The 55,610-nt window shown below is 41.5% G+C and overlaps 1 protein-coding gene and 1 pseudogene across 4 annotated transcripts; one reads left to right on the top strand and one right to left on the bottom strand.

Annotated features, from left to right (window-relative positions):
- Positions 1–1,369, top strand: part of LOC135511405 (inactive pancreatic lipase-related protein 1-like) — an 11,128-nt pseudogene extending 9,759 nt beyond the window's left edge.
- Positions 1,370–8,999: 7,630 nt separating this feature from the next.
- LOC135512370 (heat shock 70 kDa protein 12A-like) lies at positions 9,000–54,336 on the bottom strand. 4 transcript variants are annotated; one of them, XM_064934350.1, is made up of 13 exons: positions 54,193–54,336; positions 53,917–53,991; positions 32,592–32,668; positions 32,224–32,354; positions 27,177–27,363; positions 24,052–24,156; positions 23,757–23,873; positions 21,493–21,664; positions 15,899–15,985; positions 15,169–15,273; positions 14,436–14,694; positions 12,807–12,910; positions 9,000–11,541 (listed from the first exon to the last, which is right to left on the bottom strand). In XM_064934350.1, exons 2-13 carry the CDS (start codon positions 53,957–53,959, stop codon positions 10,910–10,912), a joined length of 2,019 nt encoding a protein of 672 aa, XP_064790422.1. In that variant the 5' UTR covers positions 53,960–53,991; positions 54,193–54,336; the 3' UTR covers positions 9,000–10,909. The 4 variants fall into 4 exon arrangements, with proteins under 4 accessions (XP_064790422.1, XP_064790425.1, XP_064790421.1 ...); XM_064934353.1 differs by lacking the exon at positions 53,917–53,991; XM_064934349.1 differs by having other exon boundaries at positions 53,917–54,335.
- Between the last annotated feature and the right edge of the window lie 1,274 nt (positions 54,337–55,610).

Raw genomic sequence — 55,610 nt, 5'->3', positions numbered from 1 at the left:
TTTGTATTTATTTTAATGGTTTGTGTTTACCATGTGCAGACAATATGCATGGCCCACTATGGGTCACTATGCTGACAAATTCCCCGTTCCCAGTGGCCAATCCAAGATTAAGTTCTACCTGAACACTGGAGATGCTGTGCCTGTTGCCAAGTAAGTGGCCTTTCCCTGGCTTTACTTGGGCATCAGATAACCCTCCGCTTTACTCTGTGAAAATACCTTCTCACACCTCTATTAAATAGGCATTACACTATTTAGCACATGTTCCAGTGGCTCAAATAATGCATGAACAATGATTTACTATATACTGTACGAAGTTTTTGGTTTTTCCCCATGTATTCAAATTCCACGGTATCGCTACAAAGCAAATGTATCCATGGATGGCAGCAGATCCCTGCCGGGGATAATGAACATAGCGCTGTATGGAGAGCATGGCAACACACATGCCAGTATCAGGCACACTTCTGATATGAAGTAGTTTATAGATGAGTTGAGATCATTTAATGTCACACACATTTAAAAATGTTACATTGTTCTACTTGTAATTGTCACATCATAGTCCATAAAATCATTTGAACCTCTGAAGGCTGAACTTGAATCACAGATCAATTGACAGGACAACTGACTGATCCTGCCCTGAACTAAACTGACTCAAGGAATGAACATTTTCTGTTCTTCCCTAAAGTGGCCTCCTGAGTCCTGGTAAAACCCTACGAGCTCTTCATCCATGCTGAGACTTACATTGGCGAGGTGACTCAGGTGAAGTTCCTCTGGAACAACCACATCAACCCCATGCTTCCCAAGTTTGGCGCCCACAAGATTGAGCTGCTGCGAGGGAAGAATGGGAAATCGTAAATCCGTCTGCCCTGCCAGTTCCACTTGTGTGGCAGCAGTCTGCGCCTCGGGACAAATGAGGGCGTTCTGTTAATGCTAGCCGTATGCCTCTAGTGCCAAATATGGGCTCCTGAGGCTTCAGACTCAGCCCTAACAAAACTAGTACTGCGATAGGATTTACTGCCTTTGTGCCACTTTACCAACGTTTGTGTTAACATGGTTTGGAGCGTAAACCTATGATGGGAGGAACACATTAAAAAACACGCTGTTTTTAATGTATTTATTGTGCACCAGCTAACATGGACTGTAGCCTCCTGTATAACAAGTTATACATTTGAGGGAAAAAAAGCAGCTCTCTGAAAGATGTATGCTCTGTAAAACCCTAGAGGGCAGTGTAGGACCGTCATCTGTGATAAACATTTGTCCTTTCATGTTCCACTGGCTCACCATATCTCTCTGTTGCAGCTTTTTGTTCTGTGGAAACGAGATGGTGCGTGAGATGGTGCTTCAGACCCTTAAACCATTTGGACCTGAGTGAAGCATAACAACATGACATCCTGTGCTTTTCAATGAAGTTACAGCATCTTTAGTTGTTTCTACAGTTGGGTACGGCAGCTGCAGTGAAATACATCTACACAATGAAGCATTTGAGCAACATGAGTGGAAGAAAAAGGACAGACATAATATCCCGACCTGTTCAAGGACAACGTGATCCTTAGAATGGCAACAAACAAAAAAATGTATAAGCTATCATAGGAAAGAACATGCAGAGTCAGGTTGAAATTCTGATTTTGTGTGTTCTCTTTATTAGTCTAAATGTTGAAAGACTAGGGGCTGCATTTGTGCAAACACAAATCTACACTAAATTACACGTTAGTATCATGTCGCTCCTTTTCCCATTTAGACAAAAAGTGCAGCCAGCCAGAAAGTCTGCCTAATGTGTCATACGTGTATTTCCAAGAGGCCTAGTGTCTTCACAGCTCTCATTAACGTGTCCCTGGCCTTTCACCAGCTTAGCAAATCCTGATTGGGTCTCATTGTTTTGTCTTCATTTATTTGAATACCCACCCTGTGATTACGGCTAGGGAAAATACAGCATTAAAAGGCAAGCTGCCATTTTCATCAGAACGCTAACAAAGTGCATTTGTATGCGGTGACTAAACAGAGTCGAGCCATCAGCACTCACACAATACCAATCAGAACAATCCGCAGAGCCACAGCCCCGAGAATGACTACATTATGGTATTAAACATAGCATTGAATATGGGGCTAAGGCGTGGGGGGGGGAATGCTTGTGTCTTCAAATCCGCCCTAGACATCCGTCACTGTCTATCTTTTCGATTTCTTTTTAATAGGCTCATTGAATGCAGAGGCTAATGACAAAATAGCTAGCTAATTCCTGTAATTATGTCTGTTTGCCTGAGGGAATTTGTGGATGACAGTGTTTCATTTTGATCAGTGCTCCCAGGGCTCTGGGGGTGGCTTTGTAGCTAACAAAACACACAGGTCAAGCATTAGCAAGGTATACTTAAAACAGGGGAAAACACGACAGATGACAGAGAACAGATTTTTCCATGTGTCTGCAGTTATATAATTGGATGTGTATACAAAAGGATGCTACTATATGAATGACAGAGAGAGGTTTTGGTAACTTTGAATTAGGTAATGGTTGGACGAGATAATGGCTTGGTTGGACTCCTTGAATACCAATCTTCAAAATCATTGCTTAGCAAAAACCTGATTGTATTTGTGTTTCTAGATGATCATAGACTGATAAAGGGATTAGGATGTTTCCTGGCAAATGGCAAAAGCTCACCAGAATCATTTTGTAGCTGTACCTGTCCTAAACATACTAGGACTACTCCGTAGTGGGTAAGGCCTCATCAAACTGAAGTTGGTGCCCCCACATTAGGAACAAAGGGTTGCTGGTCTGACTTTACTATGCCATGACTTTACTAGAATATCTAACAGTTATTTATATAAAACCCGCACTCAGAAAATACACACGTGCAGTCGCATGTTCAGTCAGCCATCCAGTCCAATAAAACTGTCTTGACTCTTTCCAACACTGGATTCTGTTGTTGGAATATATTACAGTAAGGAGTGCCATTCCTCTCATGTACACAATTTGTTTGTATGTATGTGCCTGTGTATATGTGTGTGTGCAGCACAGGTGGCTGGTGGCACCTTCATTGGGGAGGACTGGCTAAATTTAATTGGAATTAATTATTAATGAGATGGTATCAAACACATGCTTTACATATGGGGGCAGCAGGGTAGCCTAGTGGTTAGAGCGTTGGACTAGTAACCGAAAGGTTGCAAGTTCGAATCCCAGAGCTGACAAGGTACAATTCTGTCGTTCTGCCCCTGAACAGGCAGTTAACCCACTGTTCCTAGGCCGTCATTGAAAATAAGAATTTGTTCTTAACTGACTTGCCTGGTTAAATAAAGGTAAAATAAATAAATATGTGTTCATACCATTCCATTTACTCCATTCCCACCATTATTATGAGCCTTCCTCAGCAGTCTCCTATGGTGTGCAGGTACGTTTGTGTGTGGAGGGATGTTACCCAAACAGACCTCTCATCAACATGCAGTGACACTCATCTCATAGATAAGGGTGTCTGCTGAGCAAACAAATACTAATTAAATCAAATGATGGCTAGGTAACCTAACAGAGGGGGGAATGGCCCAGCAGAGCACAAACGTGCCTCAAATGGAATGAAAACGTGTGAAGAACTGTGAGACTTCAGGCATGAACATCAACCGCAACATCACGCTGGAATGAAAACATGTTGAGCTCCCAGCTCCAAATCTCACTGCTTTCCTGACAGAATATATGAGTGTGTGAATGTGTGGGAGGGATCAAACCAGCAACTCAAGGGCCTACTTTTAGAGTTCCCCCTTGAAATTGCCGTAGCAACTGCCCTACTTTCCAGTCATTTTGGAGATAACCAGTGCACCTATCCTATTCTTCACCCTACCCATCCCCCTCGCACACATCCAACAACTAAAAACAACCTTGCCCTGTGTGGGGTTGAGAGCCTCTCCACAAACACTCCTGTTAGAATAACACACTCGCTCCTAAATGCACACAGTGGTTGAATAAGAAGTGTTTAGTTTCATATTCAGCTTGTTGGATCATTAGCGAGGGCGCTTGAGGCTAACTACAATTTAGCAGTGGACTTTTTAATCTGCAAGCTGAGTAGAGCAAGGGTTCCCAAACATTTTGGGCCCGGGGATCCCTTTCGTGATAGAAAATTCATCAGGGAAACCCACATAATCAGAACACAACAAAATGGCATACAATGAGTTTTGCTATGACTTTGGCAGTGCATGGCCTGACGAACCAAGTCTGGGGCCCTGGGAAGAAACATTTTAAAGGCCCATGGCATTGGATAGAAAATTGAGCAATTTTCAAGCACATTTACTGCAATTCTACAATTTGTTTAATGGGGCAGAGATATTTTTTGTTGTTGCAGCTTTAAAGCTAATATCCTGCAATTCTACATATTTTGCCATAAGGCAGAGAGAACTTTGCAGTTTTATTGTGTTGTATTACACCCTCAATTTATTCCACGGATCCATTGGCCAAAATTCCTTTCATCTGTTGTTAGTAATATTCATATATAAAAAATGAAATGCAGTACTTCTGCGGACCCCACTTTGAGAACTCCTGGAGTAGAGAATAGCACATTGGGGTTGGTTTGAAGCATGTGCTTATTTCGCAACCTCTGTTATAAAACCTGGGATTTTTAAAAATAAAAACCATCGCTGTACTATATGAGTACAACTGAACACAAGGCACTCCAAAGCCATTAGGACTAATAGGTACCGGCAGTTATGATCCCATGTCTCCATAACGTCACAACTCGACACAGCACACGTCAATGAGTCTTGAATTTCAGCAACAACAAAAAACAGCTGGAGCTTATTTTGGATCTACTGTTCTTTCTCCTAATACACTGTTCTGGCCCGGGTGGAGAGATCAGAAACAGACGAGCAGCAAAGTTTGAAATAATTTAGAGCTGTCATTATCATAGAGATATATAGACCACTGAGTTAGTGGAGGCTGCTGAGGGGAGAACGGCTCATGATAATGACCAGAAAGGAGCAAATGGAATGGCATCAAACACATAGAAACCAAGTGTTTGATGTATTTGATACCATTCCACTGATTCCGCTCCAGTCATTACCACGAGCCCTGTTCTTCTCAATTAAGGTGCCACCAACCTCCTGTGCACTGAGTTGGAATCGTCCGTTGCGAAAACACCAAAAACAAGTCACAGATGGTGAAGCAGGGTATCACTACTGCATAGCACTGTACTAGTTATCCCATCATTTCAATGCTGTATTACGTATTCTCAGGTACTGTAGTTTCAACAAATGTTGGTAACACTTTATTTGGATATTCCATCTATTAACCTTAACCCCAGCCCTAACATTTACCCTTACCCTTATTCTAAACCTAACCCTAACCATAACCGTTTCATGCAGTTGCTTATCAACAGATAGTTTGTTGATGCTATGACCATGTAGAGCATCTACAGTACCCAGATAAAGTGTGACCAAAATATCCACTGGAGAGCAGTGTTGCTTTTCTGATATTCTTATTCTCGGCTCCTACTGAGCCCGAGGGCACAGACCCAAATTGGTCACACCCATATACAGATCTGTGGCTGCTTGGGATATACAGTGCCTTGCGAAAGTATTCGGCCCCCTTGAACTTTGCGACCTTTTGCCACATTTCAGGCTTCAAACATAAAGATATAAAACTGTATTTTTTTGTGAAGAATCAACAACAAGTGGGACACAATCATGAAGTGGAACGACATTTATTGGATATTTCAAACTTTTTTAACAACTCAAAAACTGAAAAATTGGGTGTGCAAAATTATTCAGTCCCTTTACTTTCAGTGCAGCAAACTCTCTCCAGAAGTTCAGTGAGGATCTCTGAATGATCCAATGTTGACCTAAATGACTAATGATGATAAATACAATCCACCTGTGTGTAATCAAGTCTCCGTATAAATGCACCTGCACTGTGATAGTCTCAGAGGTCCGTTAAAAGCGCAGAGAGCATCATGAAGAACAAGGAACACACCAGGCAGGTCCGAGATACTGTTGTGAAGACGTTTAAAGCTGGATTTGGATACAAAAAGATTTCCCAAGCTTTAAACATCCCAATGAGCACTGTGCAAGCGATAATATTGAAATGGAAGGAGTATCAGACCACTGCAAATCTACCAAGACCTGGCCGTCCCTCTAAACTTTCAGCTCATACAAGGAGAAGACTGATCAGAGATGCAGCCAAGAGGCCCATGATCACTCTGGATGAACTGCAGAGATCTACAGCTGAGGTGGGAGACTCTGTCCATAGGACAACAATCAGTCGTATATTGCACAAATCTGGCCTTTATGGGAGAGTGGCAAGAAGAAAGACATTTCTTAAAGATATCCATAAAAAGTGTCGTTTAAAGCTTGCCACAAGCCACCTGGGAGACTCACCAAACATGTGGAAGAAGGTGCTCTGGTCAGATGAAACCAAAATTGAACTTTTTGGCAACAATGCAAAACATTATGTTTGGCGTAAAAGTAACACAGCCCATCACCCTGATCACACCATACCCACTGTCAAACATGGTGGTGGCAGCATCATGGTTTGGGCCTGCTTTTCTTCAGCAGGGACAGGGAAGATGGTTAAAATTGATGGGAAGATGGATGGAGCCAAACACAGGACCATTCTGGAAGAAAACCTGATGGAGTCTGCAAAAGACCTGAGACTGGGACGGAGATTTGTCTTCCAACAAGACAATGATCCAAAACATAAAGCAAACTCTACAATGGAATGGTTCAAAAATAAACATATCCAGGTGTTAGAATGGCCAAGTCAAAGTCCAGACCTGAATCCAATCGAGAATCTGTGGAAAGAACTGAAAACTGCTGTTCACAAATGCTCTCCTATTCAACCTCACTGAGCTCGAGCTGTTTTGCAAGGAGGAATGGGAAAAAAATTCAGTCTCTCGATGTGCAAAACTGATAGAGACATACCCCAAGCGACTTACAGCTGTAATCGCAGCAAAAGGTGGCGCTACAAAGTATTAACTTAAGGGGGCTGAATAATTTTGCACGCCCAATTTTTCAGTTTTTGATTTGTTAAAAGAGTTTGAAATATCCAATAAATGTCGTTCAACTTCATGATTGTGTCCCACTTGTTGTTGATTCTTCACAAAAAAATACAGTTTTATATCTTTATGTTTGAAGCCTGAAATGTGGCAAAAGGTCGCAAAGTTCAAGGGGGCCGAATACTTTCGCAAGGCACTGTATCTCATCAAAGTGTGCGAACACTGAATAGAACACATAGAAAAATATGAATTAGCTTGAATTGGGTTTCCAAACATTGATTTTTACTGCAGAATACATTGTAGCTGTTGTTTCCAATATTAGTGATAAAACAGCTGTTTACAGCTGACTGTTTATAGCCACTGCACTGGCACCTTGCCATCTTGGCCTAAATAAACATGCAAATTATAAATAAGGTAGTTAAAAAGTATGATATAGTCTGTTTCCTTCGTCCCCTGTTACTTTTATTGATGTAGGAAGTCTTTTTGATGATGCATGTGTAGCATGTCAAGAAACCAGCAAAGAACAACGACAGGTAGTCAGATATTCTTTGAAATACACATTTTTATTGGATGACAGTTTGGCTGTGAATACTTGGCATTGAAATACAACTAATTTTAGTGAAAATAGTAAGAGCAGGAAACTTGTAACTCAACAGTAGAAAAATCACATGTGCGTAAACCCAAGGATAAACTGAAAAAGGTATGATTTGTGAAACATTTAAGAGTGGCAATTTTGGTTGAATAGTGAAGTAATTTGTTCTACAGCAAGCATAGAATCAAGTAGCAGTGAACTTTCATGTCCTGTAATATTGTAAGTTCTAGATAAAGAGTTAAGCACTTTCTGTCGTAGTATGCAGAAGCTCGCTGAACTGATGCTCCTTAACTGTCTCCACCCACCCATTCAATTACAGGTTAATAAATGACACTTCATAGAATTTGATATATTTACTCTCTTTAAGGTGCCAATTGTCATATTCTGCTGCGTTATAAACTCAATACGATGCGAACTTCAGCTAAACATGTCTTCATACAATTCGGACTTAGCTTTGAATATAAACCCGCTACATACAGTATATTGTGCATTACATAATACTGAAGGTGGCACGAAATACATGGTATTTATCAAAGTAGCAATACATTAAAGAAACAAATGCTGTGTTTTTCTTTCCTTCAACTCAATAGTCATCCATCGACCTCCGTGAGGATGAGGAAAGGGTTGATAGATTAACCTGTTACTAGCCGTTAGGATGGAGATTGAGCAGATCTGCTGTGATAACAGTGTGCGAGATGATTGACTTGGGACATGCCATGAACATGTCAAAACATTTCCTTCGCAGTTAATTATTCATTTGTCATTACAACTAGAGTTGAAAAGGCCACACTTTTCTCCACACATGGTGGTGTAACATTATAACCATACCGAGCCCTCAAACCTAACAAAAAAAAGTGTGGTTACATATTGTTTTCTCCTCATTTGTAAAGATTTAATCATGCAAAACGTGCATTGCAGGAGAGTGCCAAAGGCAGCATCAGGGATCAAAGCTTGTGCACTTTTTCCGCGTCAACAAGTCAAGGGAGACCAACTTAAATTCACAGAGTTTTTCTGTGAGAATCTACCTTACATTAGTTTTAAATCCTCAGTGTAGGGTTCTCAGAGAGGAACACTGCTGGAAGACCATAAACAAAGGTTAAGGTTATCATGCATCGTCTGCGTTATACCGTGTTACCAACCACCAACAGCTATTGTAGGAAACAAAATCAATTCAAATCCAAACCCAGTTACTAGTGAGTAATATACTACCTCTGTCTTGAATCAAGACTAGGGACATGAATTGTGTCTATATGCTGAATAGTTTTGACATCACATCTTATGTTAGGCATTCATTTGGGTAAATTATTGTATGTTGGGCCATAAACTTGTTTTCTTCTCCAGTGTAAAGCTATTTATTGTATCTATATGTTTAAATATGAAGTTGTTTTTTATTGCGTTGTTTCCTTCCATCAATACTTGATTTAGGGGATAATACTTTCAACAGCAGCAAAAATGTAAATGGTTGAGTTATATTGTGGTAAGGAACAAAACCTTGCAATTGTAAGGTTTTATTGCTCTTGTATTACATTTGTTGGAAAGACAATGATTTGGAACTGTCATTTTATATTATTTGCAGGGTGGTTGAGGTATAGTTTCAGTTGACCTGGTGTCTGTCAGTATCATTTGCCAATTACTGTAGTTAGAAAGACCCCAACAAATATTTGCTATTGATATTTTGAATACAGGTTTTTCAAAAGCCAAATTGGGACAGTGATTTTATTGTAAACATTTAACTAAATACAAATTGAATAGTTACAAAGCAAACACAAATATTTGCCCAACCCAAAGAAACTCCATGTTCCATAACAAGAACCACTCATGTTTAAGGAAAGGTATTCAAGGTCTCTTTCAATGCTCACTTTCACTCATTGTCGATGAACGCGGCATTCAAATACTGCCCCGACTCACATGCTATGGCTGGTGAGAATAATGGGAAAAGGTGTCTGTGCGAAAGCATACATACTCTCGGTTCTAAAGCTGCTAAAATCATAACGCTAAAAATCTGTACAATATTTAAATACTGTATTTACAGAAATAAACATATTTTCAATTTCATCTTTCCTTTTCAACGGCCGACACAATCTCCTGAATTTCAGATAGTCAAGAAGGAAATTCAGGGTCTTTTTGTCCTCTGTCGTCTCATAAGCATAACAAATGAAGGCAACCACAAAGCACATCGCAATGGCTATATTCAAATCAGTTTGCCGGTTCAGCTAGCAGCATTGTCAACTCTGCCACTTTTCACATTCTCGGATTTATATTTTGTTGTGGATCAGCGCAACATGTTAAAACAGTGAGGTGGATTTTTACATTGTTTGTAAGAAATTATAGAACGTCTTGACAATCAAGCCTGACGTCTAAACAGCTAGTTGTTAGTCTCTCTATATTTCTAACACATAGATTTGTTTGCAGTGCTGAATAAGCCACATTTAGAAGCCAACCTTTGCCTTAAACAGATATTGTTGACAGGATAGGAGACCATCTGCTTACATTTGACCAAAAATGAACTGAGTTTCCATGACTTCAAATGTATTTTAAAAGCTAATGCACCAAGTTTGTTTTCATAAGGTAATATAACTCCTTTCTATGGCATCTCATGCCTAACCACAGGAGACGGTAGAGATAAATACAGATTTGAAAGCTATCCTGTGAAGTTTAACTGATCAAGTGGAGTGTTGTTGTTGGAGAACCACTGCCTTCCCTCATCTCAGGTGCTCTCCAACCCTGACTCAATAAAACTCTGGTCTGATGAGTAGGATAAGCATCTGAATGATAGTTTTTAACTGTTGTTCAAGGAAACCCCAGGAGTTCGGTTTAAATGCCTAATGGTCATAGCAGTTATGAAAATTTGGTCCCATGAGCGAGGGTTGGAGAGGACATAGGTTTGTGGAGCATTGTGTCATAGCATAGTGTTGTAGCTGTAAGAGCTGCAAGATAGGGGGTACTACAGTATCAACCTACCATGACCTAACACAGCTACAGCACACAACCACAGATAACACACAATGGACCTGAAACAAGGCTGTACGTATCAATAGCAATATATGCCTATAGTACAAAGCTGTGTTGCATCTCTGTACATACTCCAATCTAAACATCTCTAGAGTAGAGCACATCAATATAGCCTGCACTTAAGACTAGATACACAGATGGTACACAGGGATAAAACCTGAGTGCTAGTTTGTTTCTGACCAAGGAGTCAGCTAAAGCAGAAACAAACTAGCCCTCATGCTCATCTGAACAGGCCCAAAGATCAATATACTTCTACATTCTAGCCACTGTCCCTTGGCTCATTGTGTGTGTGCTGCTGGAGGTTTCACTTCCTATGACCCTTTGACCTTATTGCTCCATTTCACCCTATTTACTGACTGAGGAAGTCGATGCTAGCCTTGACGGTACGCGAAGTGGCTACATCCACCGCCATGGCTCGGATCTCCGTGTCCCCAAACTGCATGAGCGTCTGGATCTCACGGCGCACGACGGTGCTCTCCGTACCGGTCACATCCAGCCGCAGCGTGCCGCACTTCCTCACGCCCAGCTCGCTGATGAAGCCCACGCCTTCCTTCTCCGAGCAGTAGATGTGGATAACGATGACCTGCTGGCTGGGCTTGGCGGGCGTGTAGCTACGCTTCACCGTCTCTCCCAGGGCCACGGACTGATCGCAGGTGATGAAGGTGTCGAAGACGTCGGTGCACCAGCGCGTGCCGTCCTTCACCAGCATCTTGTCGGGCGGGTGCTTGCCCTCCACGTAGCGGTTGAGGACGCCCACGCCGTAGGTGAGGGGCGAGCGGCGCACCTTGATGATGCTGGGGTCCAGGCCGAAGAGAACGGCCCCCTTGAGGATGGTGAGGCCCACATCGTGGGGGATGATGATGCGGCTGCGTCCTTGCAGCATGTTCTGCACCGCCTGCTGCAGCAGGGGCGACTCAGCGAAGCCGCCCACTAGGAACAGGAACTTGATATCAGACACCTCCGGCTTCTCAAAGAGATCAGCTGAGATGGAAAGAGTTGTTATTCAACTAGAGTTCTACTCTATAGTGTGTGAAGCATTAATACAATTTCATATTTCTGCAGGCAATAGCAGTGTGTTATTCCAGAGGACAACATTTCCTGTTTGAGCCTCAGTGTTATCAGACAGTTCATTAGACTCCAAGCAGACCATGCTAAAGTAATGTGACCCAATTCTTACTCTCTGTCCAAAAACACTGCATGCATAATTGAAGTAGGTTGGTTTATTTTGGGTGGGAGTACTGGGAAGACTGCTCACTGTACAGTGAGAGGAAACCTTGGGATGCAGTGTGCACTCCTCAGAAATCTCTTCTGGGATCTCAAATCCTTGAGTTGAGAATGGGATGGGAATGCTTTCAATTCAGCCTGGGTGGAGTGCCAACTTGGACTCAGTGGTAGACGTAACATAATAAATGTAAATCCGGGACACTGCAATTAGTATGATATGTTATGTTTCATATGGTATGTATTCATTTGTGAATGTCCATCATCCGTTATGTATAATATGTTACGAATTACAATTGGTATATGTTACGAATTACAAATTGTTTGCTATATTATGAATTGGAATTTGTACAATATATTATGAATTGCAATTTGTATAATATGTTACAAATTTGAAAAATATATTAGATGTTACAAAGTCAAATTTGTTGTGGCTAACGTTAGCTAGTCTAGGGGTTAAGGTTAGGAGTTTGGTTAAAGGGTTAAGGTTAGGGGAAGGGTTAGCCAACATGCTAAGTAGTTGCAAAGTTGCTAATTAGCTAAAGTTGTCTGTGATGAGATTCGAAAACACAACCTTTGGGTTGCTAGTTCACATTATACGTCAACCCATCTACCCCGACCAACCACTCTACTTTCATTTTTGACTTAAGTAACATTATTTTATATATAACCATACCAAATGTAACATATCATACAAATGTACTATGTTACGTCTAGTCTGAGACCAGGCTGGGCGTGCTCACATACAGTATGGTGATGCATACAATCCAATCTGAAAACATAATCATGCTGATGCTTTATTCATCTTGGTCAGTTGAGCTTTATCACTTTGTCAAGACAGCAGCAGGGCCAACAGCTGAACATTATATAGGATGCAGTATTGCTACACCGAAGGTTTGGCTTCCTAATATAGAATGACAACAGGCAATATCTTTCAGATACTACCAGTACACTGTATATGTGTGTCCGTACTAAGAAGTCCCTTTAAGAAAATAGTTTTTTTATTAGTAATAGTGGCTACTTACTGAGGTGCTGAATGATGTGATCTATGGTGGGCTTGAAGAGGGCGTTCATGGCATCAGGGTTCATTCTCAGCATGCCCTGGGAGGACCACTTCACAAAGTCCACACTGCAGAGAGAAGAGAGGACAGATAAGCATGCCATTATTGACGCTGCTCTGATTACCAGTAGATTGGTAGGCTACCGTATAAGCACTGTTACAATACACTCCGAACCAGACTTCCTCCTTCGTCAGTAGGTGGCCTATAATGACTTTAGGACATGTAAAAAACGAAACAAAAAGATTTACAGTCTGAATGAATATAATGAAATCCCTGTTTCTTTCACGAATGTTTACCCATTGTGTTTCTTGGTAAATTATCTGTATGGAGATTTAACGCATGTACATAGGAATACATGTACTGTAGGAGAACAATAGATAAGTAGTGCCTGCCTCCATGCAATAGCTCTCATGAGACCACTGTTTTTCTACATGTACTGTATACTCACCCCCTCAGTGTTTGTATTGTAACAAATCTTCTAGGAGTGTATAGAATCCATCTGGTATCTTTTGAGAATTCTCCTAGATGTGAGTGTGTGCTTGCCAGTGATCTCTCTATTTCACAGAAAGGCTATTGCGGCACAGTGAGACATCCTAAATGATTTACAGTTATGACTATGAGTCAGAGGACCCGCAGGGCCCCTGGAGGCTCAGGTTTCTGGCGTCTGAATGTCTTTAAGGGTCCCATGAGTTTAATACAGGATGAAAATCTATACTAATGTAAGACAGTACTTTTAACAGCCAGACTACAGGATAGTATCAAAAAGTGAGACAAGGTCTTATATTCGCAAGGTTTATTTCAAGTTATTCAGTCATCTTTAGTGAATTCAAGTGCACATACTGATCCAAACATTTATTAGAGTAACACTACTACTGCACATACTACCGCGTATAAGCAGGAAGAAAGCAATTTGAACTGAATGAACCAGAGTGGGAATACTTAGTCAGCTAATGACACTAGTCTACTATATTGTACAATAGACAAGTCTCTTAATGAGCTGACTGTAAGGTGGTGGAGGGGGAAACGTGGTGAATTCTGAATTCGCTGGTTGGCTTACTGGGCAGTTTCAGACTGTATAATGGATAATCATTGCCAGTGCCTGGACAACTGATAGATTGATCGAAGTAATCCTCATTGAATAGATTTTGTATTGCACTATTTTCTATGCATTTTACTGTATCATATTGCATTGTGTGTTTTGGTATTATGTCCTATGTTTTTAAGCACATGTACCCAAATGAAGTTCCACTGGTGGGATAATAAAATGTATCTAATCTAATTTATCACACAGTATCACAAACAAATGGATAGTGATGGTCATATGTTGGTCATTTAATGTTTGGGTAATGGAATTGAGATCTGTTGCAGAGGAGACGTGTGTGTATTCCCCTGGATACATACACCAAGTAAAGGTATATTACATCCGACAGCTAGCACATGCTTATTCAGACACATGCTTGGGTAATCAGGTAATCACTCAATAGGGAGTTGAGGTGAGCGCTAGACTTTCAGAGTAATCTGTATCCTATACCGATCCTCTAACCCTCCTCTGCAATCATACACACACTCACATATGCACACACACACACTCACTTGCTCTTGCGCAGGGCGTGCTCCACACTGTGACCTCTGAACTTCTTGTAGTAGTCGATGAAGGAGAAGGGCAGGTTGATATTCAGGGGGTTGGTCCTGTCCGGGGCCGCTGCCCGTTTCCTGGACTCAAACGCGATCATCAGATCCACCCAGGCAGCCGGCCGCTTGACCTTAAACTGGTCGATGAAGTCGGGCCCGAAGATCTTACACAGGAGTTTCTCAAACTCATAGTCAATACCAATGGAGCCATAAGGACCGCCTAAGGAAGTGAAAATGAGTGTCGGTCAATAAGAGCTCAAATGACACCGAGTCCACAGAACAGAGGGGATGCATGGACCCTGATTAAGCCTTTGAAAGAGTTTTTTAGACTAGGAGTCCATGTGTAGCTCATGGGGATGTGTGAAATTTACTGCTCAGCCTGAAGTTTCCCCACTTGCGCCAGCGAACAGCTAGCTTTTCGCGTGGCGCAGACTGGTAAGACACTCCAGGAGGGTGGTCACATGTGCTAGCAAGGCAGAGGTCCCAAGTTTGTGCCAGGAATGGGATGAATTAGGAGGAAGTGGTACTTACTAAGCTAGCAGTGTGACGTCCTTTACACATGCAGCCACCCCAGAATGTGATAGAACAGCCAGAAGAATGTGATTATTTTGAATCGAGGATACTACCTAGGTCCATCTCAGTGTAACATGAATTCAGTGAGAGCTGCTATCTGAGCATTGAGCACTCTCTTTACCTGAGGCCTTATAGAGCTCCTTGAGATGTCCCTCAGGGAGCCGAATCTGATGGACCGTGAGGTCAACCGTTCCGCCACCACAGTCAACCACTACATAGCGGTCACCTGGGGACACGGAGAGAGAGAAACGTCATTGGAGGCGAAGGAGCAGAAGACTATAGTGGTAGCCAATAACGCCTCTGAAGCATGACTTTTGATAATTTCCTCTAAAAGCGGCTTCTGTTTTTGGGACACACTCAGTGGATGTTCAACATGAGTAGTCATGATGCTATCGCGCCCTAAAATCCCAAGTGGGTACTGGAGAACTAGATACAGTGTATCTGATAGAGGATAAGCCAATTGCTATACTGGATTTCAGTCTTTTTATTCAGTAGATAACCTACTATCACCATGCCCACACTGTCACAGTGGTCAGTAATCACCATGTGATCATGTAATCAAACATACGATCACTGACATGTCAACATCCAGCCAAACCTACAGGAAGCATTTGATTAGTAGAGAAATGTAATCGATTAGACTGTAAATGCATGAGGTTATTAGCAAAAACTAGAAAGATAATAAGTAGAGTAGATCCTCCTACTCAATAAACATAAGGCTGTTGTTTTTCAGGGCACCGAATAACAAACACGATGCATGATCAGCAGCATAAGAAACAGCAGGAGCAATTACTGTATAGAGGGAGGAGGGAGAGAGAAACAGAAGCGTAAAAGAGAGAATGATACTCTACCTTCTTCCAGCTCCGACCAAAGCTCCCCTATGACATTTTCCACCAAAAAGGTGCGGCTCTGCCGTTTGCTCCGGACAGGCTCCTTGGCTGGTTATTGACAGAGAGAGAATGACCAAGCGTGAGAAGGGTGGAAGCGCTTTGGTGAAGCTGTGTGGGTCATACAATGTAAGTCAAGCGATAGGATGATGGGGCTATATGATGTCTCGGATGGATGTGTGAAGTCAGCAGCAGAACTCCAGAACTGTTCATATAGCCTAACTGCAGGTACCCATCCCAGAAACTGTGTTGACTTGCAGGAATGAGCAAATCCAATGTGAGACTATTTGGATCAAGTGTTTCATTTTCCGTTTTTTATATTCAAACTGTATTTTATGAGCATATACAGTTGATGTCGGAAGTTTACATACACCTTAGCCAAATACATTTAAACTGTTTTTCACAATTCCTGACATTTAATCCTAGTAAAAATTCCCTGTCTTAGGTCAGTTAGGATAACCACTTTATTTTAAGAATGTAAAATGTCAGAATAACAGTAGAGAGAATCATTTATTTCAGCTTTGATTTATTTCATCACATTCCCAGTGGGTAAGAAGTTTACATACACTCAATTAGTATTTGGTAGCATTGCCTTTAAATTGTTTAACTTGGGTCAAATGCTTCAGGTAGCCTTCCACAAGCTTCCCACAATAAATTGGGTGATTTTTGGGCCATTCCTCCTGACAGAGCTGGTGTAACGGAGTCAGGTTTGTAGGCCTACTTGCTCACGCACGCCTTTTCAGTTCTGCCCACACATTTTCTACAGGATTGAGGTCAGGGCTTTGAGATGGCCACTCCAATACCTTGACTTTGTTGTCCTTAAGCCATTTTGCCACAACTTTGGAAGTGTGTTTGGGGTCATTGTCCAGTTGCAAACTATAGTCTGGCTTTTTATGGCGGTTTTGGAGCAGTGGCTTCTTCCTTGCTGAGCGGCCTTTAAGTTTATGTCAATATAGGACTTGTTTTATGTGGATATAGATACTTTTGTACCGGTTTCCTCCAGCATCTTCACAAGGTTCTTTGCTGTTGTTCTGGGGTTGATTTGCACTTTTTGCACCAAAGTACGTTCATCTCTAGGAGATATAATTGATAGAGATCCTTTCTAAGCAGGAGATGGGAGATATGCTTCCTAAGCAGTATGACGGCTGCGTGGTCCCATGGTGTTTATACTTGTTTACTATTGTGTGTACAGATGAACGCGGTATCTTTGGGCATTTGGAAAATGCTCCCAAGAATGAACCAGACTTGTGGACGTCTGCAATTGTTTTTCTGAGGTCGTGTCTGATTCCTTTTGATTTTCCGATGATGTCAAGCAAAGAGGCACTGAGTTTGAAGGTAGGCCTTGAAATACATCCACAGGTACACCTCCAATTGACTCAAATGATGTCAATTATTCAATCAGAAGCTTCTAAAGCCATGACATAATTTTCTGGAATTTTCCAAGCTGTTTAAAGGCACAGTACACTTAGTGTATGTAAAATTCTGACCCACTGGAATTATGATACAGTGACTTTTAATTGAAATTAGCTGTCTGTAAACAATTGTTAGGAAAATTACTTGTGTCATGCACAAAGTAGATGTCCTAACCAACTTGCCAAAACTATAGTTTGTTAACAAGATATTTGAGGAGTGGTTGAAAGAACGAGTTTTAATGACTCCAACCTAAGTGTATGTAAACTTCCGACTTCAACTGTATGCTGATGAAATGTTCTTCCTATGGGGGAAACATGTGTTAGCTGCAGAGGGACGAGAGAACGCTGGCCAAGGAAAGGACATTCTACTCTAAATGTTCAGAACTGGAGAATGCACTTATGATCAGTACTTACAGGCTAATGATTACATTAATTGCATATGGACCTTGTAATCACTGGTTGAAAAGAGGACAGCAGTAGTAGTAGCATGACCACATCAACCAAGATGTCAGAAGGACATTTTCTCCAATAGAGCGAAAACAATATGAAGGGAAAGGAGGACTTTCCTTCTCCCATTAGTCCTCAGGAGGGTGTGAGAGTGGGGTCTATCTATGTCACCATTAACTATTCCGTCAACATGTCAAAACACAATGAAGAAATAACTTTCCGGGAATGCTGTGAGAACATTATGAGTTAGCTATGGTGGAAGCTGCTCGAATAGAGGAGCGGCTAGTATGGGAAAGTTAATGTAAGGCGGAAACAGCAGCAGCTGGACAGAAAGTACACTTTCCCTTCCCGTAGGCTTCCTTCCAACATAAAAACACCTCAGTTGGAAATGAGTTGTAGCATCCTGTTGGAAACACCATCATTAGGGAGGGGACATTGACTTGTGCCCCCCTCTTTTGGTCCAACCTTTCTCTGACGTCTGCATTGATACTGAAGATAATTCAAACACAAACTGACCATATATCAAAGGGTTCATTTCAAACCAACTACATTTCCCATAATTATTATGGAAAGACAGATGATAGAGTAGAAGATATTTCCGTTGGATGGTTGCTACATTGTTGTCGCCGGTTCTAAAATCCAGTATATAGACTTGGGATACTACGAGCACCATTTTGGAAAACAAACTCAGTATTTTACAAGAATGTAAAAATAAACGAGAAATACAGTACCAGTCAAATGTTTGGACACACCTACTCATTCAAGGGTTTTTCTTTATTTATACTATTTTCTACATTGTAGAACAATAGTGAAGACATCAAAACTATGAAATAACACATGAAATCATGTAGTAACCAAAAAGTGTTAAACAAATAAAAATATAGTTTAGATTTGAGATTCTTCCCCTTTGTCTTGATTACAGCTTTGCACACTCTTGGCATTCTCTCAACCAGTTTCACCTGGAACGCTTTCCAACAGTCTTGAAGGAGTTTCCACATATGCTGAGCACTTGTTGATTGCTTTTCTTTCACTCTGCCGTCCAACTCATCCCAAACCATCTCAATTGGGTTGAGGTCGGGTGATTGTGGAGGCCAGGTCATCTGATGCAGCACTCCATCACTCTCCTTCTTGGTCAAATAGCCCTTATACAGCCTGGAGGCGTGTTTTGGGACATTATCCTGTTGAAAAATAAATGATAGTCCCACTAAGCGCAAACCAGATGGGATGGTGAATCACTGCAGAATGCTGTGGTAGCCATGCTGGTCAAGTGTGCCTTGAATTCTAAGTAAATCACAGACAGTGTCACCAGCAAAGCACCACACCTCCTCCTCCATGCTTCACAGTGGGAATCACACATGCGGAGATCATCCGTTCACCTACTCTGCGTCTCACAAAGACACAGCAGTTGGAACCAAAAATGGCAAATTTGGACTCATCAGACCAAAGGACAGATTTTCACGGGTCTAATGTCCATTGCTCGTGTTTCTTGGCCCAAGTAAGTCTCTTCTTCTTATTGGTGTCCTTTAGTAGTGGGTTCTTTGCAGCAATTCGACCATGATGGCTAATTCACACAGTCTCCTCTGAACAGTTGATGTTAAGATGTGTCTGTTACTTGAACTCTGTGAAGCATTTATTTGGGTTGCAATCCGAGGTGCAGTTAACTCTAATGAATTTATCCTCTGCAGCAGAGGTAACTTTGGGTCTTCCATTCCTGTGGCAGGCCTCATGAGAGCCAGTTTCATCATAGCACTTGATGGTTTTTGTGACTGCACTTGAAGAAACTTTCAAAGTTCTTGAAATTTTCCGGATTGACTGACCTTCATGTCTTAAAGTAATGATGGACTGTCGTTTCTCTTTGCTTATTTGAGCTGTTCTTGCCATAATATGGACTTGGTCTTTTACCAAATAGAGCTATCTTCTGTATACCACCCATACGTTGTCACAACACAACTGATTGGCTCAAACACATTAAGAAGGAAAGAAATTCCACAAATTAACTTTTAACAAGGCACACCTGTTAATTGAAATGCATTCCAGGTGACTACCTCATGAAGCTGGTTGAGAGAATGCCTAGAGTGTAAAAAGCTGTCATCAAGGTAAACGGTGGCTACTTATATATTTTGATTTGTTTAACACTTTTTTTGGTTACTCCATGATCCTATATGTGTTATTTCATAGTGTTAATGTCTTCACTATTATTCCACAATGTAGAAAATAGTAAAAAAAAAGAAAAACCCTGGAATGAGTAGGTGAGTCCAAACTTTTGACTGGTACTGTATAAACTCTGCAAGTCTTAAAGTATGTGCTCATAATCATAGCTTTAGCCCCGGACCTAAGCCGACCAGACACAGCTTAAAGCAGGTCATTGGAGAGTCTTTAAAGAAAAACATCTGCTCCAAAGAGCCACCGCTCTTCCGCTCTATAATAGCATGAGGTTAGCATTGTAAACCATGATGGAGGCAATGAACATTAAATCAAATCAATTATCTTCATCCAAGAACCTTAAGGTAGCATGTGTCTAGTTACAGAGCAAATACTGTTTTCATATTGTTGCAGTGAGTAATAAGCATCAAAAAATACCAATGTACACAGTACAGTACATCATCTCTCATCTCAGTTCTTATTAAATACAGTATACCATATCTACTGTAGTCCTAAAGGGTTTCCTCTACTGTATGTGTGGGCGAATCAGATTGAATTCCAACTAAAGCTACAGTACTACTATATAACCATAATATAGCCTTCAGCTTCTGTACAGAGATTTAACCTCCTTAATACGCATAAGGTAAGCTGTTGAACATAAAATAAATGCATTCAAGCAAGTGAATGCTCGTGTGAGTGTGGTTTAGTCCTATCCCCAGTCAAAAGCTTAGCGAAATATGACTGAAGGGCACTAAGTTTCTAAATATCTTGTTTCGATGATATATGGAGAACCAAAACTCTTTACTGAAACAAAAGATCGACGAGTGAGAGAGAGGAAAGGCTTGAGGGAGTTTATGGTCATTTGTTATTGCGGATTCACGTGGGTGTCAAATATGAGATTGGATTTCATTGGATAATACGGCCCAGTTTAAGGTGGCATTATTTAGTATTTGAATGACCTTTTGTGCATATCAGTACATTTTCCGTGCTACATCCTGAATACGAATAGTTGTTGGCTAATTTTCCCATAGTATTCAAGGGCTCGTGCACATTTTAGGAAAAATAAGCAAAAGCAAATAGACATGGAGAATGTGATGATTTGTATTTGTCCATGATTTTTTTTTGTACCTGAATATGAAAATAAAAGTTATGTTAGGGTTGAGGATATTGTCCCATACACATTATCCATTGAGAGGAAATGTATGTTTAAGATTCATTGAAGGCACTGGTTGTTTGATTATTAGCAGCATTTTACATAACCTGGGACCTGACTTGAGTGGGAAGACGGTTTTCCCCGGCCACCACTACCTCTCCATCGTGAATACAGTTATCCAGAATGAATTCTACAGACAAAAACACAGATTTGACTCTTTTCGGAATGATAAACATGCTTATCGACCAATAACCAATCTATAGTCCAAGATTAGTTTCAGAGGCACATACTGTATGAAATCGTTACATGGGGGATGCAAAATGCTACAATGGTACATTATTGTGACGTTCAATGTGATGCTCATGTTCTGATTGGCCTGTGGGGTGACGGGGGGTGGGATTTACCCTGGGTCATCCCTGCCCCTACATTCTCAGTGGGGCTGAAACCATTCTGGTTGGTCTTGGTGCCAATGTCAATCATCTGGTGGAGGCGGAGCTTGCGGCAGTAGATGGAGGCTGCCTCGGGCTCAAGGGCAATAATCAGCTGCTCTGGGTTGTCACGGGGAACCAGACCAGCCTAGAGAACGGCAGAGCACAAACAGGAAATACTGGACATCAGCTTTTTCCTTAACGGGTCTCAGAAAGATGACCTCAATAAAACCAGCAATGTGAATAACTGTCCTAGTAAGTTACTATAAACATCCCTCATTGGTAAATATTCAGTGTATGTTAAGGATTCAAGATACCTCAAAATAGGCAATATGGCCGTCAGCACCAAACTTTTTCCTGAATTAATTTAGGAACATCAAAGTTACAATGTCTACATACCCTTACTCAGTAATACAACACTATACCATATACAGCTGAAATGGAACAATTTAACACAACCGTCATTCATCTAAAACATAATCTAGTTCACTACTAAACCATATATGGCTTTTGGAAAAGTATTGGGCTCATGGGCAGGCCACAGATTTGAATAAGAAAATACTCAAGGGATAAATCATGCAACCCTAGCATAAAAGCAATTCCCAAAAGCTATTATATTTCTCGAAACATCCACAAGCAACAACTGCTTTTGCAGCATTCGAACAACGGCTTAACTTGAAGGCCTATCAATCAACATGCTGTTCTGGCTGGTTTGTGTTTCTGTCCACAATATACACAGAAAAAGACAGGCAAAGTATAAAAGCTGAACATTGCATCACATCTCTGTGCTTTGTGAGATTCTGCATGTTGCGGTGAAGGGGTCAAGGAGAGTGAGGAGGAAAGGAGGAGAGGGAGACGTAGGTAAGGTAGGGGTGTTTCGTTTCCTCCAGTACCAGTAATAAAAGATCCAGCCAGAGGATGCTGAGTCACTGCAGATACGCAGCCACTCCCCCAGCCCCTAACCAAACATCCTCCCCCTCTTACTGTGCCTCAACCTCCACTGCAGATATCAGGTGATCAAGCTGTCTAAAGAGCCTCTCTCCTCTTCTTCTCTCCTCCTCTCATATCTCTCTCCTTCTATTGCTCTCTTCCCTCTCTCCTCCTCCTCTCTCTCCAGCCCATCCTCTTTGTTCACTGCAGAGGGGAGGGTGGTGTCTCTATCCGGCGGCTGCAGCCACAGACAGACTGCCACACCCATGTGACACTCTCTCACACATACTAATGTACTGTACCTCCACCCCTCCCTCCTCACACAGCCCTCCACCCCTCCCTCCTCACACGCCCCTCCCTCATCACACACCCCCCTCCCCACACACCCCTCCCTCCCCACACACAAACTCCTCTAGCCCTCTCCCCTGAAATTCCTCTACACAGAGTACCATACCGTATTACCATGTGCCCATCGCACAGCTCTCTGCAGCTCCCTCCCAACACTGTGCTCCTCTGGGAGAAAACAAACAACCCTGCCTTTCTTACTATGCTGTAAGCTGGCATTTGTGTATTGTGGAATAGCATACACTGGAGTTAGAGTTGAACCAAGGTATTTGCCTTATTTATTTTCCTCTCCCTCACAGCCTATTGAGAATGATCACAATAGCCCCTTCATTCTCATCCTCAGTATGCACACCCTCCCTGCTATCCCTTGTCTCACTGTCTTATCCTCAAATTCTCTATCTTGGGACGACTAGTGATGAAATTATCCCTCTCCCTGGTGGCTCCCTCAAGCTGCCCTCCCTCTACTCTTGGTCCTCTCCTCTACTGCAGTCGTGGTGGATCAGTCTTTCTCTCTCTACCTCCATACAGGAGAGAGAGCAAGAGAAAGAGGGGGAGGAGAGTAGTCGTCACTGTCTGGCACTGCAGCTCCAGAGCAGCAACCAACCTCTCTCCTATCGGTAATAAATCACAGCAGCAGCCAGGGTGGTAAAGCTAATCATGCACCGTCATCACTTTCTCTCCCAAGTACCTGCAGTGCCTCTGCCAAACGAGAGCTAATGGCGAGACTGTACGGACACATCATTTACTCTGAGGGAGATAGATGGTTTGATCGGCAAACATTTGTCATTTGAGTTGTTGAAAGCAGACTACAGCAGACAGAGTAATTTGAAACAAGGAATATTTGACTTTCAACCTTGCAATGCATGTCTGTGCGTGTGTTTATGCATGCATGAGTGTATGTGTCTCCCTATGTGATTGCATGCGTGTGCACATGGACGTGTGTCGATTGACAGGGGCCAACCCACCTTGTAGGCTGCCTCCCTCATGAACTGCTTGGCTGGCATTTTCCAGATGGCTGGCACTGTGATGACCCATCTGATGTCTGCATTGTCAAACTCTGCACCCGCCTGGTCACTCAACTCCTGCACGGGATCACATCAAGCATGGCATCTATGTTGACCCACCATAACATCAGCACTATCGCTGAGCATTAAATGCGACATCTAATTCATATAAGATACATGTATTCAATATATGAAACTAATGTATTTATTTTTTTGCATGTACTATACCATGCAGTAGAACCTGGTAATACTTTACCTTTAGTGCTTGCTCCTTGAAGAACGCCAGAGCATATGCAAAGATATCAATAGCTTTTACTCTCTTCCCATTGGCTGCATGGAGTTCTGTGTCGATGGAGAGATTCTGATTGGGGGAAAGAAGGGACGACACAGAAAACTAAAGCTCCACCTTATCGTAATCTTTTCATTTAAACACCCTACAGACATCTACTGATAAATACTAAGACAGACCCCAGTCAACATACTCAGCCTCATCCAAATCGTGTCCACTTTACCAAATCGTGTCCACTTCACCTCTATGGTGAAATATGTGCAATAACAGTAGCCTGAGCTCACAGTTACTGGCGGTGTTACCTCTTACTTGGCACAGAACACAGAACTTCAAGAGCTTGCTGCAATGTCAGCTCAGGGCAGCCAAGCTGCTAGCCCAATAATGGACTAGAGGAGCCTAACGTTACTCCAAGGACCTTACATGTTCTGCTTAAAGGGCGAATTGGCTCTGGAAGTCAAAACAGCCAAATACGCCTTCTAAACGTGAATCGATTCTCAATTGCGGTACGGTTCTGGAAACATAAATTCCTTTCCTTTCATATCACATCAAAATAATTTCACAAATGCGAAACATACACTTACTGTACACCGGTGGTGGTCAGTGCCGTTTATGATGAGGGAGGACACATTTTTTTCATGAGCATGGCCTTTCTATTACAGCATGTTGGATGACTGTCATTCACATTCCATTCGCCCAGTTCAATGTAACATCGATAGGTTTAGGCTACTACATGATACTCAAATTGTCCCTATACCCATCATGAGGTAGCTACAACCAAGCCTATGAATGAAAGTTCACAACTAGTCGTGAGAAAAATTTGAGGTGACAGACAGTGACACATGGACAGACAGTGACACACTCACCACCTTGCACACTCTTGCCTACATCATCTTATCTATGGTGTAAATGAATACACCCCTGATCATGCATAAACACAGTTCACCTTCATAGTAGCCATAGTATTCCTTCTATCCTCTATGCACTCTCCTCCTCTCACCTATTGTCTTCATTGTGGACTTCAATGAACAACACATCAGCTGTGGGACCAGGCGAAAAAACCTTTCCAAGCCAAACCATGTCATAACCGCGACACACAGCCTACATCGTTGTCCCCATATTAGCTAAAGTAACGTCCTAGTCAACATAACGTTAGCTAATAGAACTAACGCGTTAGTAATCCCGCTACAATCATGCAGTAACGTTACAGTATATAGTCAGTAAGCAGTTACACCGGCAGTCCCCAGTGGCAATAAATTCATAAAACCAAAAGCTTAACTTGAGTTCCAGTGTCGTGTTGGATAGTCATAGCCAGCTAGCTAACATAGCATCCCTTTGTTTGAGCCGGGTGTTTGACTAACTAAATCAGCCAGCTGCATTTGCAGCTGCATTGACTAACCCCTGACACTGTATGTTAAATTGTGACGTGCCATGACCTAACGTACAGCACGCATAATGCAACTCATTCTGTGTCGTACAGCCTCTCTCCACCAGGTGACGCGCTTCTCTCGCAGATTAAAACCAAGAAAGGGACAGGGTAAGGGGGGATACCTAGTCAATTGTACAACTGAATGCATACATTTTTTGTGTCATTGCTGCAAGCCAACATGACTCTCAAAAGCCACGACAGCTGCTGCTTACTTCTGAAGATAACTTTAGCAACGCCCTAAAAACCCATTTCAAATTCGACACGAACTTTCAAATAGGTATGTAATGAAACATTATATAAACTCTTAATAGTGTTTTATTTACATTTTAGAGGTGATAAGTTGGACAGATCGGGTGAAAAAAGCTGTTTCCCAACACGGCTTATCTCCCCCTTTCCCTATCATGCAGTAGGTTTCGCTTCCCCACCAGTCATTTTTAAAAAGACCAGACGGAGCTCATTGCCTTCTTCAGTCATGCAGAGATGGGCATCATGAAGGTCTCGTCATTGATTTTGCTGGAAAGGGGAGAAATTGTGCTTTACAATGGTATTCCTATTACAGTTGACCTGGAAGTATTACGTTTTTTGTGCGCAAAAATAATTGTACGTTACTGCGTGATGTACAAAAGTGCGTAAGCTAACTATAAGTGAAACTGAAAAAAATGACGAAATCTCTCTCTCCTCCTTCATGTTGGAAGAAATTAATTTGTTGAAAACTGTTCAACTATTGTCTTTCTCTCTCTTTGAGTCAACTACTCACCACATTTTATGCACTGCAGTGCTAGCAAGCTTATGCTTTCAGTACTAGATTCATTCTCTGATCCTTTGGTCATGTGGACAACATATCAGTTCATGCTGCAAGAGCTCTGATAGGTTGGAGGATGTCCTCTGGAAGTTGTCATAATTACTGTGTAAGTCTATGGAAGGGGGTGAGAACCAAGAGCCTCCTAGGTTTTGTATTGAAGTCAATGTACCAAGAGGAGAACGGAAGCTGGCTGTCCTCCGGCTACACCATAGTGCAGAGTGCTGTTGAGGCTACTGTAGACCTGCATTGAAAAACAGTGTATTTTAATTAATTATTTGGTGACGTGATATATTTAGTATAGTTTTATCCAAAACTTTTTCCAATTTTAATTTTTATGAAATTTACCGAGGCATGGTCCTCTACTTCCTCCTCTGAGGAACTGCTGTACACTGTTTTTACCGGCTTTAACACAGTTGCAGCCGACAGTATTTTTCAGCCTTTCGTTCACACACAGGTGTTAGGAGATGCAGAATGCTAATTAGCACAGGTAGTCGACTCTATTTTCCGTCCGTTTTCCATAAACACTAACATGGAGAAATGGCCGTGTGAGAACACTAACACTAACCCTGTGTTTAAATTGAACATTTTATGTCTTTTTAAAATTATTTCTCGCTGATATGAAAGGTCCTTATGCTTCCAAAACTGTACCGCAAGCGGTGCGTGTTAATGTACAGGCCGAGCATCGGGGCTCTTAACAACACTCCCCCATATAGAAGACGCCTTCGTCCAATGACTCTTATGTGTAATGTAATGGAACTGAGAGTCTTGATCAAGGGCTACCAAGCTGCCAGCCCTGCACAAGGGCAGACACAGAGTAATAAGGGAAGTGTGTGTTTGAGCGAGTGTGCGTGTGTGTGTCTTTACCGCTGTTGTATGGAGTTTCATTTTGAACTTCTCCAGGTAGAGCCAGTGCTTGGACTCGGTAGGGTCCAGGTCGTGGTAGAAGTCACGTGCTGCATAGCCAAAACTATGGAACTTCCTGTCCGGGGTCAGGAGGATGGTGGTAGGCGTCTTCTGATTGGACACTCCGGGGTCGCCGCCCTCCCAGCGTCTGGGAATGAACACAAAACATTTAAACCAATGAGCAACTTGGTTAAGTCAACGTAGTTCAGTTGAAGTTTTACTCTAATCTCAATGTTTACAACGCAGGTTCAAATGAGATGACAACAGTACTGGTTGATTTTTTTTTTTTAAATCCAATGTATTTTCCACGTTTATTCCACGTTATAATATGTTGACAATTTACGTTGAAACAACATTGATTCAACTAGTGTGTGCCCAGTGGATTCTATCTTTCATCTGTTGAAACAACTGGTTGAAAATTATGTAGGCCTCTTTGCAAATGATACTGGTAAATTATTAAGGGCCCAGACAGGTCCCTGCAGTGCATTTTCTCTATTTGTGTCAAAGGGCTCAATATGGCTCAAGAAGGTGGAATGCATAAGAACATTCATGTATCCTGTCAATATTCCAACCTGAACTAAAATGTCTGCAGACTCAAGACACGACCAAGGTCAATCACACAAATTCAAGTAGTGTGTCCTCATCAGTCCCTTGTTGTCAGTCTAATGGCTTTCTGAACCTGACCTACACGATAATTGAGCTACACTAGTTCTGGGCAAATCAAGACTAACTATAATTAGTTTGCTTCCCTTGGAGATTAGTGTATGTTTGCTGCTAAATGCCCTGATGAGATTATGGGTCTGTTTTACTGGGGGAGAAGCCTGCTGTGATGGACTAAATTGGAAAATTTGGGGGAAACCACTAGATGCTCACTGCTAATCTGAATCATGATGGAGATTATCTTGGGCTCTACTGCGCACAATCCAAGATTATCATTGATAGTTCAGATGTTCTTCATCATCATCATTATGATCATTGCCAATCGTCATGACCATATTCATCATCATGCTAGATGGTATGTCCACAGCCATATGGGAATCGTGATCCTCTTTGAAAAGACCTAGAGAATTCTGCTCCACTCCAAATCACATCACAGTGTTTCATGATCATGATCTATGAAGCCCTAATCTATGCTTGGTTACTAATTAACATGGTAATTTGATACAATCCAATAATCCCGACCTGAAGCCTATTTATTCAAGACTCATTCTGTCACATGATTCAAACATTGCAACAACAACATAGCCTCAATGTGACTGCATCAGCGTATTAGTCATTGTAACAGAAATTAAAACATGGTTGTGATTTAAACTATCAATGAATGCCAATTTTTTCACAGTATAGCTAAACTGATCTACATGTCAGAACATGACAGGTGAAGAATAGCTTTCTGTATAACATAACCTTACATAGTCTGGAATGGAATATGCCTTACTGCATTAACAGCTCACTGAATAATGCATTAAGGAGTGAGAGTCTTTAAATTATGCATTTATTTTCACTGTGCGTACAGTATGTAAAACTGGGATTTAGAGCAGTGGGAGGCCAGAGGTGTCACGTTCTGACCTTTATTTCCTTTGTTTTGTCATTATTTAGTATGGTCAGGGCGTGAGTTGGGGTGGGCAGTCTATGTTTGTTTTTCTATGATTTGGGTATTTCTATGTTTCGGCCGAGTATGGTTCTCAATCAGAGGCAGGTGTCATTAGTTGTCTCTAATTGAGAATCATACTTAGGTAGCCTGGGTTTCACTGTGTGTTTGTGGGTGATTGTTCCTGTCTCTGTGTTTGCACCAGATAGGGCTGTTTTTGGTTTTCCACGTTTATTGTTTTGTAGTGTTCGTGTTTATCTTTTTTTTATTAAACATGAATCAATATAACCACGCTGCGTTTTGGTCCGCCTCTCTTTCACCACAAGGAAACCGTTACAAGAGGTCAGACCTCTTGACAAACACAATTTAAAAGCCTTACATGCTGACCAGACCGGACGCGTGCGCGAGCGTCGCAAAATAAATGTAGAAATCCATGTTATTCAATTATTGCACCCACACTGCTCGCCTGCGCCAACGAGCGTATGCGACGCCAAGGGCTAAAATAGAACTCATTCCTATTTCTGACGCAGATCGCGCTGAAAGTCCTGCATCTCTCATCTCATCATTGGTTTATAGAAGCAGGTACCCACGTGCCATCTCCTCATTGGTTATACCCACGTGGGTGACTGAAAGACGAACTGTTTTGCCGGTAGTCGTGGTAATACAATGAAAGTTTAGATGCGATCACCATATAAATTAAACTATGAAAAAGCCTGGAAGGGGGAGAGATGACTAGAAACGATTCGGTTGGCCGTTTCATGTGTGGATTAATTTGTCAGAGTAGAGGTCCTTGTGCATTTCAGGTAAAATAACAACTCAATGTTTATATCCCAGGACAAATTAGCTAGCAACAGCAAGCTAGCTAAATCGGACAAATTAACCTTAGCTAGCAAGTGCAAGCTAACTAGGTAAATTGCCATACATGTTTAATGATTTTCGACCTGTCCCCAAATTAATGTCATTGGTTCAGAATTTGTTTTGATATTTTAACCTGCGTGTCGTGATCGCGTTTGGTGTGGGGGGGGGGGGGGCAAAATACATTTATGCACGATAGCACACGATGGTTTGGGTTCCGTGTTAGTGCACGTACAGTACATATTACTAAATGTGTTTCATCACCCTAGGGATCCATTTTTATCTAGAACAAAGACATAGAAAGAGTTGGAAGTTTATTCAGCATAGAATTTCTACATCTCTGTGTAGGGGCTTGTGATACTGTTCTACCTAGTAGTCTAACCAACAAAAGGTTCTAAACTGCTACAGAATTGATTTTCTGGTGCTAGAAAGTGTTACCTGTTTTCTGTTAATATTTTGCAAGTGGGAAAGTGCTGATTTTGATCGAGAATCATGCATAAAACTGTAACAAGCTGTATATAGCACTTAATTTGTTGTTCGGGGAATCTTTACTTTACTATTTCTATTATCCACAACTTTTACTTCACGACATTCCTAAAGAAAATAGTGTACTTTTTACTCCATACATTTTCCCTGACACCCAAAAGTACTCGTTATATTTTGAATGCCAATTCACACATGTATCAAGAGAACACCCCATGTCATCCTACAGCCTCTGATCTGGCGGAATCACTAATCAAACATGCCTCATTTGTAAATTACTTCTGAGTGTTGGAGTGTGCCACTGGCTATCCGCAAATTAAAATAACAAGAAATTGGTGCCGTCTGGTTTGCTTAATATAAGGAATTAGAAATTATATATATATTGTTAAATGTTTTAATTTTAAAGTATATTTTAGCAATTACATTTACTTTGATACTTAAGTATATTCAAAACCAAATACTTGTAGACTTTTATTCAAGTAGTATTTTACTGGGTGACTTTCACTTTTACTTTGAGCCTATTTTCTATCAAGGTATCTTTACTTTTACTCAAGTATGACAATTGGGTAGTTTTCCACCACTGAATTGGATTCCTGCTCCATTGTGAGGGCCAGTGACAGTGAGGACAGGGGATGAATACTAATGTCTATGTCATAGAGACGCAAATAGCTGATGCTCACTATCAATACACCAATGCATTCCTTCTCTATTCAAAGAGGAGTTCTACCCTGAAATCTCTATCATGTGAAAAAATGTTACAGCACCCCAAAATAGTTCATTTGAGGTATGGGCAAACTTTACAGATCCAGTCTGAGGGCTTATCCAGTGAAGCCATTGTTTATGTAAGGTTTTGGAGAAGATGGTTCCATCCAAACTAAATAATCTTAGAGCTTTGGGTGTTTTCACTGCAAGGTCTAGTAGTACTAGTAAAAATATATTGCTCAACTGTTATCTGATGTTTGGAGTTAATGACAGGAGAGGATTCTGCAATAGATGCTTCTCTTAGTCTGGGTCTCTGTGTATCTTTGTGTTTCACCACCCTAGGGATATTACATTAACGATGCTCCATTTTTATCTAGAACAAAGACATAGAAAGAGTTGGAAGTTTATTCAGCACAGAATTTCTACATCTCTGTGTAGGGGCTTGTGATGCTGTTCTACCTAGTATTCTAACCAACAAAAGTTTCTAAACTGCTTGCTACAGAATTGATTTTCTAGTGCTAGAAAGTGTCACCTGTTGCCTGTTAATAGTGCAAGTGTGAAAGTGCTGATTTTGATCGAGAGTCATGCATAAAACTTTAACATGCTGTAAATAGAGTTCCCAGACAAGTTTAACTATGAATTGATTTTTTTTTAAATCAACAAAAACCTGCAACCACAATGGCCTTTTACAGATACGATTAGCCAACCCTGCTCTAAGATATACCATGAACTCAAAGTTCAAATAGGGCCCCTTAAAACTAGCGCATTAAACCATATAAACACCTGTCGGTTTTGTGAGGTACTGCAATGCAGTGTATGGAGGTTGGCCCTGGTGCCTGGCACACACAGGAGAGAGAGTTGACCTGTGTGTTTTATGGGTCAGAGGATCTCAGGACTGTAGTCCAGCTTGTTCCTCAGCTCAGTGAACCAGCTCCTCCTCCCAGCTCTAACAGGACCATTACACTGACTGGGACCATGACGACCGCCAATGAGGCATATAAGTGGTGAGAGAGGGAGCAAACACTGTTTCATTTGCCTTCTAAAGACAGTCATTGGGAATCCAGTTAGAAGCCTCTGCGCCCTATACATCTCCATTTGATGACAATGAATTTGAGGAGCAATACTTTGATCAACACGTTTAACCTGGCTATCAGCAACCCTTCTGGTATGATTACGCCTAGACAAGTGCTAAGACCAGAAAGTTGAACTATGCATTCGTATCATTATTAGCTATCTCTCTTGCATCACCTGCCAGATAATATTTAATAAGACTGCTACGGAAAAGAACAGCCTGACCTGAGTGAACCTCCCTATGACTCCTTCAATCTCGCTCTCTCCTCCTGCTACCAGGGACTGCATTGCAGCGTTGGCTTGGCTCACCTCATGGTGTGAATGCATTCTGGCTCCTTAGTGAAGGCGTAAGCATAGCCGCTGGAAGTGGTGCCAAAGTCGATAGCAACCACCACGATGAACGAAGGTCCCGTGTGGGCATTCGAGTCCGTGTCATTTTGCTGAGGTGGAGAGGACAGAAAATCAGAGTCAACAAATGGAGAATGTTTAAGGAGATGTGTGATTTATTCTGGATGGAAAAGCAGATGAGTTAAAAAAGACTGTGTGGTGAATCTCATACCAATCTAGCCTACCAATCTCCCTACCAATCTCTCATACCAAAGTAATGGAGTTGTTTGACTTCATTCGGCTCTTATGGATCGATCTCCACGCAGAATATTCCATGGAATGTTTCTTACCTGAATGTGGGAGGGTGACAGTGGGGTGATGCCAGGGTCACCCATGCTCTTTGCTGGAGAGGGAGTTGCCATTGCATCTGAGGAGACAGAGAGAAGTAGATACAACGAGTGGTAAAACAATAACAAACAACAGATACTGTGCTTTGCAAAAGTATTCATCCCACTTGGCATTTTTCCTATTTTGTTGCATTACAAACTGTAATTTAAAAAAAAAATAGATATTTTAAATTTTACCCCCTCTTTCTCCCCAATTTCGTGGTATCCAATTGTTAGTAATTACTATCTTGTCTTATCGCTACAACTCCCGTACGGGCTTGGGAGAGACAAAGGTCGAAAGCCATGTGTCCTCCAAAACACAACCCAACCAAGCCGTACTGCTTCTTAACACAGCGCACATCCAACCCCGAAACCAGCCACACCAATGTCGGAGGAAACACCGTGCACCTGGCGACCTTGGTTACAGTGCCTTGCGAAAGTATTCGGCCCCCTTGAACTTTGCGACCTTTTGCCAAAATTCAGGCTTCTAACATAAAGATATAAAACTGTATTTTTTGTGAAGAATCAACAACAAGTGGGACACAATCATGAAGTGGAACGACATTTATTGGATATTTCAAACTTTTTTAAACAAATCAAAAACTGAAAAATTGGGCGTGCAAAATTATTCAGCCCCTTTACTTTCAGTGCAGCAAACTCTCTCCAGAAGTTCAGTGAGGATCTCTGAATGATCCAATGTTGACCTAAATGACTAATGATGATAAATACAATCCACCTGTGTGTAATCAAGTCTCCGTATAAATGCACCTGCACTGTGATAGTCTCAGAGATCCATTAAAAGCGCAGAGAAGCATCATGAAGAACAAGGAACACACCAGGCAGGTCCGAGATACTGTTGTGAAGAAGTTTAAAGCCGGATTTGGATACAAAAAGATTTCCCAAGCTTTAAACATCCCAAGGAGCACTGTGCAAGCGATAATATTGAAATGGAAGGAGTATCAGACCACTGCAAATCTACCAAGACCTGGCCGTCCCTCTAAACTTTCAGCTCATACAAGGAGAAGACTGATCAGAGATGCAGCCAAGAGGCTCATGATCACTCTGGATGAACTGCAGAGATCTACAGCTGAGGTGGGAGACTCTGTCCATAGGACAACACTCAGTCGTATATTGCACAAATCTGGCCTTTATGGAAGAGTGGCAAGAAGAAAGCCATTTCTTAAAGATATCCATAAAAAGTGTCGTTTAAAGTTTGCAAAGTTCAAAGGGGCCGAATACTTTCGCAAGGCACTGTAAATGTCTTGGAATGGCTCAGTCAAAGCCCAGACCTCAATCCAATTGAGAATCTGTGGTATGACTTAAAGATTGCTGTACATCAGTGGAACCCATCCAACTTGAAGGAGCTGGAGCAGTTTCGCCTTGAAGAATGGGCAAAGATCCCAGTGGTTAGATGTGCCAAGCTTATAGAGACAGCTGTAATTGCTGCAAAAGGTGACTCTACAAAGTATTGACTTTGGGGTGGGGGGTGGGTGGGGTGAAGTTCTCCGTTGTTTTGGCTTATTTCTTGTTGTTTCACAATAAAAAAAATGTGTATCTTCAAAGTGGTATGCATGTTGTGGATATCAAATGATACAAACCCCCCAAAATCTATTTTAATTCCAGGTTGCAAGGCAACAAAATAAATAGAAATGCCAAGGGGGTGAATACTTTTGCAAGCCACTGTAGCTCAATCAAAATAATGAGATTTAGTACATACTGTATGTCTATTAGTATATTGTCACTCACTATTTCTCAACCATTCATATAAATTGTGCAGCTGTGATCTTAGTTTTGATTATTCAGTCATCCTCTGATAATACACTACAAAGAATATTGCCATTCTAATTTTATTCGAAACTCCTAACTATATAACAACTCTTCATTTAAGAGAAAACGGCTGATGCACCTGCCTTTTAAACAAAACACCATTTGAAATGAATTAAAGATTGTATTTGTCCATTTGCCACCACTTTCATTAGATTCACTTAATACTGCAGCACTTATGAAAAGGCCCTTTGACAATGCACAATAACAGTGCTTCCTCTACAGTTTTAAGTGTCTGGGGATGGTCTCTCAATGGGACATCATGTTATCTGTCCTTTTTTCCACATGGCACATCCTTTTCTCGCCCTTACAGAGTGGCTGAGTGGTCCGAATCCCCACAATGCACTTCTCTTGGTAATTACTGTATGGAATTATGGACCACCTGTGGATAGACACCACTTTCTCCACCCCCTCCCCCATGCCCCCATCCTAAAATCATAACCTTGAGTCTTATTTTAGTGTAATCTGCATTTCCTACATCCATCCTTTTAATTTAAATGAATGATACACATTGATTCTTAGAGAACATCATTTATAAAGGCCGCATGAGCTTAGCTCTTACTGTTGTGCTGCAAACTGGATGTAGACATAGTAACATAGTAAATGTAAATCTGTCTCCCTCCATTTAGTATGATATGTTACATTTATTAATTTGTGGATGTCCTTCATGTATGATATGTTATGAAATGTTACAAATTGCAATTCGTACAATATGTTACAAATTTGCAATACATATGATACAGGATGTTATGAATTGTGATTTGTTGTGGCTAATGTTAGCTAGGTGGTGAACGCTAGCTAGGCTAGGGGTTAGGGGTTAAGGTTAGAGTTAAGGTTATGACTTATGGATAGGGATAAGGTTAGGGGAAGGATTAGCTAAAATGCTAAGCAGTTGCAATAGCTAAAAAGTAGTAAGCAGTTGCAAAGTTGCTAATTAGCTAAAGCTGTCCATGATGTGATTTGAACACGCAACCTTTGGGTTTAAGTAACCATACCAAACGTAACAGGGCCATGCACAGACCTTTCAGGGGGCAGCCCCCCACCATTCATATCTCAATTTTTTTTGAGCATATGCCTATTTATATCTGGACCAACACACTCACTCATCATCACAAATTGTAAGCATGCTAGTTACAGTGCATCGGGAAAAGAGGCTGGGCTATCAGCTGATCATTGATATTGATGTTTGCTGTAAATCCTCTTGCTAGCTAGCTTGATTTATTTGACTGATTGTGATTTACCTCTCTATGTCTTTCTGCCTCTCTCTGCTGCACATATCAGCCAACCAGACCGAATATTGATGACAATGTAGGCTAAATCAATTGTTATCATGTGTTAATCAAATGTCATGCTGCTGTGGCAGTACTGTTGACATTTAAACTAGCTAGCTAGCTACACACACTCTATTTCTCAAGCCATGCATATCTGGATACCGGGTGTGTGCAATTTCTGTACAGACTACAGTGAAAAAGGCGCAACCGTATCCACAAGCTCCGTACAGGGCAGATCAACAGGCGCAACAAACGGACGGGGTGGGGGGGTGGCGAACTTGACGACGACTTGCGGGCAGTGGGTTCCGAACAGCAATGACAAAAATGTATACAAAAAATAATAATTTTGGGGGAAATTATACCACCACCTAAAAGGGCACTTTGGAGAGTGGAAGGGAGCCCTATCTGTGCACGTGCCTGAAACGTAACATATCATACTAATTTGAGTGTCACAGATTTATATTTACTATGTTACGTCTAGTTTTTGAGGCCAGGCTGCGTACCCCATCAGAACCCAAAATATAAGCCTGTTTAACGTTCTTTGTAGAAACATTAAATAAGAATTGTAAACAAACACTGGTTAACAAACACCTCAAAATATGGTTAAAACTTAATTTTGAAATCAAGGATGGTCAGTCCTTGTATACATCGCTCTCTCTATGAATTTGAGAGTGGAAACATTTCTCCAGCCGCGTCCCTCAGCTGTTACCAAAAACACTGGTGGGGAGCCGTTGGTTGTTGTTTGAAATGCAGATTTCCCCTTTAAAAGAGAGCAAGAAAAATCAAGGAGTCTGAGTTTGTGTGTGTGTGTGTGTGTTTGTGTAGTTTGTTTACCTGGCAGAATAAAAGTCTTCATGAGAAATTGTATAAAAATGTGTATTGAGTTCCATACAAGTGGTTGAAAATATCAATTCAGACCTTTTTTCAGACAATTGAGTGCAAGTGGATTTGGGCATCTGGTTGAGAATGTTATATTTATTTATTTTCAATTTGATTGAATAATCAATTAAATCATTTACACAAGTCTACCAGGAACTAGAAAGTGGTGTCGAAGTCGATCAATCACTGACAATCACATTGTGGAGATGGCAATATAAACGTAAGTAAATTTACATAACTGGCAACAGCAAATACATTATTCATTTAATAGTGTGGTGCCTTTACACTTACATAACTGTAATGTTATATAACAATATCATGATTTTATTCAACATCCCACACTATTGTTAATGTCGGGCTCTGAAAAAGTGCTTATAATTCATCCGAAATAAGCAAACAATGCTCTTGCTCAACCTATCAACTGCCAACAAAGTTTTCTCAGAATGAGTGCTGAAGAATCAATGTTTCAATGAAGGTAGCTCACTTCAGAGAGATTGGATTGTATAGTGAAGTGGAGAAGCCCTAGAATAGCCTACAATCCTGAATTCTAATAGTCAAAATACAATCAAGTCCCAACAGCACGACATCATTTTCTTCTAATCATCAGAGTGAAAAAAATCAACATTGAGCCACCACAAAAAGAGCTGCTAGATGAAGCCATAGATAGAGTATCCTGTTTCCCCTCCCTTTCTACATCCTAGCAGAGTGGTCCTGCTGCCTGGAATGTTCTACACACATTCTGACAGGAAGCAGAGCCATTCCTCCTCCATAAGCGACTGACAGGCCTCCAGCCAGATATGTGTGCTGCATCTATAAAGTGGAAAACTTTTTCAGAGAGGCTCTCGATTTTTGTGCCTGGACTTTTTTTCTCCTCTCGGCAGGAGGAGCTTTTACTTCCTGTTCTCGTCACATTCCTGTTTCTCCAGACAACTCTTTGCATTTTTCAGGCCCTCAGTACAGATCTCAGAATGGGTTTATACAGGAGAACTAGGCCCCAATCTGTAACTGCACAGTAGAGGTTTTTCCGGTACCACAAATGAGCAGCAAGAACAGGAATGTAAAACTGGTGTCAAAGTTAATTATAAGTTTAAAGAAATAAAAAAAGGGGCCAGTAGCATGCTACTACTGCATTTTCCTGTGTGCATATTTGGTATTGTATAGGCAAAGGCAGAGTTAGGATATGTCAGATACATTGACCACACTAGAGCTTTTCTAACCGGCCTGAGCCCTGATGGGCCCCGACATTAAACATTGGGTTTGGGCCGGGAAGTGCCTGTTTTTTAATCTGTAACTAGGGTACGGGCAGGGCTCGGGTATCACACAATTGATCAGTAAAAAAATGTAAGCTGAGCCATTTGCTTGTGCTCCACAGTACAGTACAGTCATATCTGACTAAGATCATAACATGGTGTCAGAAGTGCTTCAACCTCATCAGATATAAGACAGGAGAGATTATTTCACCGAAAATAATAATGCTACTTGTGAGTGATGAAAAAGTAGCTAACAGCTAACTGCTCTCTCAGGTCTCTGCATTGAGCAGAGCAGCCCAAGCGGAGCCATTGCTATGGATACTCTCAGACCCAGAGCCGCCATGAGCAGTGCGCATGCAGAGCGAGCAGTGCTTAAGGAGCGAGTGACACACAGAAAGGAGCAGCTAATGGATTTACTAACGGAGGAAGTCATTTCTGATTTCAGGTTTCGGGCAAGGCCTGAACGTCGCGGGCATGGGTAGGACTCAAGCTTAAAATTCATGCCTGTGCCTCTATACCTCACTAACAAGTTGTCATACACTACTCATTTGAATCCTTAAGACACAAATGGTTTGGAATAGATCATGAAAAACAGGTTATTTCTATCTCTAGAAGCCTGGGTACATTGACAAGCTCTTCGTCTGTCGAATGACATTGATGATTCTTCTCGTGTGATCATCATAGCCCACTCTCAGTGAGTGCCTGTGTGATGAAGAAAAAAAAAGCCAATCCTATCGAAGCTTTTAACCTCTGGCCATGTGCCACTCCCCTGGGAAATGATGTCAGAGCTTCCGCTTGTCATCTCTGCCCAGATAGCTAGGCTCACACCACCTCTTCAATATAACTTCAAGTGTAAGGGGATGGAAAGAAATGGCCGCACATGATATTACCTTCACGTAGTCTCTGATTTTCTCATATTTTCATACTATAAGATTGAAGGACCAGTGAATTTCATTGCTGCCCGTACGGGAAGATGAGAGCGAGAAAAAGGCAAAAGATGCATAAACACGATGAGCAAACACCTTCCTTGTATTGCTGTTGTTGTTCAGAGATGCATACAATAACCAAAAAAGAGGCTAGTCTTTCATTATGGCTAGCACGAACATTTGATTAAAAAGGAACAGGGTAAGGACTTCTCCATCTTGGATCATCTGCTAATTTATCAAGAACCGAGTTCACGATCGGTGCATTATCAGCGACAGTGTTGAAACCCATCCTTTACTCCCAAAATGTATGACCTATATGCAAGCATATACTGTACTTTACCTTCATTAAAGACAGAAGCAGAGGACTCAATATCGCATAGTGCAAGTCCTGATTAACTTCAACATGCTCCTTCTCATGTCTTGCTTAGGTTAGATTTAACCTGTGTGTCTTGTCCAATAGACCTAATCTACAGATCGTTGTATTTGGAATCTGCCAAACTGGCCAAGCATGTTAAGCGAGAAGAAATAGGTCCTTGGAGCAATAAACCACATTTTTAAAACATTCTTTACGTTTAGCGCGAAAATAAACATAACATTTTTGTTAAATAACTAACATCTGGCGAGCGAGTGCATGTTAAATGCCGAACCACAGTCCACAGCCCATTCAAAGGATCATTGAAAAATCATAGACAAGTGAGATTCTTGTCTCTTTGCAAGTCTGATTAGATCTATTTGAAGTCCGTTCCAGAGTAATTCACAAGGTACTGTAGCCCTCATAGGCACACAGACGGATAACTTCAGCCTTAAATGACAACAATGATATTCTACAAAGGACAAGTGCATGTGTATTGTGCATGTCATCAATTCAAGACATTCTGTACTTTTATGTATTATATAGTACAACTGACATGTATAGATACTGTAAACATCAGAGAATGTGAAGATCAACCGTTTCTCCAGAGAGTGGACACTGATTGGGACAGCAGACGCAATTTGTGGCGTAATCAACAACGCCTACAAAGGCAAAGAGATGCCCCATTACATTCACTACCACAAACATTCAGTGCCACAAAAAAAAAGCCCTTTCAAAAGGCTACATTCATGTGGATGAAGGGAAACTTAGATTGGGCGGCTCTTCTTTTGAGAGAATGTCCTACTTCTTCCCTCATCTGAGGTCCCATTCATGCCATGCGGCAGCACAGCAAGCAGTCAGAGGGAAGCTGAGAGAGAGAGAGAGAGAGAGAGAGAGAGAGAGAGAGAGAGAGAGAGAGGAGGGGGGCCGCCATCATTCTCCCTCCCTCTTTATCAACTGCATCCAGCTGGCCAAGTGCCCAGACACACAGTGCAGAGAAGCTGCAGCCTGACAACAGCTGTGCCTAAGAGAGTTTCTAGCACCCTTCATAGTCCGCACACACTCATGCATGCATATACACACACTCATAGCTAACTGTTTCCAGACCTGCTTTTCAGGTGTCCTGCTACGACTACTATAGGCCTGTTTAAAATAAATGTGGTAAAACTGAGATACTCCTCCACAGATGAGTGGAATGTATTGTGTAATAGTTACAGATAATGACTATTGTAGGGAGAATGGTGGACGGTCATTTGGCATGATGCTTCAGAGAATATGTCAACATTACTCAGAATATTTTGTGAAACATGCAACTTGTTAGAAAAAATATATAAAATCACATCATAATTTACACACTAATAAGTATATTTGAATATACAAATGCAATCCCTGTGTGATAAATCCTGCATATTATGAAAAGTTAAAGATTCTCCCTCCATGTCCTTCTACTGTAGCAGGAAGTATTGAGAAAGGTACTGATATAAAACTGCCTTGGACTCAGAAATCAATCTTTAGATCTGCGTCTACTGCAGCTCAAGGTCAAACGGTATCCCAGCAGTGGAGAATCTGCAGATAAGACAGAAATAAACCTCCGCTCCACGGAGTGAAGCGTAAACTGATTACCATAGAACACAACTAGGTTTATCTTGATCAGCATATCCTCACCTGCTATGGTGCTGTAGATACTTTATGCATAGCTCTACCTTTCCCCTGCATTATCTGCAGAAAGAATGGTGTAGGCCTATATGTCAAGTAATATAAACTCTATGGCATGAGAGGGGTGAAAAACTAGCTAATATAACTGGCGAGAAATTGAGGGAAATTGAGGGAACCATTGCAATGTATTGCATGTTTCCAATGGTCAAGGTGCAACGCAGAAACCACATGGTTTCTCTGAGAAAGTACCCATGAATGCCCTCTCAGGGTATCCTCCAAACAGAGAGGAAGAGATGGGGAGGTAGGGACATCTGCTTAACTGTTGCATAGTAAAATAAACATGTCCAGCTAGCGGCTCCCCGCCGGACCTTTTAGAGAAAGAAGTCCTTGTTCTAGATCGGTCTGGAGGTAAATCAGTGTGACACTTTGACAGCAACACATCAGTTGCCTGAGGAGCCTCAAAGTACACAGCTCAGTGGCTACACATCTTGTGCTTTTGACTGGCCCACTGAGCAGGGGAGCGGCTGGGAAATGGTGGGAACAGTGGCGCAACAATAAACATACACAGATTTGTCAGTTTGTCAAGGCTCGCTCAATGTCAATGTACATTTTCTGACCTGGCCTCCACAATCACCTGACCCAATCCAATTGAGATGGTGTGGGATGAGTTGGACAGCAGAGTGAAGGAAAAGCAGCCAACAAGTGCTCAGCATATGTAGAAACTCCTTCAAGACTGTTGGAACAGCATTCCAGGTAACGCTGGTTGAGAGAATGCCAAGACCGTGCAAAGCAGTCATCAAGGCAGATGGTGGCTACTTTGAAGAATCTCAAATATAAAATATATTTTGATTTGTTTAACACTTTTTTGGCTACTACATGATTCCATATGTGTTATTTCATAGTTTTGATGTCTTCACTATTATTCTACAACGTATAAAATAGTAAAAATAATTAAAAACCCTGGAATGAGTAGGCGTGTCCAAACATTGGAGTGGTACTGTATGTAGGTAGGTAGTCTAAGTTAGACAAATAGCTATCTAAATCCTGTAGTAACCATGGCCAGAAAATGTGCCGATGGGGCCCTCGTCCCTCAGAGGGCCCGCAATGATTTGTTGAGTCACTCAGGTATCATACGAATGTACATAAGACATGGCAAAATGTGTAGTAGAATTGTAGGAAATTAGCTTTAAAACTGCAAAATGAGGGGGCCTCCCGAGTGGTGCAGTGGTCTAAGGCACTGCATCAAGTCACTACAGACCTGGGTTCGATCCCTGGCTGTGTCACAACCGGCCATAACCGGGAGTCCCATAGGGTGGTGCACAATTGACCGGGTTAGGGGTGGGTTTGGCTGTGGGCGGGCTTTACTTGGCTCATTGCGCTCAAGCGTGGGCCGGGTGCCCACAGGCAGACTCTGGTCGTCAGTTGAACAGTGTTTCCTCGGACACATTGGTGCAGCCGGGTTAAGCGGGTGGGTTTTAAGAATAACAGTTTGGCGGGACACGTGACTCAACCGTCGCCTCTCCCGAGTCCGTTGGGGAGTTGCAGCGATCAGACAAGACAGTAATTGGATCACATTTGTCACATTCTGACCTTAGTTCCTTTGTTTTAGTATGGTCAGGGCGTGAGTTGGGGTGGGCAGTCTATGTTTGTTTTTCTATGTTGTATTTTGCGTTTGGCCTGGTATGGTTGTCAATCAGAGGCAGGTGTCGTTAGTTGTCTCTGATTGAGAATCATAATTAGGTAGCCTTTTCCCACCAGTGTTTGGTGGGTGATTGTTTTCTGTGTCTGTGTGTTCCACACGGAACTGTTTCGGTTTTTGTTTCTGTCTTTCTATTTGTTATTTTGTATTTTCATGTTCAGTGATTTTGTTCATTAAAGCATGACGAACACATACCACGCTGCATATTGGTCCGATCTCTCATGCTCCGAATTCCGTTACAGCAATTGGATATCACGAAATTGGGGGGGGGGACAACAACAATAATAACAACAAAAACATTACCTTCACCCCATGGCAAAATGTGTAGAATTGCAGGAAATGTGTTTTAAAACTGCTAAATGTTCTCTCCGCCAACAAGAGGGGTGTCAACAGTTTGGGGTTGCATGGGTTGTGAGGTGGGGGGTGTTACTATGCTGAAAAATTATAATATCTATCCGGACCCTTGCCACCTAGGAAATTGGTGTGAGCGGACATTATCAAATAGCATTTGAGTACCCCTGCCCGATAGCCTTCCTTGGTTCTCTTTTTAGTCCATTATTCCAATTTCCAATTAATTTAGCACTTCAAAATTACATGTAAGCCAAGCTTCAACAGCACACATTGGATAGATAACCTAGATCAAACATGAGAATAATATAAAAGTCCTTAGTTTGTGGCCTTACTACTAAAACAAGAATATGGAACAATGGTAAGAGGAATTTGAAAGAAAGGAGTGAGCCTGGTTTCCTACAAGGGCACAGCGTTTAGGTCATACTGAGGAAATTGATAAAACCTCTCCAAAGAACAATGGCCTTACTTCCTTCCTCTCTCTATGTTGGAAACCCGGATAACAACAAAGCCACCACTAAATAATAAGACAATGTCTGATAATAAGACAATTAAATTTGATACACAACAGATAAAAATAGCTGCCCATTGTTTACGTATTGCAGACACGTTAACATTGCACGTTCAAAAGCATCCCCTAACAGCAACATCTGCTCGGCAATGACCCTTGTTATCAGTGCATTCGTGCTATCATCCATTTCAGTGTTAAACAAAACACATGGGTTACACATAGCAATGGTGCTTTGAGTTTAGTTGTCTGACAATCTGCCAAGTTGTTTATTGGGTCTTTCCACGAAAAGAGTGCCTTTTGCATCCCTTTGACAAATGAAGAACCCTTTAATATAGACCACATCAACAATTCAATAAATCTGATTTTTTTAAATGTGAAAACAAACTTCCAAAGTGCCACAATTCTGCATTTTGACATGTCCCTCTGTAAACCCTTCTAGGAAGATTTTAACCCATTCAACCCCAACCTTTCTCCAGTTTTCACCAGCACTGTAAAGATCTAGTTATTTTGTTGCTTTGACAAAGTAATTTCTGAAGATAATCATTTATTTAATGGGATTAGTGAATAATTTACAGTTGAAGTCGGAAGTTTACATACACTTCTTTCCTACTTCCGGCGCCGACAGAGATGTCCGTCTTGCTTCGCGTTCCTAGGAAACTATGCAGTATTTTGTTCTTTTTAACGTGTTATTTCTTACATTGGTACCCCTGGTGATCTTATGTTACTGCCCCAATAGGTCCACAGACGACGCAATTGCAACCACACTGCATACTGCCCTAACCCATAAGATAGTTGTTGTGGAATTGTTAGGTTAGATTACTCCTTGGTTATTACTGCATTGTCGGAACTAGAAGCACAAGCATTTCTTACACTCGCATTAACATCTGCTAACCATGTGTATGTGACAAACAAAATTTTATTTGACCTTAGCCAGATACATTTAAACTCAGTTTTTCACAATTCCTGACATTTAATCCGAGTAAAGATTCCCTGTCTTAGGTCAGTTAGGATAACCACTTTATTTTAAGAATGTGAAATGTCAGAATAATAGTAGAGAGAATGATTTATTTTAGCATTTATTTCTTTCATCACATTCCCAGTGGGTCAGAAGTTTACATACACTCAATTAGTATTTGGTAGCATTGCCTTTAAATTGTTTACCTTGGGTCAAATGTTTCGGGTAGCCTTCCACAAGCTTCCCACAATAAGTTGGGTGAATTTTGGCCCATTCCTCCTTACAGAGCAGGTGTAACTGAGTCAGGTTTGTAAACCTCCTTGCTCGCACAAGCCTTTTCATTTCTGCCAACACATTTTCTATGAGATTAAGGTCAGGGCTTTGTGATGGCCACTCCAATACCTTGACTTTGTTGTCCTTAAGCCATTATGCCACAACTTTGGAAGTATGCTTGGGGTCATTGTCCATTTGGAAGACCCATTTGCGACCAAGCTTTGACTTCCTGACTGATGTCTTGAGATTGCTTAAATATATCCACATAATTATCCTTCCTCATGATGCTATCTATTTTGTGAAGTGCACCAGTCCCTCCTGCAGCAAAGCACCCCCACAACAGGATACTGCCACCCCTGTGCATCACGGTTGGGATGGTGTTCTTCGGCTTGCAAGCCTCCCCCTTTTTCCTCCAAACATAACGATGGTCATTATGGCCAAACAGTTCTATTTTGGTTTCATCAGACCAGAGGACATTTCTCCAAAAAGAACGATCTTTGTCCCTATGTGCAGTTGCAACCCGTAGTCTGGCTTTTTATGGCGGTTTTGGAGCAGTGGCTGCTTCCTTGCTGAGCGGCCTTTCAGCTTATGTCGATATAGGACTCGTTTTGTTGTGGATATAGATACTTTGATACCTGTTTCCTCCAGCATCTTCACAAGGTCCTTTGCTGTTGTTCTGGGATTGATTTGCACTTTTCGCACCAAAGTACGTTCATCTCTAGGAGACAGAACGTGTGTTCTTCCTGAGCGGTATGATGGCTGCGTGGTGTTTATACCATGGTGTTTATACTTGTGTACGATTGTTTGTACAGATGAACGTGGTACCTTCAGGCGTTTGGAAATTGCTCCCAAGGACGAACCAGACTTGTGGAGGTCTACAATTTTTTTCTGAGGTCTTGGCTGATTTCTTTTGATTTTGCCATGATGTCAAGCAAAGAGGCACTGAGTTTGAAGGTAGGCCTTGAAATACATCCACATTACACCTCCGATTGACTAAAATGATGTCAATTAGCCTAACAGAAGCTTCTAAAGCCATGACATAATTTTCTAGAATTGTCCAAGCTGTTTAAAGGCACAGTCAACTAAGTGTATGTAAACTTCTGACCCACTGGAATTGTGATACAGTGAAATAATCTATCTATAAACAATTGTTGGAAAAATTACTTGTCATGCACAAAGTAGATGTCCTAACTCACTTGCCAAAACTATAGTTTGTTAACAAGAAATTTGTGTAGTGGTTGAAAAACAAGTTTTAATGACGCCAACCTAAGCATATGTACATTTCCGACTTCAACTGAACATCTGTCCCTCATTTTAAGGTCAAACTATTAAGTGAACTGAACTCTTATTTCAAAAGAAACATAGTCAAATCATAGTATTAAAGCAGGTGAGCTGGTGCTACTATTTTTGGTTTTACATTTTCTAGTGTTTTGTGGTGAAAAACTGAACAGGTTGAGCATAACAGGCCAACCCGTAAATAGACAAGCTAGATTTTTGGGGGGTGGGGTGTAGCTTGCATTCAATTACCATTCCCTGTTGAACACAACAAGCATCCATTCCCCCTATCACAAGATGATTTATGGCTGACTACGATGAAATCATCAACCCTGTTATTTTATTTAGCACTTAATAGGCACTTTCTATAGTATTTTTTAAATTGAACCTCTTGAAATGGGAAATCATGTTTTTCATGAAGCTGAACATGTGCTCTTTATCACAATGTTCAAATTAGGAGAAATCCAATACATATATATTTTTTACCAACTTATGCTTCTCAAAAAGCACCGAATTGGTGGAACGACCCTATTAAAGTAATCCCATCAAGTCTAAACTCGTCATCAAATAGCACACCATATATTCAACTTTTGTGAGTTTTTAAGTTGTCCTGAATTGTTGCTGTTTTTTGTGTTTGAACTGAGGTAGTTAAGAGCAACAGAATCATTCAGTAAAGGTTCTTACGTAAATCTGTCAAAGGGAACACAGGTCCCAAACACTTTGAAAGGTGGATGTACAGTAGACATTGCAATGGGATGTAAACATTGCTGTGGTATGAGGAAGAGCTTGTATCTGACAGCATCAGGATGGGAGTGAGAGATGTGAAGAAACAGTAACCCATTCCGTGTTTACATTCTTGGAATTCCACTGAAACACATGCAACCAATTAGGCTACATTGGACATCAAACAGGCTTGTGCTTCAGTAGGCTTTGGTTTCTAACATTGAACTAGTGAGAGTACAAAGAGTACCGTGGTGAGAGTACAGAGTACAGCTTTCTGTGGAGTACACTGTGTTTGATGGAGGAGAGAGAGAGACACATACAGACGGAGATTACAGTATTTTCATGGAGGGCCTCTTGGGTAATCGAAAAAAGATGTCAGACTGCTGATGTCTAACAGCTGTTTAGGTCTTATTTTCACATCTACAATCCAATGGCATGTGAAAAGCGCCTCATTCCCCTTCCACCGCCTACTCCAAAACAGAATGGGTGCCTCCTCTGGAGGGTAAACAAAGCCAATATCTTAGTCATGACATAAGGCCGAGCATTGGACTTCTTGTCCCTTCCGAGTTTATTTGCCTTCCAATTGTGTAATTATTTTCAACCTCCATCAAATGTAGCAACCATGTTATTACTGTAGTAATAACAACATTATTGGTATAAAACCAACTAATGTGAACTGTTACCCACACGGAATACCTATAACAAAAATGTGACCCTGTGATGTGATTAATGTTACCCATTACCACCTAGTCACAACATGAAAGATATCTTTGATTGAGAGAACACACGTGTCGTGGTGGGCCCTCTGGTGTGTGTCTCGTCTTGGAGTAGCGACTGGATCTGTTTGACCTTAGGGCCTCTGTGTAGTTGAAAGACAACTTCCTGTCTGGCCCTGGTCCATCAGATTCAGCCCCCCTCCCACTCTTGTCTCAGGGACTCTAAGTCATTGGGTTGACCTCAAACAGAGACGTTAATGCCTGAGGTCTTAAACCACCTCTGACTGCATCCTAACCCCCTCCCCTGGCCTCAACCCCTTGCCCAGCCACCAACCCCCAAAACCCCCATGCACTTCACAAATGGATGCCAACAATGGCTTCAAGTGAAAAAGGGCAATTGTATACTAGAGCTCAAAGTCTCGTACAGAGGCTGTACATGTTTAAAATCATAATAGCTTTATCACTGCTGTAGCATGCAGCTGCACTTGAGTTGTAAAACTACATGTGTTGTGCTGTATGAATGCCTAGCTTACTTCTGCAAGAAGACAATAATGTGTTGGTTGCTATGGGAACTTAAAATGTTGTGTGTCACTAAATCAAATCAAATGTTATTTGTCACATGGTTCGTAAACAATAGGTGTAGACTAACAGTGAAATGCTTACTTATGGGTCCTTTTCCAACAATGCAGAGTTAAAGATACAAATAAAATTGAACTAGTGACATGAGGTATGAGGCACAGTGAATATCGAATAAAAATAATGAGTAAAAATAACATGGTTATATACAGGGAGTACCAGTACCGAGTCGATGTGCAGGGGTATGAGGTCATAGGAAATGATGGCTGAGACATTATGTACAAAAAACAAAAAAAGTTAAGATCAGTATAAAAAAAAACACAAGACAGCTACTATCCATTGCAGCGCCATCTTTCGTTTACAGAATTTGTGAGTGCAATGACAACAGCACACCTGTGGATCAATTTGTTTTTGACTGCTCATGATGTGCTGAGCCACATTGAGGTATTATATTGTATAGTCCTTTTCGATGCTTGTTGCTGTTCACCTATTAGTCACCCAGCTGATTTATGACCTGAATGACCGTGTAGTGATTCATACAATGCTATCTTATGGTAAAAGGTCTCAATGCATTTCTCAATAAACTCAATGCATTTCAATGTCTTCTCCGAAATGTCATCTGACCTGACCTCATCACATTTACACTCTTTTGTTAATTGATACTCAAGATTGGTTCCTTGAATGCATGTAATGTGCAACGCTGACCCTAGTCTTTAAAAATACTCTCCAACGGTTCTCTCCTCTCAGTGAAATTGATGAAGAGGCATCACACATTGGTTAGCCGGAGCCACATGTGTGGGAGTGTCCGTAAGTATTTGGATATTCTGTAGAACAGCTGGACAGAGCACACAGAAAATAGCCCAGTGATGAGGTCCACTTTGTGCAGCTCAGCAGACCAGAGGAAAACTGGGCTTTACGACTGGGCTAAAAGTTGGCGATCACAGTGAAGCTGATTGAATTCCTAGATCATAGTACAAGTCGATCTGGAGAATCCACCCACAGAAAAACACTGGGGCTGACTGAAAGGCTTTCAGATGTTGAGAGCATTGATTAGACACGAATGTATGACTGACTGTTTCATGAACTAGTTGGTTATAGATGACTTTTGTATTTGTCACCTTTTAGGTTAACGCCTCAAGCTGTCAATAATGTTATCTACAAAGGCAACACAAGATTAATCTGTGCATTTTGGAATCTGTGATCACATTAATATCACAATCCAACCAAATAAATGTCTGAGTATGACTCCCCCGCCCCTCTCTGAGCTCTCCATTTCTCTCTCCACCTTAAATGTGTAGAACATGTGTGGCTATCCCTAAGGGAACACAAAGCTCTCTGTTAGTGTGGTCACTGGGTGTTCTCACTTGGCTAAAGCCAGTCCAAACTAGTTTGGGATTTTGCTCTTTAAAATAAATTACTTGAGCAAAAGTGTACAACAGAAAATGTGCTTAGCAAGTTATGATAGTGACATCGGCAATTAGAAGTACTGATAATTTGAAACAGATCATTGCAGTTTTGGTTATGTCTACAAACATTCTTTTGGAGAGATTGGAAACCCAAATTGGTCTACACGGACAAGTTCTGGCCTGGTTTAGATCTTATCTGTCGGAAAGATATCAGTTTGTCTCTGTGAATGGTTTGGCCTCTGACAAATCAACTGTAAATGTCGGTGTTCCTCAAGGTTCCGTTTTAGGACCACTATTGTTTTCACTATATATTTAACTCTTGGGGATGTTATTCGAAAACATAGTGTTAACTTTCACTGCTATAAGGATGACACACAGCTGTACATTTCAATGAAACATGGTGAAGCCCCAAAATTGCCCTTGCTAGAAGCATGGGTTTCAGACATAAGGAAGTGGATGGCTGCAAACGTTCTACTTTTAAATTCGGACAAAACAGAGATGCTTGTTCGAGGTCCCAAGAAACAAAGAGATCTTCTGTTGAATCTGACAATTAATCTTAATGGTTGTACAGTCGTCTCAAATAAAACTGTGAAGGACCTCGGCGTTACTCTGGACCCTGATCTCTCTTTTGAAGAACATATCAAGACCATTTCAAGGACAGCTTTTTTCCATTTACGTAACATTGCAAAAATCAGAAACGTTCTGTACAAAAATGATGCAGAAAAATGTATCCATGCTTTTGTCACTTCTAGGTTAGACTACTGCAATGCTCTACTTTCCGGCTACCTGGATAAAGCACTAAATAAACTTCAGTTAGTGCTAAATACGGCTGCTAGAATCCTGACTAGAACCAAATAATTTGATCATATTACTCCAGTGCTAGCCTCCCTACACTGGCTTCCTGTCAAAGCAAGGGCTGATTTCAAGGTGTTACTGCTAACCTACAAAGCATTACATGGGTTTGCTCCTACCTATCTCTCTGATTTGGTCCATACCTACATGTACGCTACGGTCACAAGATGCAGGCCTCCTAATTGTCCCTAGAAGTAAACAGCTGGAGGCAGGGCTTTCTCCTATATAGCTCCATTTTTATGGAACGGTCTGCCTATCCATGTCAGAGACGCAAACTCGGTCTCAACCTTTAAGTCTTTACTGAAGACTCATCTCTTCAGTGGGTCATATGATTGAGTGTAGTCTGGCCCAGGAGTGGGAAGGTGAACGGAAAGGCTCTGGAGCAACGAACCGCCCTTGCTGTCTCTGCCTGGCCAGTTCCCCTCTTTCCACTGGGATTCTCTGCCTCTAACCCTATTACAGGGGCTGAGTCACTGGCTTACTGGGACTCTCTCATGCCGTCCCTGGAAGGGGTGCATTACCTGAGTGGTTTGATTCACTGATGTGGTCATCCTGTCTGGGTTGGCGCCCCCCCTTGATGTGTACCATGGCGGAGATCTTTGTGGGCTATACTCAGCCTTGTCTCAGGATGGTAAGTTGGTGGTTGAAGATATCCCTCTAGTGGTGTGGGGGCTGTGCTTTGGCAAAGTGGGTGGGGTTATATCCTTCCTGTTTGGCCCTGTCCGGGGGTGTCCTTGGATGGGTCCACAGTGTCTCCTGACCCCTGCTGTCTCAGCCTCTAGTATTTATGCTGCAGTAGTTTATGTGTCGGGGGGCTAGGGTCAGTTTGTTATATCTGGAGTACTTCTCCTGTCCTATTCGGTGTCCTGTGTGAATTTCCACTGGATGTCAGAAGGTGAATTCACCAATTTGTAAGTCGCTCTGGATAAGAGCGTCTGCTAAATGACTTAAATGTAATGTAAATGTCTAAGTGTGCGTTCTCTAATTCTCTCCTTCTCTCTTTCTTTCTCTCTCTCGGAGGACCTGAGCCCTAGGACCATGCCCCAGGACTACATGACATGATGACTCCTTGCTGTCCCCAGTCCACCTGGCCGTGCTGCTGCTCCAGTTTCAACTGTTCTTGTTATAATCTCCACCCGGCACAGCTAGAAGAGGACTGGCCTCCCCACATAGCCTGGTTCCTCTCTAGGTTTCTTCCTAGGTTTTGGCCTTTCTAAGGAGTTTTTCCTAGCCACCGTGCTTCTACACCTGCATTGCTTGCTGTTTGGGATTTTAGGCTGGGTTTTTGTACAGCACTTTGAGATATCAGCTGATGTAGGAAGGGCTATATAAATAAATTTGATTTGATTTGATCAGAGGGTTTAGATGCTATTTGTCATCTTTGGGATTTGTATCAGCACACTAATAGGTACTTGAGTACTTGTAGCTCAGGTAATCAGCTGAGTGCAATATTAATTTATTCCATTTGTCACATTCACACATTTTACTGCACACAATTACAGTGCATAATATTAGCCAAACACTGCATATCAATAATCTGAAAAGGTTCAACATTACTATATGAACATGTGCTGCTCCACTGACTGTGACCACACCCTGAATAGTATGGGGACTCCATTGTCCCGTTCTGCTTGCCTGACGACTCAAACTGAATTCCCCCGCTGCTCTATATTCGCTACATACCTCAGTCTGAGACTGCCATCGTTTAAGTAATTTGTGGTGACATCAGAATGAGGGGTCTTGTACCAAACAAAGTCATCAGTGATGGGATAATCTCAAACTAATCAGAGTATCAAAGCCAATGAAATGTAAAAAAAAATGGCGATTTACCTACGTATGTTCTGGCTCTGGCCAAACCAATCGGTTTCTGGGACCAATCAGAATAGTTAGAATGTGTTTGCATTCTAGAAATCGCCGAGGAGATTCTCAGATCCAGAATCATTGCGGAGTGCGAACTAATGTCGGTGGGCGTGGCGTAGAATTTGGCCGCAGCAAGGAGTTTGGGTAACCAGGCAATCATTCTGCTGCAAAGCTCAAGTGTACATATTGATCGATTCCACAGTGACTGTGCTGGCAACCTCTATATCAGTGAGGCTGAGGTAGCTGTCCGCACTTCCCATTCCAAAATATGATTGGTTGGTGCTGTGCAGACTGAGCGGCAGTCTCTCTTCAGATAAAGTTTCAAGTTGTATTTAGTTGTATGCACGGGAGACACATGGTATACAACATCAAGAAAATCCTTACTTGCAGGTTCCTTTTCGACAATGCAACAACAAAATGAAATAATAAAAGATACGAATACAAACATAAAGTAAACGGCTCATTATAATATAATACTTTAAAAAAATATAATTAGTATAATACAGATTACAGTATAATACAGATACAGCACAATTTATAGTCAAATATTTACATGTGTTTTGGGGTTAGGGGGGACAGATCTGGCAATGTCCCACTGCGTCTGCCTCATCCCTATGTGCAGCTGAGCTCACTGAAGTGCAGTTAGTGCACAACCCCACCCATCATTTCACAATGTCAGGAGTGCCTGGCAGGAGAGATTAGGATGGGCAGCATTGCCCAAATAGTGTCGTGCTTGTAAAATGCATAGTCTGTTTAAAACTTTTGAAGCACCCTGTCACAACCCAGTAAATGATTCCCAATCAAATACTTGCATGCTTGTTGATATGTTGTCTGGATCAACAATGAACACTATAATATAATACATAGTAAGTTCATAACACAGTGGGAAAAAAACCATATATATAAAAAAAACATATATATATCATCAATGATACTATTTAGGCCTTTATAGCATTTTGGGAAATCATCAAGAAAGGGAAAGGGTCTGAATACCTTACGAATGCACTGTAGGGCCTACTGTGCTGTGCACGATTAATCTACACCCCCATATGACATCATACGAGAGGTGTCACGTGATTTACTGTCCTGCTGTGGAGCAGATATGACACCTCTGTGAAGCTTGTGGTTGATGGAAATAAAAGTCAATATTCCTATTCCTAAATAACATGTTGGGACATGAAAACCTAGAAGAAAATGTCAAATAAGTAAAACAACATGAAAATAAGAGCACTTGTTGAGATGTAATAATATATTTTGTCCCATAATAGAGGAATCGCTGCTTTTAATCAATTCAGATTATATAGCGATTCCTATTTACAATCCGACGTTTTAACGACATTGCTGCGATACCTAGGATGATAGTAGGGCAAGCATACTTTTGCTGCATTGAGTCAAACCTCCCGTGGGACTGACCATGTGACCATACTCTGCACGGTTATGGAGGACCAAACCCTACTGCGTGAGCATACCTTTTCTGCCCAAGGAAAAGGGGCGTCTAAACGCGTCTGGTGGCGATTTTCTGGGGCTGTAGTGGAAATATTCTTCAGAGTAAAATAATGATTCTAATAATGAAATGTGTTTCTGTCCAGGTGGATTATCATATTTCCTCCATGTTGCGGCAGAGCTATTTTGAAACTGTATGGCCACGACTGTAGCCTATACGCGTTACAATAATAGCTTCATTATAAACCTTGTATAGCTAAATACATTTAAAAGGAGCGAATGCCTCTATATGTCATCGCCATCACATTACCTGGACGACGATAACCCAAATCAAACGTGAAAACAGAAAAGGAGTATCCTGGCAAGTTCTCAAAGGCTCTAATGCGCACCGCCACGGATATAATGAGCGCACCTACTGTGTAGCTTTGAGACTGAAATAATTGGTAGAGAGAGGGCCCTTTGAAGGATAGCCTTAAAAATCAAAAGCGTTTTACCTGCTATTATCTTGTCTGTTGCCGATTCTTTCTCAGTCATCATGTCCCGCTGTTTTATCTTTCCTTGAGTCTCCCCTAAACAGTTACACATTCAGTTTGTCCTTGTTTACTTGCCAGTCTGAAGCATTAGATTTAAACTGGAAAATAGGATTTGCTATGGATGGCGCGCTAGAAAGAGCATTTAAATGATGCACAGCGAGGTTGACCCATTCAACTGAAAGCTTGTAGTCGAGTTTGGCCAATCTACACCTCCAAAGCAAAGAAGTCTGGTGGTACCTCAGGCTGCTACTTTCCGATTGTTAGGTAGCCCTCTGTCCCGCCCCTCCCGTCAGCTCGCACGGCTGTTCTGGCAAGGAATGTCTCCAACTCCAGACCTAAAAGTCTACAGTAAGGGCTTCTAGGATGCAGCACTAGGTTTAAATCATCCGGGTCTTAGCTTTCCTGCACTGGCACATTTTCATTAGTCATCTCCTATGCAAATAAGACCCCACCCCCCACCACACACACAAACAAATCTGTACACTCATTCTCAGGTTACCTGTCATGTTTTTCTTTTTGACTTTTAGGCCTACATCAATACACTTGTACTGCAGTATTGCATAACAATTTTAGGCATGGTAAAATGCACTATGCTTCTGGGTTTGTTGTACATTCATGATGAACACTGAGTTCAATACATGATTAGACAGTCAAGGCTGGGCTCTTTAGCAATCAGGTATATGTTAAAAAAACAACATTGTAGCGTTTTTTTGTTGCTTTATGAGCCACATTACAATTCCCGTCAAGTGGGTTAACCCTATTGGTGCAAAGCATAGGGTGTTCACCTTTCATGCCAGTGAGCCTGCGGGAAGTAGGGGTTCTGAAAATAATACAAATATATATATTAATAAAAATATATAATTTTTTGAAGAATGTTTCACAAAAGTAGTGCACTCGGCCTTTAATAGTCTTGTATTAGAGGACTGATATAGCCCACAGAGAAACCAAACTAAACATACTCAATTTACTAAATATAGTAAAAAAAATAAACCCAATATAACTTTGCTATCTATCACACAATGAAAACATTATGCCAAATGCCACAATATTAACAGCCTCAAAATCATCAGCATGCTAATGAAGAAAAGAGCAACTACGTAAAGGAAAGGTTCACCCATTTTGAATGTTATATTGTTTTTTGTGCATCTCCGAGTGATGTTCTATCGATTCCCTGGGTCATTTCATGTTTTCATGTGTATCTGAGTTATTGTCATTCAAGCAGGCAGAAATCCGTCCAGTATGACATAGCACTGTGATAGAATCACTCTCACTACACTGGAAGTGAATAGGAGTATGACTTTTAGATTGCGAAAACATCAATCACACGTAGGATTTCAATACTGTCCGATGTAATAACTCGGGAGAATGTCTTCTCTCGAATCAGCCATTGATAATATTTTTGTAATATACAGGAGTGTCTACCACTTTTTACTATCTGTCTGCCTCTTTAGTCCAGGATGCATTGCATGGTGCCATTGCCAGAGATATTATAGAAAGGAGATAGTAATCCAACGAATGAAGGAACGTATAATACCCCACCCAGCCAACTGTCGACCAATCGCGTTCACATTGTCATGAGGCTTCACGCGGTTGCTAAGCTAATGGTCACGCAATCCCTTCTCAAAGTCAGTGTATTTGTCAAGAAACGTGCATAT

Source organism: Oncorhynchus masou, chromosome 24 (genome assembly GCF_036934945.1).
Source record: "Oncorhynchus masou masou isolate Uvic2021 chromosome 24, UVic_Omas_1.1, whole genome shotgun sequence".
Taxonomy (NCBI): Eukaryota; Metazoa; Chordata; class Actinopteri; order Salmoniformes; family Salmonidae; genus Oncorhynchus; species Oncorhynchus masou.
Note: the sequence above shows the minus strand (reverse complement) of the source record. Positions and strands in the feature narration are given on the sequence as shown.

What these genes read in the sequence shown, in the direction of transcription:
- LOC135512370 (XM_064934349.1), bottom strand. Translation starts at nt 54,007, where the DNA reads ATGTGTAACTGTTTAGGGGAGACTCAAGGAAAGATAAAACAGCGGGAC. An exon ending in TGAGGGAGGCAGCCTACAAG is followed by an intron (nt 21,665 to 23,756) that starts GTGGGTTGGCCC and finishes GCCGTTCTCTAG; the next exon opens with GCTGGTCTGGTTCCCCGTGA. An exon ending in CACGCCCTGCGCAAGAGCAA is followed by an intron (nt 12,911 to 14,435) that starts GTGAGTGTGTGT and finishes TTCTCTCTGCAG; the next exon opens with TGTGGACTTTGTGAAGTGGT.